Source organism: Bombina bombina, chromosome 8 (genome assembly GCF_027579735.1).
Source record: "Bombina bombina isolate aBomBom1 chromosome 8, aBomBom1.pri, whole genome shotgun sequence".
Taxonomy (NCBI): domain Eukaryota; kingdom Metazoa; phylum Chordata; class Amphibia; order Anura; family Bombinatoridae; genus Bombina; species Bombina bombina.
In genome coordinates this window covers 185,313,379-185,385,467 of record NC_069506.1, presented here as the reverse complement: position 1 = coordinate 185,385,467, position 72,089 = coordinate 185,313,379, and the positions used below count along the sequence as shown (strand labels likewise).

The 72,089-nt window shown below is 39.3% G+C and overlaps 1 protein-coding gene across 1 annotated transcript; it reads left to right on the top strand.

The window, feature by feature from the left end:
• Positions 1–23,441: 23,441 nt before the first annotated feature.
• Positions 23,442–66,880, top strand: LOC128638668 (trans-1,2-dihydrobenzene-1,2-diol dehydrogenase). The gene is made up of 7 exons (XM_053690781.1): positions 23,442–23,627; positions 34,086–34,197; positions 45,647–45,810; positions 50,535–50,787; positions 52,640–52,764; positions 54,396–54,546; positions 65,690–66,880. Exons 1-7 carry the CDS (start codon positions 23,538–23,540, stop codon positions 65,797–65,799), a joined length of 1,005 nt encoding a protein of 334 aa, XP_053546756.1. The 5' UTR covers positions 23,442–23,537; the 3' UTR covers positions 65,800–66,880.
• Positions 66,881–72,089: the final 5,209 nt, after the last annotated feature.

Genomic DNA, 72,089 nt, shown 5'->3' with positions numbered 1-72,089 from the left:
TGCATGCTCTATCTGAATAATGAAAGTTTAATTTTGACTTGAGTGTCACTTTAAGCCGACAGTATCATTGCATGATCACAAATCTACAATAAAAGATAATGCAATAATACTTTGAATGAGAAATATTTTTTGCTAATAAATTACAAAATTTCCTTAAATTCCTTGCCCCCTGTATCATGTGACAGCCATGAGCCAATCACAGACTTGTATACATATATACTGTAAACTCTTGCACATGCTTAGGCTGACCATTTTGCCGCTTTAAAAAGGGACACATATGAAAAATACATATGTCCGGGCTGTTTAAAGAAATGCATTGAATAATGTTCTGTTATAAGAACCCTTATTATGTATTTTTCATATGTGTCCCTTTTTAAAGCGGCAATATGGTCAGCCTACTTATTAGGAGCTAGGGGCTCAGAAAATGTATAAAAAACATAATTTATGCTTACCTGATAAATTTATTTCTCTTGTAGTGTATCCAGTCCACGGATCATCCATTACTTGTGGGATATTCTCCTTCCCAACAGGAAGTTGCAAGAGGATCACCCACAGCAGAGCTGCTATATAGCTCCTCCCCTAACTGCCATATCCAGTCATTCGACCGAAACAAGCCGAGAAAGGAGAAACCATAGGGTGCAGTGGTGACTGAAGTTTAATTAAAATTTAGACCTGCCTTAAAAGGACAGGGCGGGCCGTGGACTGGATACACTACAAGAGAAATAAATTTATCAGGTAAGCATAAATTATGTTTTCTCTTGTTAAGTGTATCCAGTCCACGGATCATCCATTACTTGTGGGATACCAATACCAAAGCTTAAGTACACGGATGATGGGAGGGACAAGGCAGGAACTTAAACGGAAGGAACCACTGCCTGTAGAACCTTTCTCCCAAAAACAGCCTCCGAAGAAGCAAAAGTATCAAATTTGTAACATTTTGAAAAGGTATGAAGCGAAGTCCAAGTCGCAGCCTTGCAAATCTGTTCAACAGAAGCCTCATTTTTAAAGGCCCAGGTGGAAGCCACAGCTCTAGTAGAATGAGCTGTAATTCTTTCAGGGGGCTGCTGTCCAGCAGTCTCATATGCTAAACGGATTATACTCCGAAGCCAAAAAGAAAGAGAGGTTGCCGAGGCCTTTTGACCTCTCCTCTGTCCAGAGTAAATAACAAACAGGTGAGATGTTTGGCGAAAATCTTTAGTAGCCTGCAAGTAAAACTTCAATGCACGGACTACGTCTAGATTATGCAAAAGACGTTCCTTCTTTGAAGAAGGATTAGGGCATAATGATGGAACAACAATCTCTTGATTGAAACCACCTTAGGTAAAAACCCAGGTTTTGTACGCAGAACTACTTTATCTGAATGAAAGATCAGATAAGGAGAATCACAATGTAAGGCAGATAACTCCGAGACTCTTCGAGCCGAGGAAATAGCCATCAGAAAAAGAACTTTCCATGATAGAAATTTGATATCAATAGAATGAAGGGGTTCAAACGGAACCCCTTGAAGAACTTTAAGAACCAAGTTTAAGCTCCATGGGGGAGCAACAGGTTTAAACACAGGCTTAATTCTAACTAAAGCCTGACAAAATGCCTGAATGTCTGTAACTTCTGCCAGACGCTTGTGTAAAAGAATAGACAGAGCAGAAATCTGTCCCTTTAAAGAACTAGCTGATAGTCCTTTGTCCAAACCCTCTTGGAGGAAGGACAATATCCTAGGAATCCTAACCCTACTCCATGAGTAATTCTTGGATTCACACCAATGAAGATATTTACGCCAAATCTTGTGGTAAATTTTGCTGGTGACAGGCTTTCGTGCCTGTATTAAGGTATCAATTACTGACTCGGAGAAGCCACGCTTTGATAGGATCAAGCGTTCAATCTCCATGCAGTCAGTCTCAGAGAAAGTAGATTCGGATGATTGAAAGGACCTTGTATTAGAAGGTCTTGTCTCAGAGGCAGAGTCCATGGTGGAAAGGATGACATGTCCACTAGGTCTGCATACCAGGTCCTGCGTGGCCACGCAGGCGCTATCAATATCACCGATGCTCTCTCCTATTTGATTTTGGCAATCAGACGAGGGAGCAGAGGAAACGGTGGAAACACATAGGCCAGGTTGAAGAACCAAGGCGCTGCTAGAGCATCTATCAGTGCTGCTTCTGGGTCCCTGGACCTGGATCCGTAACAAGGAAGCTTGGCGTTCTGGCGAGACGCCATGAGATCCAGTTCTGGTTTGCCCCAACGGAGAACCAATTGAGCAAACACCTCCGGATGGAGTTCCCACTCCCCCGGATGAAAAGTCTGACGACTTAGAAAATCCGCCTCCCAGTTCTCTACCCCTGGGATATGGATCGCTGATAGGGGGCAAGAATGAGTCTCTGCCTAGCGAATTATCTTGGAGACTTCTGACATCGCTAGGGAACTCCTGGTCCCCCCTTGATGGATGATGTAAGCCACAGTCGTGATGTTGTCCGACTGAAATCTGATGAACCTCAGTGTTGCTAACTGAGGCCAAGCTAGAAGAGCATTGAATATTGCTCTTAACTCCAGAATATTTATTGGGAGGAGTTTTTCCTCCTGAGTCCATGAACCTTGAGCCTTCAGGGAGTTCCAGACTGCACCCCAACCTAGAAGGCTGGCGTCTGTTGTTACAATGGTCCAATCTGGCCTGCGAAAGGTCATACCTTTGGACAGATGGACCCGAGATAACCACCAGACAAGAGAATCTCTGGTTTCCTGATCCAGATTTAGTAGAGGGGACAAATCTGTGTAATCCCCATTCCACTGACTGAGCATGCATAATTGCAGCAGTCTGAGATGCAGGCGAGTAAATGGCACTATGTCCATCACCGCTACCATTAAGCCGATTACTTCCATGCACTGAGCCACCGTGGGGTGCGGAATGGAGTGAAGAACACGGCAAGCATTTAGAAGTTTTGATAACCTGGACTCCGTCAGGTAAATTTTCATTTCTATAGAATCTATCAGAGTCCCTAGGAAGGAAACCCTTGTGAGAGGAGATAGAGAACTCTTTTCTTCGTTCACTTTCCACCCATGCGACCTCAGAAATGCCAGAACTATCTCTGTATGAGACTTGGCAATTTGAAAGCTTGACGCCTGTATCAGGATGTCGTCTAGGTAAGGAGCCACCACTATGCCTCGCGGTCTTAGAACCGCCAGAAGTGAGCCCAGAACCTTTGTAAAAATTCTTGGGGCTGTAGCCAACCCGAATGGAAGAGCTACAAACTGGTAATGCCTGTCTAGAAAGGCAAACCTCAGGAACCGATGATGATTCTTGTGGATCGGAATGTGAAGGTAGGCATCCTTTAAGTCCACTGTGGTCATGTACTAAACACTATAGTGAGCTTAGTTGCTGGTCAGTATTACACCAAGCAAAAGAGAATGTACAGGACAGAGTGTAAGATTTAAAGAATAAAGAAAGTAGATATGAGGAGGTAGAATTATTAAGCAGCGGATGCTTCAATCTACCCCCCGATCTTTCCGCATCGCCGGAAACAAGAGTTAAGAAGCAGCGGTTTCTTGTTCTCCTGGGCATTGAAAGGAATGGAAGAAGGAGCTTACTGATATTGTACAGGAAGATGCAGCTTTTTAATATTTGTTTGATTTGGACATCTTTTTAGTTGCTTGTGACATTATGAAAATGTAATGAGGTGAAAAATAATAACCAGTCACTTTATATAGGAGAAAAAAAAATGATTGTATATAATTTTGCCACTTAAAGGGACATAATACTCATACCCTAAATCACTTGAAACTGATGCAGTATAACTGTAAAAAGCTGAAAGGAAAATATCACCTGAGCATCTCTGTGTAAATAAAAGGAAGATATTTTACCTCACAATTTCTACAGATCAGCAGAGCTGCAGGTAAAAAAAATATATATATGAAGAAATGAACTGCAGCCAATCAGCATCACCAGTGCTGAGGTCATGAACTCTTTTACTGTGATCTCATGAGATTTCACTTAACTCTCATGAGATTTCATAGTAAACTTCCTTAAACTGAATGGGGAAATAACATGAGTGTGCATGAAGCTCGCTCCCTTGCCTGTCCCGAGACAGACATACTGATTTGCTGCTTAAAGTCCTTTGCAATGGGGTGTGAATACTTAGGACATTTTGAGGTAAAATATCTTTCTTTTTTACATAGAGATGTTCAGGTGATATTTTCTAGTCAGACAAATAATAAGAGCTACAGACACAATGGGTTATTGCAGACAAATGTGTGCAGGCAGCATGTTCATTTATATGCTTTATAACCACCTTTGTTAAAGGACCAGTAAACACAGTAGATTTGCATAATCAACAAATGCAAGATAACAAGACAATGCAATAGCCCTTAGGGGTAGATTTATCAAATGTCGGGCGGACATGATCCGCAGTTGTGTATCATGTCTGCCTGACATCGCTAAATGCATTTCTGCACATTCTCGGTCAATCGGCCGCTAGCAGGGGGTGTCAATCATCCTGATCGTATCCGATTGGGATGATTGCAGTCCGCCACCTCATAGGTGGCAGATGAGTTAAGGAGCAGCGGTCTTATGAATGCTGCTTCTTAACATGTTTCCGGTGAGCCAGAAGGCTCGCGGGGAAAAAGCAGCAGACGCTGCTTCATAAATCTACTCCTTAGTCTGAACTTTAAATGAGTAGTAGATTTTTTTCTGACAATTTTAAAAGTTATGTCTATTTCCACTCCCCCTGTACCATGTGAAAACCATCAGCCAATCACAAATGCATACACGTACGATGTGACAGCCATCGGCCAAACACAAATGCATATATGTTTATTCTGGGAATTCTTGCACATGCTCAGTAGGAGCTGGTGACTCAAAAAGTTTAAATATAAAATGACTGTGCACATTTTGTTAATGGAAGTAAATTGGAAAGTTGTTTAAAATTGCATGCTCTATCTGAATAATGAAAGTTTAATTTTGACTTGAGTGTCACTTTAAGCCGACAGTATCATTGCATGATCACAAATCTACAATAAAAGATAATGCAATAATACTTTGAATGAGAAATATTTTTTGCTAATAAATTACAAAATTTCCTTAAATTCCTTGCCCCCTGTATCATGTGACAGCCATGAGCCAATCACAGACTTGTATACATATATACTGTAAACTCTTGCACATGCTTAGGCTGACCATTTTGCCGCTTTAAAAAGGGACACATATGAAAAATACATATGTCCGGGCTGTTTAAAGAAATGCATTGAATAATGTTCTGTTATAAGAACCCTTATTATGTATTTTTCATATGTGTCCCTTTTTAAAGCGGCAATATGGTCAGCCTACTTATTAGGAGCTAGGGGCTCAGAAAATGTATAAAAAACATAATTTATGCTTACCTGATAAATTTATTTCTCTTGTAGTGTATCCAGTCCACGGATCATCCATTACTTGTGGGATATTCTCCTTCCCAACAGGAAGTTGCAAGAGGATCACCCACAGCAGAGCTGCTATATAGCTCCTCCCCTAACTGCCATATCCAGTCATTCGACCGAAACAAGCCGAGAAAGGAGAAACCATAGGGTGCAGTGGTGACTGAAGTTTAATTAAAATTTAGACCTGCCTTAAAAGGACAGGGCGGGCCGTGGACTGGATACACTACAAGAGAAATAAATTTATCAGGTAAGCATAAATTATGTTTTCTCTTGTTAAGTGTATCCAGTCCACGGATCATCCATTACTTGTGGGATACCAATACCAAAGCTTAAGTACACGGATGATGGGAGGGACAAGGCAGGAACTTAAACGGAAGGAACCACTGCCTGTAGAACCTTTCTCCCAAAAACAGCCTCCGAAGAAGCAAAAGTATCAAATTTGTAACATTTTGAAAAGGTATGAAGCGAAGTCCAAGTCGCAGCCTTGCAAATCTGTTCAACAGAAGCCTCATTTTTAAAGGCCCAGGTGGAAGCCACAGCTCTAGTAGAATGAGCTGTAATTCTTTCAGGGGGCTGCTGTCCAGCAGTCTCATATGCTAAACGGATTATACTCCGAAGCCAAAAAGAAAGAGAGGTTGCCGAGGCCTTTTGACCTCTCCTCTGTCCAGAGTAAATAACAAACAGGTGAGATGTTTGGCGAAAATCTTTAGTAGCCTGCAAGTAAAACTTCAATGCACGGACTACGTCTAGATTATGCAAAAGACGTTCCTTCTTTGAAGAAGGATTAGGGCATAATGATGGAACAACAATCTCTTGATTGAAACCACCTTAGGTAAAAACCCAGGTTTTGTACGCAGAACTACTTTATCTGAATGAAAGATCAGATAAGGAGAATCACAATGTAAGGCAGATAACTCCGAGACTCTTCGAGCCGAGGAAATAGCCATCAGAAAAAGAACTTTCCATGATAGAAATTTGATATCAATAGAATGAAGGGGTTCAAACGGAACCCCTTGAAGAACTTTAAGAACCAAGTTTAAGCTCCATGGGGGAGCAACAGGTTTAAACACAGGCTTAATTCTAACTAAAGCCTGACAAAATGCCTGAATGTCTGTAACTTCTGCCAGACGCTTGTGTAAAAGAATAGACAGAGCAGAAATCTGTCCCTTTAAAGAACTAGCTGATAGTCCTTTGTCCAAACCCTCTTGGAGGAAGGACAATATCCTAGGAATCCTAACCCTACTCCATGAGTAATTCTTGGATTCACACCAATGAAGATATTTACGCCAAATCTTGTGGTAAATTTTGCTGGTGACAGGCTTTCGTGCCTGTATTAAGGTATCAATTACTGACTCGGAGAAGCCACGCTTTGATAGGATCAAGCGTTCAATCTCCATGCAGTCAGTCTCAGAGAAAGTAGATTCGGATGATTGAAAGGACCTTGTATTAGAAGGTCTTGTCTCAGAGGCAGAGTCCATGGTGGAAAGGATGACATGTCCACTAGGTCTGCATACCAGGTCCTGCGTGGCCACGCAGGCGCTATCAATATCACCGATGCTCTCTCCTATTTGATTTTGGCAATCAGACGAGGGAGCAGAGGAAACGGTGGAAACACATAGGCCAGGTTGAAGAACCAAGGCGCTGCTAGAGCATCTATCAGTGCTGCTTCTGGGTCCCTGGACCTGGATCCGTAACAAGGAAGCTTGGCGTTCTGGCGAGACGCCATGAGATCCAGTTCTGGTTTGCCCCAACGGAGAACCAATTGAGCAAACACCTCCGGATGGAGTTCCCACTCCCCCGGATGAAAAGTCTGACGACTTAGAAAATCCGCCTCCCAGTTCTCTACCCCTGGGATATGGATCGCTGATAGGGGGCAAGAATGAGTCTCTGCCTAGCGAATTATCTTGGAGACTTCTGACATCGCTAGGGAACTCCTGGTCCCCCCTTGATGGATGATGTAAGCCACAGTCGTGATGTTGTCCGACTGAAATCTGATGAACCTCAGTGTTGCTAACTGAGGCCAAGCTAGAAGAGCATTGAATATTGCTCTTAACTCCAGAATATTTATTGGGAGGAGTTTTTCCTCCTGAGTCCATGAACCTTGAGCCTTCAGGGAGTTCCAGACTGCACCCCAACCTAGAAGGCTGGCGTCTGTTGTTACAATGGTCCAATCTGGCCTGCGAAAGGTCATACCTTTGGACAGATGGACCCGAGATAACCACCAGACAAGAGAATCTCTGGTTTCCTGATCCAGATTTAGTAGAGGGGACAAATCTGTGTAATCCCCATTCCACTGACTGAGCATGCATAATTGCAGCAGTCTGAGATGCAGGCGAGCAAATGGCACTATGTCCATCACCGCTACCATTAAGCCGATTACTTCCATGCACTGAGCCACCGTGGGGTGCGGAATGGAGTGAAGAACACGGCAAGCATTTAGAAGTTTTGATAACCTGGACTCCGTCAGGTAAATTTTCATTTCTATAGAATCTATCAGAGTCCCTAGGAAGGAAACCCTTGTGAGAGGAGATAGAGAACTCTTTTCTTCGTTCACTTTCCACCCATGCGACCTCAGAAATGCCAGAACTATCTCTGTATGAGACTTGGCAATTTGAAAGCTTGACGCCTGTATCAGGATGTCGTCTAGGTAAGGAGCCACCACTATGCCTCGCGGTCTTAGAACCGCCAGAAGTGAGCCCAGAACCTTTGTAAAAATTCTTGGGGCTGTAGCCAACCCGAATGGAAGAGCTACAAACTGGTAATGCCTGTCTAGAAAGGCAAACCTCAGGAACCGATGATGATTCTTGTGGATCGGAATGTGAAGGTAGGCATCCTTTAAGTCCACTGTGGTCATGTACTGACCCTCTTGGATCATGGGTAAAATGGTTCGAATAGTTTCCATCTCGAATGATGGAACTCTGAGGAATTTGTTTAGGATCTTTAGATCCAAAATTGGTCTGAAGGTTCCCTCTTTTTTGGGAACCACAAACAGATTTGAATAAAACCCCTGTCCTTGTTCCGTCCGCGGAACTGGATGGATCACTCCCATTACAAGGAGGTCTTGCACGCAGCTTAGGAATGCCTCTTTCTTTATCTGGTTTGCAGATAATCTTGAAAGGTGAAATCTCCCTTGTGGGGGAGAAGCTTTGAAGCCCAGAAGATATCCCTGAGATATGATCTCCAACGCCCAGGGATCCTGAACATCTCTTGCCCATGCCTGGGCGAAGAGAGAGAGTCTGCCCCCTACTAGATCCATTGTCGGATAGGGGGTCGCTCCTTCATGCTGTCTTGGAGGCAGCAGCAGGCTTTCGGCCTGCTTGCCCTTGTTCCAGGACTGGGTAGGTTTCCAGGCCTGCTTAGATTGAGGAAAAGTTCCCTCTTGTTTTGAAGTAGAGGGAGCTGATCCTGCACCTGCCTTGAAATTTCGAAAGGCACGAAAATTAGACTGTTTGGCCCTTGATTTGGCCCTGTCCTGAGGAAGGGTATGACCCTTACCTCCAGTAATGTCAGCAATAATTTCTTTCAAACCAGGCCCGAATAAGGTCTGCCCCTTGAAAGGAATGTTAAGTAATTTAGACTTTGAAGTCACATCAGCTGACCAGGATTTAAGCCATAGCGCCCTACGCGCCTGGATGGCGAATCCGGAATTCTTAGCCGTTAGTTTAGTCAAATGAACAATGGCATCAGAAACAAATGAGTTAGCTAGCTTAAGTGTTCTAAGCTTGTCAATAATTTCAGTCAATGGAGCTGTATGGATTGCCTCTTCCAGGGCCTCAAACCAGAACGCCGCCACAGCAGTGACAGGCGCAATGCATGCAAGGGGCTGTAAAATAAAAACCTTGTTGAATAAACATTTTCTTAAGGTAACCCTCTAATTTTTTATCCATTGGATCTGAAAAAGCACAACTGTCCTCAACCGGGATAGTGGTACGCTTTGCTAAAGTAGAAACTGCTCCCTCCACCTTAGGGACTGTCTGCCATAAGTCCCGTGTAGTGGCATCTATTGGAAAACATTTTTCTAAATATAGGAGGTGGGGAAAAGGGCACACCGGGTCTATCCCACTCCTTACTAATAATTTCTGTAAGCCTTTTAGGTATTGGAAAAACATCAGTACTCACCGGCACTGCATAGTATTTATCCAGCCTACACAATTTCTCTGGCACTGCAATTGTGTCACAGTCATTCAGAGCAGCTAATACCTCCCCAAGTAACACACGGAGGTTCTCAAGCTTAAATTTAAAATTAGAAATCTCTGAATCAGGTCTCCCCGATTCAGAGACGTCACCCACAGACTGAAGCTCTCCGTCCTCGGGTTCTGCATATTGTGACGCAGTATCAGACATGGCTCTTACAGCATCTACGTGCTCTGTATCTCGTCTAACCCCAGAGCTATCGCGCTTGCCTCTCAATTCAGGCAATCTGGCTAATACCTGTGACAGGGTATTATTCATGATTGCAGCCATGTCCTGCAAAGTAATCGCTATGGGCATCCCTGATGTACTTGGCACCATATTAGCGTGCGTCCCTCGAGCGGGAGGCGATGGGTCCGACACGTGGGGAGAGTTAGTCGGCATAACTTCCCCCTTGACAGACCCCTCTGGTGACAATTCTTTTATAGATAAAGACTGATCTTTACTGTTTAAGGTGAAATCAATACATTTAGTACACATTCTCCTATGGGGCTCCACCATGGCTTTTAAACATAATGAACAAGTAGTTTCCTCTGTGTCAGACATGTTTGTACAGACTAGCAATGAGACTAGCAAGCTTGGAAAACACTTTAAACAAAGTTAACAAGCAATATAAAAAAACGTTACTGTGCCTTTAAGAGAAACAAATTTTGGCAAAATTTGAAATAACAGTGAAAAAGGCAGTTACACTTACAAAGTTTTTACAGTGTATGTAACAAGTTAGCAGAGCATTGCATCCACTTGCAAATGGATGATTAACCCCTTAATACAAAAAACAGATTAACAAAACGAAAAATAACAACTGCCACAGCTCCTACTTTTGAAGCCTTTTGAGCCCACCATAGATGTCCTATAGCATGCAGGAAACTGCTGAGGGAAGCTGAATGTCACAGTTTGTAATTTTAACTGCACCAACTGTAACTTGTATACTATAACAGTGGAAAGCCTCTGTTTCTAGGCAAAAATAAAGCCAGCCATGTGGAAAAAACTAGGCCCCAATAAGTTTTATCACCAAAGCATATATAAAAACGATTAAACATGCCAGCAAACGTTTTATATTACACTTTTATAAGAGTATGTATCTCTGTTAATAAGCCTGATACCAGTCGCTATTAAATCACTGCATTTAGGCTTAACTTACATTAATCCGGTATCAGCAGCATTTTTCTAGCAAGTTCCATCCCTAGAAATATGTTAACTGCACATACCTTATTGCAGGAAAACCTGCACGCCATTCCCTCTCTGAAGTTACCTCACTCCTCAGAATATGTGAGAACGGCAATGGATCTTAGTTACTTCTGCTAAGATCATAGAAATCAAAGGCAGATTCTTCTTCTAATGCTGCCTTTGATAAAACAGTACACTCCGGTACCATTTAAAAATAACAAACTTTTGATTGAAGTTAAGAAACTAACTATAATACACCACTCTCCTCTTACTACGTCCATCTTTGTTGAGAGTTGCAAGAGAATGACTGGATATGGCAGTTAGGGGAGGAGCTATATAGCAGCTCTGCTGTGGGTGATCCTCTTGCAACTTCCTGTTGGGAAGGAGAATATCCCACAAGTAATGGATGATCCGTGGACTGGATACACTTAACAAGAGAAAACTGTATACAATTTTTGATAATGGAAATAATTTGGAAAGTCTCTTAAATCTGCATGCTCTATCTGAATCATGAAAGTTTATTTTTAACTTTAGTGTCCCTTTAACAACATAGAAAAATCAGCATTCCTTTCAGATTATCTTTCATAAATCAAGTGCATTTAGCTTCAGTATAAGCCTGCAACTCACTGTTACATATGAGACCAAAATGACAATCACATTAACCAATGTCCATTAGATATCAATAATTGTATTAATATAAAAGAAAGGAAGACTTGAGAATCATAGAAAAGACAGAAAGAGACTTAGGGGCCAATTTACTATGCCCCGAATGGGGCCAACTCACCCTGTTTCCACGCGAACCTTCAAGCTCGCCGGAAACAGGAGTTAAGAAGCAGCGGTCTTAAGACCGATGCTCCTTAACTGAATCCACCGCCTATAAGCGGCGCACAACAATCAACCTGATCGAATACTATCGGGTTGATTGACACTCCCTGCTAGCGGCCGATTGGTCGCAAATCTGCAGGGGGCAGCATTGCACAAGGAGTTCACTAGAACTGCTTGTGCAATGCTGAATGCCGACAGCGTATGCTGTCTGCATTCAGCGATGTCCGTCGGACATGATAAGCTAGAAGAAACAAATATAGAAAGTGAAAATGGTTACAGAAATGGGGGGAAAAGTATAACTGTAAGTAACTGTTAGTGCAAGCAGGAATCAATATGTAGTAAAGAGTACGTCTTGCATGCCTCTCTAACCAAAGATACCTGCAGTAATACAGGTCCTCCAGAAAAAGGCGTAGGTATAAAGGTCTGAGGTGTTGTAAACCTAGCTAAGAAAGTCTGCATCATTTCTGATACTCACAGCATGGTCACAATGTCACTACTACAAATAAAGTCCTACAAAATGATTCTTGTGCACATTGATTTTGTGCGCCATTGATTATACTTATACGCTGATGTTGATGCAAGTGCTTTTCATGCAGTCAGAACTCCAGTATCATAGGCTAGGAGCGTGATCCTGACAAACAGGCTGTCTATAAGAAAAATAAGGAAAGAAAAACAGTAATATTGGAATAGGATAGAACGCTTTTCCTACGTTTCTTTTTTCTTACTAAAATAAAATGTAAAAGGAGAACAAATTACAGTCTCAGTTCCAATCTTTCGGAAATTCTTATTTGATATTGATAAAAACAGGATAAGAAAGTTATTTATTTATCAAAATAACCACTATCTGCCAGCGTTAAAAACACAGATGAGCTTGATGACTTCCACAAAATTTGACCTCCATTTCCCCACAACAGCGCAGTTAACAACCTATAAAGGCTGCGCAACAAATATCCAAACCCAAATTGTTCTCCACTCCTCACTAGTAACATGACCCTTGTCAGTGAGTGCTTCCTTTTATTTTAAGTTAATCGAGTCCATATGTGTGTGTTGCAATTGGATATTTTTTATATCAATCACTGATAGGTCAACCTAGGTATTGATGTCTGTCTATATCTTGTAAATATTATTTCTCATGCTTTTACATTTAATTGATAGTGATTATATGTTCAGTTTTGTTTGTTTGGCACAATTTGATCATCCTCAAAAAGAGTAATCTGTGTTATTGGCACAGGCAGCACCATTTTGTTTTTTGAGTCTGAATGTCTGCAGATCAATAGCCGATACCTTTTTTTATGTTATTGGTTGTTCTGTGGGTGTTGAGCATTTATCAAGTCCAATTAGCTGTTGTATTTGATGTGTACATTTTGTTGTTGATAGTTAGTTGATAACTTTTGGTTGAGTAGATTGTGATAATTTAAATCAAGGTTGTTTATGTATCGTATGAGTAACGTTTCCTATATCCGATCCAAAATGTTTCCAATACAAACATTGTGTTATCATTTGCATTGCAATAGTTCAGATGGAATCAAGAGACTGTGAGGAAAATAAGAAGGAAGCGTTAGAGTCAAAAAATTAAGAGGGATGAGACTGACAGGTAAAAGAATGGGGGGGGGGGGGCACATAAAGATACTGAGCCGTGAGAGACCTAGGTGAAGCATGGAAGGTGAAGAACATTTTATGGATATCTGTTCTATTCCATGTTTTACACACTTTAAATATGTGGATGTAATCTCACAAAATATGGGTGCAGCGTACACTGTGCCATCCTAGCATGTTCTGCAAAGCGCTTTATTATGATGACTTGTAGGGCTATATTTGTTTAAAGGGACATAAAACCCAGAATTATTTTTTTTCATGATTCAGATAGAGCATACAATTAAAAAAAAAAGTTTCTAATTTACTTCTATTATCAAATTTAATTTATTACTTTGGAATCCTTTGTTAGAATTCAGGTAGGGAGGTCAAGGTGTGCCTGTGTCCTCGTAAAAAATAAAAAAAACAAAGTTCTTAGGTACAATAATAATGAATGACGGTGCATACCTCTCATTTCTAACAGTATATTGGCTGAGGCCTTTTTGACTATTTTTTTACTCTTTTTTTGCTGAAAATGCTACTTTTCAATTCAATGCAATCATAATAGCACATTTTGGACTCTTTACCTCCCTCGCAAATGCGTTTCCAGATACTGTTTTAAAACCTGGTTTTGAAGACGCCTGTCCACAACAGTGTGAGTGGGACTTCAAAATCAAATATTAAAATAAAAAATAAAAACAGTCCAATTGTAGATGTTGGTGTCCTTAAGTGATTACTGAACTATGCCCATCATGCCAAGATACCTATGGCATTTATATGGTTAATCAGTCTTAAAGGGACATTAACACTGAGGGGTAGATTTATCATACAAACAGTATATAAATTGTGGAGTTAATAAAGAAAAGACACATTAAAAAGTGAAATTTTATTGTAACCATATTAAAAGATTCCTTTAGACAAAGGAACTAATACACACATGAAATTCCTTTATGTCTTCTGAATAAAGGGTTAGTTATCAATATCACCCTTTCGCAGCATCGCTAGTCAGAGTGACATAAAGGATACAAACAAGAACAAATTATAAATGGGCCACGGGCTCAGGATAATTGAATTAATTCATTCATAGTTTAACTGCCCTCAATATATATGTATACTATCAATGTGTAGAGAGTTACCTATCAATCCCTCATATAGTGGTTGTCTATATCTTTAAGACACTCACTGGATGGTAGCTTATAACTCATTCCATTGTACCTTACTTAGGAAAGTATATATATGAGCGTATTGTTTATTTGTAGGCAGCTGAGATTCAAAGAAACATTTATCTGATATATATCATGCTTCTCTCAGTGCATATAACAATGTCTTAATGTATCACAGGATCATTTAGCTGTCGATCTATATGTCAATCATACAAACACACTGATTCCTTTCATACCATTATCAACTGTCTAGGGTGCCGATATTTTCCAGGCAACCAAAAGTTCTTCAGTTATAAGGTCAGTTTGTGTATTAAAAGGGAAATAGAATCATTTAGTTGCCGTCTATATGTCAATCTTACAAAACACACTGATTCCTTGCATACTATTATCAATTGTCTAAGGTGCCGATATTTTCCAGGCAACCATAATTTATCAGATTATAAGGTCAGTTTGTGTATTTAGAGGCAGACAATCTCTATCCGTTTGTGCGTATTGTACATATTATGCTCTTATATTATAGGACCATTCAGATAGGTGCTAATATCTTTAAGGCATCCACTCTATAGTTAACACAGATTTAGAGTTTACGATCCTATATTAATAAATTGTTATACTAATAGTCATTGTATCTGTCGTAGCAAAAATGCTCGTCTGAGAGTTAAATAAGCTGTAGCAAGCTATTACACATAGCCATAATATTAACCCTTTAAGTACACAGCTTTCAGTTTGCTCAATTGTTTTATGACGGAAAAATTCCATCATATGTCCTTAAGAGGTTAATTTAAGCTACCCACAAAAAAGCTCCAAATGCCGATATTTTTAAGGCATGTACACTACCTATAAGCCCCGCCTACCGATGCGTTCCATCACAATTACATGACTTCGCCAGGGTTTAGGGGCCGGCCACGCAACTAGTGCGTCTATTTGTAGTATCACTGGTTACCATGGTTACCAAATGGCAACAAGCCGTATTAATATATAGGCATATCATTTTATTCATGTTTTATTGCAAATTTGTACTTACTTCAACATGCAGCCTAAATTGATTTGGTAAATCGAATAGGATAATTTCATATTTAATTTACACAACATATGTTAATTCTTTTTCTCGATAATTTATAATACTGATATTAAATTAGTCTGTTTAAACCTATTGATAATTTATAGGTATATCACATTAGCAACTTAGCTTCTTGCCATTACTTATTGTCATATGTTAATATACATAGATACCCAGACTATTTGATTACTAATTACCATTTATAAAGTATTTACATCCGCCTCTCTGGTGAATGAAAGGTTAACATAGATGTAATTCTGGGTACTCAGATAGCTTATTATTTGTATGAGTTTGGATAATATTCTCAACTAAGGGGGAGTGTCATGTGTTTTATGTACAAATGCAGGATAGCTTTTTTAGCTATTATTTTTATTTATTTTATAGAAAACAAGCAAAGGATATGTCTTCATTTAGTCCCTTTGGGCTTTTACTTTGCAAGTCATATATCCATCTGCATTCTCTCTGTAGAAGGATTTTGCCAAGATCACCCCTCCTTTGGTTACCGCGAATCTGATCCAATGCAAGGAATTTGATGTTATATTTATCATTGGTATGAAAGTTATTCATATAATCAGCCACAGGAGCGGATCTGTTCCATTTTATATCTCCCATATGTTCTAAGATCCTTGTACGTAACTCTCTGATCGTTTTTCCCACATAGATGAGGGTGCAACTGCACATTGCTATGTATACGACCATTCTTGATCTACAATTCAGAAAATATGGGATTGGATATTTCTGTTGTGCTGCTGGGTGGATGAATACTTTCACTGGTAACATAATTTTGCAAGCTTGACATTTTCCACATTTGAAGGAGCCTTTTTATGGATAACCATGTTGTAGTTGGTTGTTGTACAAAGTGACTTCTTGTTAATAGATCCTTCATATTTTTGGCCCTTCTATTCGTAATTAGTGGATACGCTTGTAAAATTTCCTTTAGGTCATCATCTTGGTACAGGATTGGCCAATATTTTTTAAAAATCTTGTGTACCTCAGTATTTTGATCATCAAACGTACCGATAATCCTAATGTTTTTCTGTTCATCATTTAGTATTGGTCTGGTATTGTTCAGTAGTTCCCTGCAGTCAGAATTTTTTGCTCTTTTATAGGCAGCTTTTAGGCACCTATTTGGGTATCCTTTTTCTCTGATATATATCAGATAAATGTTACTTTGAATCTCAGCTGCCTACAAATAAACAATACGCTCATATATATATATATGGAGTTGAATATACTATCACTTTCCTAAGTAAGGTACAATGGAATGTGTTATAAGCTGCCATCCAGTGAGTGTCTTAAAGATATAGACAACCACTATATGAGGGATTGATAGGTAACTCTCTACACATTGATAGTATACATATATATTGAGGGCAGTTAATCTATGAATTAATTAATGCAATTACCCTGAGCCCGTGGCCCATTTTTAATTTGTTCTAGTTTGTATCCTTTATGTCACTCTGACTAGCGATGCTGCAAAAGGGTGATATTGATAACTAACCCTTTATTGAGAAGACATAAAGGAATTTCATGTGTGTATTAGTTCTTTTGTCTAAAGGAATCTTTTAATATGGTTACAATAAAATTTCACTTTTTAATGTGTCTTTTCTTTATTAACTCCACAATTTATATACTGTTTATTTAATACTGTGCTCAATTTATCATAGTGGAGATACCTGTTCCCATAAATTTTGGAAATTATTACCCAGTGATATAATTCACATTTGAATTGTATTTGGGACTGTAATATAGGGATAATAGCAATATGGCGGGATATTTATCTACTAATATTAATTTTGACCAATGGTAAGAAGAGGCTGAACGGATATTTGCCCTAAATATTGGCAGTGTATGCCCTAAAGCAATCTCGGTGGAGGAAGTTTTTAAAAATGTAGCCAAATTGATGAAAAAAAAGTTAAAACATTAAGGGAAATTTTTAGTTTAGAGAACTACATTAAAATAACATTATCCCAAGTGGGTTAAGGATACATTTAGCACCATCATTTCACATAAACGATGAAGCTTTTAGAACACAATGGCAGGAGATATTAACAAAGTGCTCCTTAGATCTGATGAAACTCACATTACAGTATGAAAAGAAACAACATGAGCATGGATCCAAAATGGTAGAGGAAGCCAAAGTATATCGATATATATATAAACTAAACAAAGATTATGAAACATTGGATAAAAAACTGAAATTTCATATTGATAAATTGAAGGAAGAGTTGAGCGAGACAAAAAATCGCCAATTACAAAGGGATTGGTCTGATCACGAAAAGGGAAATATATATAAATCTAATTTAAACGAAGAAACCCTAGAAACACACATGGACTAGCAGGCAGATATATAAGGAATAGTAATGATACAAGCAACCAAGAAATTTCTGAAAAATCTTCCACTGTCACTAATACCTCAGATGAAGAGGCTACTACAAGCACAAAAGCAAATACACAAACAGTACCAATAGATGAACCTTCAATTACAAGGATTTTTTTAGAGAGGGACCTATTTCCCCCCAAGAGAACTATGCAAACAAGGAGACAGAACAGAGGCAAACAGAAAGCAAATCAGAAATAAAAACAAATATAGGGGTTATTAACCTCTCAACACTAACCTTGAGAAAAGAACTCTATACACTAAAAATCCAGATGGTTTATTCCTAAGCCTAAATTTGACAAATTCACTTGGGTAAAGGATACGCATATGTTTGCTAGGAAACTAGCTTTACATAAATACCATAAACAGAAAAAACAAGGGAATTGGCACAAATGGGCATTGAAACACAAGATCATGCTGTATTTGACACCTTAGTTGAATTACTCAAATAAAGTGAAGTGAGTAATATTGATCAAACAGGCACTAAGATGAAACCAAAGAGCACATTTATGCCACCCATTACACAATATGCCAATATTGATAAATTTGTTACTATGGTAACAAGTGGGTTTGAGTACATTCAAAAAAAAATCAAAGGTTAAACCCAATTTAACATACAAACAAAGAACAGCCCTAAAAGAGCTTAAGGAGAATCCAGATATTATAATAAAAAACGCGGACAAAGGCGGGAATATTGTGATCATGAATAATCCAGATTATGTCACACTCACTATGTGTAAAAATATTTTGAAAATTCGTGCAAACTATGAAGTACTCGAGAGTGACCCAACATGTAAATATCTGAAAGAGTTGAAAACATTGTTGGACTATGGCTTATATAATGAAGTGATCTCTAGAGATGAATTTAGAGCAATGTACAATCTTAAAACACGTACTTTTTATGGTTTACCTAAAATCCACAAACAAAAAAGTCCACCACCAGGTAGACCCATTGTTTCAGGTAATGGATGCCTGACTGAGAACATAAGCATTTTTGTGGAAGGTAAATTAAGGGAATTTGCATACACCTTATCCTCTTATATGCAGGACACAACTGATGTTCTGAAACAGCTAAATGATATAGTAGTGACCCCTGAAATTTTCTTGCAAGTATAGATGTTGAGAGCTTATACTCAAATATCCAACATGATCTGGGTATCAAAGTTGTAAAATACTTTTTACACTACAAAAATCAGAAATTTAATATCAATGATAAATTTACTGTGGACCTCCTAGAATTCGTGTTGGAACATAATTATTTTCTCTTTGATAGAAAGATATATCTACAAAAACAGGGAACCACAATGGGCACAGCAGGTGCCCATTGTGGTTCCCTGTTTTTGTAGATATATCTTCGTGTTGGAACATAATTATTTTCTCTTTGATAGAAAGATATATCTACAAAAACAGGGAACCGCAATGGGCACCTGCTGTGCCCCGACATATGCTAACCTGTTTTTAGGTTGGATTGAGAAAGTTTCAATATTAAATGATGAAACATACCCTTTTGACTTATATCTTTGTTTCATCGATGATGTTCTAATACTGTGGAACGGCACCAAGGAGGAGTTCATTGAATTCATGAACTGGCTAAACCAGAATGAATTTGGAATGCACTATACACATGAAATAATTGATAATGAAATTGCTTTTCTGGTTCTATTGATCAAAAAGGATGATAATGGGGAACTCTCTAGAATCTTCAGGAAACCTACTGCTAGTAACAGTTTGTTAAACTGGCAAAGTTTTCATCCAAATAGTTTGAAAAAGGGAATACCTACAGGTCAATATCTAAGGGCACGGAGAAATTGTAGCAGTGAACTAGAATTTGAAAATGCTGCTAAAGATCTACAGCTACGTTTCAGAGAAAAAGGATACCCAAATAGGTGCCTAAAAGCTGCCTATAAAAGAGCAAAAAATTCTGACCGCAGGGAACTACTGAACAATACCAGACTGATACTAAATGATGAACAGAAAAACGTTAGGTAACTCTCAACACATTGATAGTATACATATATATTGAGGGCAGTTAAACTATGAATTAATTAATGCAATTACCCTGAGCCCGTTGCCCATTTTTAATTTGTTCTTGTTTGTATCCTTTATGTCACTCTGACTAGCGATGCTGCGAAAGGGTGATATTGATAACTAACCCTTTATTCAGAAGACATAAAGGAATTTCATGTGTGTTTTAGTTCCTTCGTCTAAAGGAATCTTTTAATATGGTTACAATAAAATTTCACTTTTTAATGTGTCTTTTCTTTATTAACTCCACAATTTATATACTGTTTATTTAATACTGTGCTCAATTTAGCATAGTGGAGATACCTGTTCCCATAAATTTTGGAAATAGATTTATCATACCCTGGGCAGACATGATTCGCTATAGCGAATCATGTCCGCCCTGCATCGCTAAATGCCGACAGCATACGCTGTCTGCATTTAACATTGCACAAGCATTTTTGGTAAAATGCTTGTGCAATGCCGCCCCCTGCACATTTGCGGCCAATCGACCGCTAGCAGGGGGTGTCAATTACCCCAATCGTATCTGAGCTGGCAGACAAGTTAAGGAGCAGCGGTCTTATGACCGCTGCTTCTTAAATCCTATTTCCGGTGAGTCAGAAGACTCACGCGGAATAAGCAGCATCCACTGCTTGATAAATGTACCCCCTAGTTTGAGAATAACATGTATTTTTTTAAAGTTTAATTAGTTGTTTAAATAGTGACAAAATAAGTGTAAAGCTTTAGTGTATGTAAAACAATGAGAGCTGCCATGTTGTAACTTAGGTTACCTTCTCTGCTGTGGCCAATTAGGGACAGTTATAAATCGGTCACTAGAGTGTGCAGCCAATGGGGAATATAACAGTGTTCTGCACTTTCATTTCTAACAGGAAAGCTCACAAGTCTCTCTCTCTCTCCCCTCTCTCTCTCTCTCTCTCTCTCTCTCCCCTCTGTCTCTCTCTCTCCCCCCTCTGTGTGTCTCTCTCTCTCTCTCCCCTCTGTGTCTCTCTCTCTCTCCCCCCTCTGTCTCTCTCTCTCTCTCTCTCTCTCTCTCTCTCTCCCCTCTGTGTCTCCCCTCTGTCTCTTTGTCTCTCGCCTCTGTGTCTCTGTCTCTCCCCTCTTTCTCTCTGTCTCTCCCCTCTGTGTGTGTCTCTATCCATCTCTCTTTCTCTATCTGTCTGTCTCTCTCTCTCTCTCTCTCCCACTCCCTCTGTCTCTCCTTATGTGTCGTTCTCCCCCATGGTCTCTTTCTCTCTGTCTCTCTTCCTCTACCTCTGACTCTCTCATCCCTTATGTGTCTCTCTAACCCTCTGTGTGATTGTGTCTCTCTCTCTTTCTCTCTAACCCTCTGTGTCTCTCTCTCCCCCGCTCTCTCCCTCTCCCCCCGTATCTCTCTCCCTCTCCCCCCGAGTGCTTTTCTGTGTTTCGGTCTACCTTTTATTTATTTAATTAATGAATTGATGGTCACCAGCTGCCACTGGATCAAGACATTTTTATATTTACTGAATAATGAAGGAATCTAAAAGCATAATTTGCAGCATTAAAGTAAAAAGTATGTTTTAAACATATTTTAATGGGCCTGGATTTCTAGATCTCATAATCAGAGCAAGTATTTTGTTATCTGGCAAGAGTTTCTGTTACAATCCTTTAGACTAAAATCAGATGTTTACTAAGTTGACCAGTTTTCCAAGACGCCATTTAAAGGGACATGAAACCCATATGTTTTCTTTCATGATTTAGAAAGAGCATGCAATTTTAAATAACTTTCCAATTTACATCTAATATCTAATTTTCTTCATTCTTTTGATATCCTTTGTTGAAAATCATATCTAAATATGCTCAGTAGCTGCTGATTGGTGGCTGCACGTAGATACCTCATGCTCACCCATGTATATATACGATTTATCATTTTATATTACCATTTCAAAGTGTTTTTTAATGTCCCTTTAAAGATGAATCTGGATTACAAAAGGTAAAAGTATTTCGCTTGTACAGAGAATAAACACATATGAGCTTTACTGTAACCTTAAAATCGCCCCCCCCCCCCCCCCACAGACCCTTGCAGATAGGGTTGGGATTTCATCATTTGTCACTATTTACACACAATTAGCTAGCTGTCTATAAAGCAAACTGTCAGTGTGACTGACCTTCAACTGCCTGCCTTGATTCCAGTTTAATATTTTGTTACATAAGGGGACGTTTTACTTGAAAACATTTCAAGTCTCTGCTCTACTGATGGACACAAAACAAAAGTAGTATGTTTTGCATATTGTTACTTGATTTTTGAATTAGATCAGGAATTTAAAAAAATATGAATTTTTTCTTTCATGATTCAGATAGAGCATGCAATTTTAGCAAGAGAACAAAAAAAATTGATAATAGGAGTAAATTAGAAAGTTGCTTAAAATTGCTTGCTCTATCTGAATCACGAAATAAAACATTTGGGTTAAGTATTTCTTTAAGAGTTAGAAAATGACTGCACACATATTTTACTTTATTGTTGTGTTATTTTGTCCACAAAATGACTTTTCTCTTATTGGGTTAAAGTCTAATAATTTAAAAACCTTATTAAATGATCTACACATAATTCATTCATTGTATAGGAAAAATATTGATAAACTTTTCTAAAGGACACAACGTTATTATAACAGTGTATTACAAAGAATAATTTCTTAAAGGGACATGAACCCTAAGGAGCATACAATTTTAAATACATTTCCAATTTATTTCTATTATCTAATTTGTTTAATTCTCATTGTATACTTTGTTGAAAAGAATACCTAGGTCGGCTCAGAAGCTGCTGATTGGTGGCTGCACATACATGTTTTTTTGTCATTGGCTTTCAGCTAGCTCCCAGTAGTGCATTGCTTCTCCTTCAACAAAGGATAGCAATATAATGAAGCAAATTATATAATAGAAGTAAATTTGAAACAATCATGAAAGAAAACATGTTGGGTTTCATGTCCCTTCAGTGATATTTTAAAATGCCATTCCCTTTTAGGGTTGCCAGGTGTCCAGTATTCAAACGGACAGTCCTGTATTTTAGTAGACTATGGAGTAAAATATTCACAAAAATACTGGGCACTTAAATGTTTTTTAAAGTCCTAAAACGTTAACTGAATTTAAAAGGCCCCCTTTGCCTCAACACATTACAAAATGGAGCAGAAAGGGAGGGGCAGTTAATGGGTAAAATCACCTCTGTCTGCATGGGCTGCTGTCAGACAAAGAGATACAATTATTATTTGTATGTTACTATTAGTAAAGGGTAAAAATGACTGCTCGGTTGTAATAAATATACACGGTGGGATCAAGACAGAAGGAAAAGTAATCAATGACAGATTGCCCAGTATACCAGTTTAGTTCAACATTATAGGGATATTAAGGTAGGCATACAATAAATACAAATAAAATAAATGGTGCTGTTAGTTCACAGCAGAAGTGTAACGGATACAAAGTGCAAAGCTTGGGACAAGGTGGAACAGTAAGGCTGCCTCCCAAAATCTAGGCCTGTTGACCATTAAACTGAATAGGGCACTGAAGGTAGTGGCCCTGCTAGGCTAGTGCTTATTAAACTACATAATACACAAATAAATCTAGGATGGCTTTGTGCCAGGGAATGTTGGTTTGTTTCCAGTTACTGATTTGTCAGCGGCATTTACTTTGCCTCCCTTTCCTCTTACATGAAGCAATCACTACTAGATTTACAAAAGCACAAACTATTTCATTATAACTGCTTCTTGTAACATTAGGTGAAAATATCTCATTTCTGTGGACTATGGCAACTAAATGGGGAATCTGCTCTGTTGGAAAAATCAGCCAAGACTTCATGGTGGCTCTGGAGTCTTTGCCAGCTAAAGACCATCAGGTGAGTGTAACAGAGATAAAGAGCCTAAAGGAACATTAGCCTTACTTAGGGAAAAAGACAGACGTTTGGGGGGAGGTATAGATAGATAGCCAGAGAAAGAGAGAGAGGAAGAGAGAGAGAAAAGAGAGAAGAGAGAGAGAGAGAGAGAGAGAGAGGAAGAGTGAAAGAGAAAGAGAGAGAGGAAGAGAGATAAAGGAAGATAGAGAGAGAGGGAGAGGAAGAGAGAGAGAGAGAAGGAAAGAGTGAGAGAAAGCGCGAGAGCGAGAGAGAGAGAAGGGTAGAGAGAGATAGAGCTACAGAGAGGAGAGACAGACATCTATTGAAATGGAGATAGATGTTCACAATAAAGCTTGCATACCATGCAAACCACTAATTCAAAATCTCACTAATAAGGTTCTCTAATGTTTTAATGTTTATCTTTGAAAGTTGGAAACAGAAGATGTTTTAAGGACATGCATGTATGACCAACCACATATGCAAACAAAAATAGTCATAAATCTCCATATCAGAATTGGAGGGTAGTAATGGTGGAAGGTTTGTGTAGACTTGAATTTATAACATGATTTTGAAAACTACTGTTTCAATTTGTATTATAGGTTATGTAGCATTTGTATTAGTGTTGGTGACTGGCCTGGAGAAGACAATGCTTGGACATATTTGAAGTATTGCTGCAGCTCTTAGGGGTAAATTTATCATGGTGCGGACAGATATGATCCACTATAGCAAATCATGTCCGCCGTACATCGATAAATACCGCCCCCGCTAGCAGGTGGTGTCAATCAACCCGATCGTATTCGATCTGGCTGATTGCTGTCTGCCACCTCAGAGGTGGCAGATGAGTTAAAGGACCAGTCAACATTGTAGATTTGCATAATTAACAAATGCATGATAAGAAGACAATGCAATAGCACTTAGTCTGAACTTCAGATGAGTGGTAGATTTTTGTTAAATAAATTGCAAACTTATGTCTATTTCCACTCCCCCTGTACCATGTGACAGCCATCAGCCAATCACAAATGCATATACGTATATGCTGTGAATTCTTGCACATGCTCAGTAGGAGCTGGTGACTCAAAAAGTGTAAATATAAAAAGACTGTGCACATTTTGTTAATGGAAGTAAATTGGAAAGTTGTTTAAAATTGCATGCTCTATCTGAATCATGAAGTTTAATTTTGACTTGAGTGTCCCTTTAAGGAGTCAGAACTGAAGCAGAGTGGGTTGGAAGCAGCATCCGCTGCTTCATAAATCGACCCCATAGAGTACATAAGACTTTTACTTCTGTAAGATCGTTGATCTGTCTCACAAATGCTACACATTTCCAAAAATACAAAGCAAGTGATCTAAAATACTACTTAAATGTTGTATATGAAACCCTGTATGAAAACATTGAAGAAAGGGGAATGTGACCCTGTATTGGCCTGGAGTGTATGGGTCAAAGCTAGGGCATGGGGTGGGATTAAATGGGAGTCTATAGTGTGAGTTGACAACAGGAAATGCCCTTTTTTTTATTGGACCTGAACGGCGAGGAGAAGCTCCTGCTTCACCTCTCAGATCAGCTTTTGTGTGAAAGCAGGCACTACTCACTGTTATGGAGGAGCTGCAAGCCTTGTTAGCAGAGGTCTCTGCTTTGGCGACGACTCATGGGGCTGACTGGTTGAGAACTTATCTACTGCAGTCTGGAGAGGAGACAGCTGGCCCCAGACAGTGTGAGCAGTGGCAGGCAGGAGCAGGTTGTTACCGGAGGCCAGGTAGATGGAACGGCTGTGGCAGGAGCATGTGTCGGCTTGGCCGAGACACCCAGTGCTTCTGGTATTTGCAGGAAAACAGGTGTGGCATCAGCCGGTGGACGAGGTGATCCAAGAGCTCCACGTGTCTACGGAGGCCCGATCAGGCGGGGGGATTATGTCTCAGGCAAGGGGAATAAAACGGATGTGTAGCGGGTTTGTATGTGTTTGGGGATGGTTACCTGGGGGGCAGACCTGGTTGCGTTGGGGTATGTTTTGCTGCTGACTGTGGTATGGGGTGGATTGTTTGGTTGGTGTTCTGAGTGGGGCCTTCCTTGGTGTGCTAAGGGAATGGATGGTTGTGCACTGCAGTATGGGTGGGATGTCTGGTGTACAGCTGGGTGTTTGGTTGCCAGGGCTGTGAGCTGGTACATTTCTGGTCAGGTATGGTGGCTGTATGGCTTTTCCGCATGCGGTGATTCTGTGGTCTGGATAAGGGTGTTGTGGGTACCTGGGGATGCTATTGGTGGGTAGCTATATTGCTTGTGAAAGGGTATGTAAGATGAAACGAGACTGAAATAGTAATGCCATGGCAGTGGAGGGGTCTGGGGGGGGGGAATGTTTCCTTGGGTGTTGCCTGAGGCGGTGAACCATGTGGGTGGTCTGATTTGTTTGTGTGGGGTTTGTGTGATGAGCTGGTGGAGTGGTGGATGGAGGTGTGTGCATGGGATAAGGGGAGCTATAAGGCTGGGGGACCTGCATGGCAGGGAGGTGCAGGGCCTTTCCTGGGGGACAGGATCAGTGGGGGAAGCGGTAGGGGTGTGGGGTTATGGTGGGGATGAGAATATCATGTTTTTTCCATCCTTTTATGCAGATGTGCAAGAGGAGCAGGACGGCTAGCCCACGGTATTGGAGGCTCTGCCTGGGGACATTGCGGCTGCACCAGACCAGCAGGGTGACACACTGCTAGTATTGGATGCCAACAGCGACTTCAGTGAGGAGGAGCATTTGGAAGAATCTGCAACTGGACCTGTCACAGTTGGTCATGTAGGGGACATATCTGTCCTGGCGCAGCTTTTGCAATGTATTTCACCTGCTAGGATGGACAGGGGGACAGTGGGTCAGACACAGAGGAGTAGCAGGAGGGACAGGGGGGATTTTCGGAGCAGAGGAGTGGGGGGATAATTCAAGAGCTGGCCCAGGAGGCAATGTCGTGTCTCTTCCACAGGGTGCTGGAGCTGGTATGAGGCAGCAAAGGCCTTCCATTGTCAGAGATGCCACAGAGCGGTGGTACAGCAGATCTACAGATGGGGTCAGCGGAGACAGCTCACCTACTTGGGGAGGCTGGATCATGCACCTTAACGGAGGCAGAGACATGGCAGGTTGTCGCCTAAGTGGACAGGTTTCCCAAAAAGATCTAATGGTGGTGAGAGGGGGCGAGTTCCTAGAAGGTCTGTGTTGAGGGATATGGCAGCGGAGCCATCATGGAGGGTTGTGGATGCAAGCAGCTTGGGGACAGCAACAAGGCCTTCAGGTGAGGAGGTGGATAAGGGGCAGCATAGTGGGGGGAGTTATGGAATGAGGGATGTTCTGCTGAAAGGGTTGAAGGATTTGGTAGCTCAGTTAGAGGGGAAGAAGGGGGCAGAGCCTGAGGAGGCGGTGGGGGTTTCCTTTTCTGCCACGGGAACTTGGGTGCAGCCGGATGCTACTACTGGGAGTGCAGTGGTAGTTGGGCTGGGTTCTTCAACAGAGGAGCAAGTTGCCACAGTGAGTGGTAGTGTGCAGGGTGCTGTAGGGCAGGGGTACAAGAGCGGGGCGGTAGTAAATGTAGAGGACAGTGCTTATATGAGACCATGTTTGAGTTTCATAGGTCCAGTCTGCATTCACCTGGCAGCTGATGTGAAGGAAAAAATATGTAAACGAGAGTTTTTAGAAATCTTCTCTCTGTTACCTACAGATTAGCTGTTAGAGGTAAAAGAGGATCCTAAGTCGGATCAAGGGAAGAAGGAGGAGGAGGAAAGGAAGAAGCATTATAGGAAGCTTCCTAAAAGCTTCAGCAATTGGTCTCAGGCGTTTTGTATATTGGCTAGCGTCATAGGGGAAAAGTTTCTGGAGCAGGGGTCCTCTCTTTCTTTCTACTTTGACAAAGTAGCTGGAGCTCATCGCACCTATGAGGGCATGGCGTGGTAGTGCTATGATGAGCAATTTTGTCAGAGGTTGGCAGTTCGACCGGAGATGCGATGGGATGATCGTGACATGGGCATATGGTTGGAAATCTTGACGCCCCTCTGGTCTGGACAGTCCTTTCGGACGGGAGGTGGGGGTATGGTGAGTTCGACCCCTGGAGGGAGCATGGCTGTGTCCATCAGAAAAGGCCTGTGCTTCCAATTTAATGAGGGTCAATGTCACTTTGGAGCGATGTAAGTACAAGCACGGGTGCTTGGGCTGTGGTGGAGGTCACTCCCTTTCCCATTGTTTTAAGAGAGCCAAGATGGAAGGCAAGCAGGGTGAGACAGCTTTTGCGGGCTTGGACGCCAGTAATGGTAGGAAGGATGGCTCCTTGGTTAGAACGGTACGCTAAAAGCAGGGGGAAGGCTTATGAGGTGGAGGTGTTTTTTTTGGGTTTCAGTTCAGGGTTTATGATTCCGTTCATTGAGCAGGGTGTTTCTTCGGTTTCAGGTAACCTCAAATCAGCAAGGGATTATCCGGAGGTGGTACGGGGCAAGTTGGCCAAAGACATGGAGTTGGGGAGGATGGGAGGACCTTTTGGGGAACCTCCCTTCCACAATTTGCGGGTTTCTCCATTGGGGGTTGTTCCTAATAAGGCACCCGGGCAATTTTTGTATGATCCATCACCTGTCGTACCCAAAAGGGGTGTCAGTAAACAACGACATTGACCCTTCATTGTCTATAATAAAATACGCTTCCTTTGACAGGGTTGTATATTTGGTAAGGGATGCTGGCCCGGGTGCCTTCCTGGCAAAGGTGGACATAGAGGCTGCCTTCCGACTGCTGCCGGTTCACCCTAAGTGTCACCACTTGCTTGGCTGTCATTTTGATGGAGCATTCTTTGTTGATTTGTGTTTGCCGATGGGGTGATCGATATCCTGTTTCTACTTTGAGATGTTTAGCTGCTTCATTGACTGGGTAGTACGGATGCGGTCAGGGTTTTCATCACTGGTGCACTACCTCAATGATTTTTTGTTTGTGGGACTGGCGGGGTCGGAGGTATGTGGGCGATTGATGGAAACTTTTGATTTAGTGGCCAGGGATTTTGGGATCCCTGTGGCTGCTGACAAAACGGAAGGCCGTTACCACTCTGAGTTTCCTTGGTTTCCAGATTGATATGGTGGCGATGGAATGTCGCTTGCCGGAGGATAAGCTTACGGATCTGAAACTGTGCATCACTAAGGCCTTGGGGGCAGTTAAATTACGGTTGCGGGACCTCCAGTTGTTATTGGGAAAATTGAACTTTGCTTGTCTGATCATCCCGATCAGCAGGGTTTTCTGTAGACGACTTTCATTGACTACTGCAGGGGTTCAGGCAGCTCACCACAGGATCCGGCTTTCTAGGGAGCATAAGGATGACTTGAGGGTGTGGCTGGAGTTTTCAAAGGTTGGGCTTTTGTGTAAGGGGCGAGGGGGTCGAATTCCGACATAGACTTGTTCACGGATGCGTCCGGGGCATATTTTGGAGGAAAATGGTGCATCTGAGTGTGGCCTCAGGGGTGGGCAGACGCTGGCCTTACGGGGAACTTGGTTTTCCTAGAACTTTTTCCAATCGTGGTGGCTTTAAAGGTCTGGGCTGGGTGGTTGAAAGATAAGAAAGTAATTTTCCATTCAGACAATATGGGTGGTGGTGTGTGCAGTGAACCAGTTGTTGGCCAATTCTTTGCCAGTTATTAGACTATTGACGCTCTTTGTGTTGGAGTGATTGAGGGGAAATGTGATGTTTACTGCTGTGCATGTCTCTGGAAAATTGAATAATGAGGCTGGTGCTATTTCCCTATTCCAGTGGGAGCGGTTTTGTGCAGTGGCTCGGGAGCAGAGGTTACAGGGACTGCTTGTCTGGAGGAGTTGTGGGATCTGGAGCGGTGGAGGTAATGGCCTTTCTGTTTCAGATTCTGGGTTGGGAGGACATTTCAAAGGCCTTTGTGGTTAGAATGGCTGTGAGAGGTTTGGGGAGAGGTGTAGTGTCCAAGGACAGCAGGAGACTGGTGACTTTTGCTTTGTTGAAGGAGGTGATGAGGGTTTTGAAAGATAGGTGTTTATCGGAGTATGAGTTTTTGTTATTTCAAGCAGCTTTTTCATTAGCCTTCTTTGCAGCTTTCTGAATTTTGGAATTGGTTGGGGAGGAACAAGAGAGACAAAGGGGGTTTGCAAGTGTCTGAGGTTCAAGTGGATAGGGAGTATTTGTACTTGTGGTTACAATGATCCAAAATGGATCAACGGGGTAAGGGGAAGTTAATCAAATTGTTCCCAATAACAGGGGATTGCTGCCCAGTTAGGTCAGTATCTGCCTTTTTAAAGGGTTCGGCCTCCTGGTGGGGGGCCGCTGTTGATTTACGAGGATGGATCCTCGCTTTCTTGTTTTCAGTTCTTAGCTACATGTCAGGGTATTCTAAGGCAGTTGGGTTTGGGGGCCCATGAGTTTGGAACTCATTCTTTCTGTATTGGGGCAGCAACTGATGCCGCAAGCTTGGGTCTTGGGGACGACGTAGTGAAGCAGGTTGGGAGATGGAGGTTGAATGCTTTTGAGTTGTATGTGAGACCTTCTTTATGTGTTTAGTGGTTCATTAAGTTTTCTTTTACAGGTTCTGTACATTGTTGGGTTATCGGACACTCCTACATCTATTGGGCCAGAAGAGTGGCTGCCGTTAAGACTGATGGGGTTCAGTTGGGGCTTTCAAAGGATGAGGTAATTTTTAGGTGGTTTAGGGTCCGAGGTATGAGATGGGACCAGCTTTTGGGAAGTGTGGTGGCTTATGCCAGACTTTTTAGGCCCCCCGAGATCTTGTTCATTCATGCTGGGGGTAATGACTTGGGGCAAATGCCTCAGAAGGAGTTGATTGAGAGGATTTGGGGGGATTTGGAGAGACTAGTGAGTTTGTTACCAGATTTGGTAGTGATATCCTCTGAAATAGACACAGGGTGGTTTGGAGGTCTGTTCGGATATGACCCGGTTAGAAGGGTTGAGGAAGAAGGTGAACAGGATGCTGAGTAGTTTTGTTGGGAAGTTGGGGGGCCTTAGCATTAGGCATGTTGAGTTTGAAGGAGAGTCTGGAAAATGTTAATTTTCTCAAAGACAGGGTGCACTTAAACAAGGTGGGCTTGCAGCTCTTTAACTTTAGCCTGAAGGAAGGGGTAATAAAGGCCTTGTATTTGTGTGGTGAAGCTCGACGGTAGTGTCGAGCTTTGGTGAGTGCTTGCCTGTGGTTTAGTCAAGTGGCAGGTTTTTTCTTGGATACCTCCTGTTTTGTTTAACGGGCGAGATATATGTTTAAATATGGATGTACAGTTAGGGTGATAGTGCTCTGGGAGGCAAGCACTGTGGGGTTTTATGTTCTCATAATGTAATTATGGTTATAGTTATTTATTGTTGATATTTATATATTTTAATAAACAAAGCTGCGGCCCTTATTCCCCAGTCCTGGTGTCTGTGTGTTTATTCTGGTTGTAACGTAGTGCCAAGTATAAGGGTCAAGGAAATTAGAAGCAATTAAAAATTAAACCACAATGAAAATAATGGCGGATCCAGAGGGGGGCATCGGGCAATTGCCCCCCTCCCCCGAATACCTGTCGATAGACAGTCAAAACCATTAGGAACTATTATTGTGAATCGATCCACAGAGAACTATTTTAAAATGTATCCAGTATTGCAGTACCAGACCCATTTTACAACAGTCCCTGTGATGAAGCGATTCATAATAACAGTGATTTAATACAGAGTTTCTGACTACCCTCTAGACCTCTGTGTGTAAGGTGCTAGGCTACCCACAACCCGAAATGGCCTGGGCCTGGTTGTAATGTGGCTAACAGTCTTAACATTATTCCATATGTGCATGCACGCTTGTTTAAAATATGTTCCCTGCAGCTGAAGAGTGGGGATACTTGACAGACAGAGGTCTTTGGCTGCTAAGAGAGTTGTGTGGTGTCAGTGTTTCTGTGACTGGGAGGGAATCACTCGGGACAGACATTAATTTAAAGGGATACTAAACCCAAATTTTTTCTTTCATGATTCAGATAGAGCATACAATTTTAAGCAACTTTCTATTTTACTCCTATTATCAATTTTTCTTCGTTCTCTTGGTATTTTTATTTGAAAAGCAGGAATGAAAGCTTACGAACTGGCCCATTTTAGGTTCAGCACCTGGGTTCCGCTTGCTGATTGGTGGCAAAATGTAGTCACCAATCAGCAATTGCTATCCTGGGTTCTGAACTAAAAATGGGCCGGCTCCTAAGCTTTCATTCCTGCTGTTACAAATAAAGATACCAAGAGGACAAAGAAAAAATTAAAATAGGAGTATATATATATATATATATATATATATATACTGTACATGTGTGTGTATATTTATATATATATATATATATATATATATATATATATATATATATATATATATAAATAAACATTGCTGTAGTTATGTTTGATAGGGATATTTCATACTTTTTACATAATGAATGCTGGCTCTGCTATAGTTAGTTAAACTTTGAATTCATAGTTTATATATATATTATTTTTTTTATTTATTTATTTTTTTACCTAATAATATCAACATGCAGTGGGAGGTATGCCATTAGGGGTACTTGCTAGAAAATGGGTGAGAAACACTGCTCTAGCACATCTTAGGGCTAGACTACAAGTGGCTAGGGATGGGCGAATGTGTAAATTTTCAAATTTTGAATGTTAGAACGAATGTTATTACCAAAATTCGAATTATAAATCCGAATGTTGATAAGAACGAATATTCTTAAAAATTCTATAATCGAATGCTATTTACAGTTTTCGAATGTCACTTTCGAATTTGAATGTTTATAATTATATCGAATGTCCACATTCGAAATTTCAAATTTAACATTCTATTTAACAAATACTATTCAGAAGTTCAATAGTTCATGTGGTAGGGAGGGAATCTAGTAAATTGATACATAATAGATACAAAGATATAATTTCGAATGTTTCTAAATAGAATATTGCATAATTCGAATATTACATTTAAAGAAAGCATTAGAAATACTATTACAAATCTTAATTCGAATTTTTCGAAAAGAATATTTTCGAATGTAATCATAAAATTCGAAACCAAACATTCCAAAATCTAATGTTAGAATGTTATGTATACATTCGAAATTTGATTTGAATGAACGAATGTGTTAAATTTTGTGCCATTTTTCGAATGTTGCGAAACATTCGCCCATCCCTACAAGTTGTGTACAAACGATTTGCTAGGGTTTTCACGATTGTTTGCGCTCCGTTTAAATTGCGCTGATATTACAAGTTGAGCACAATCGCAATTTACGTTAGAATCATTACCGCGATATCAGAGCTGTGGTTAACCGTTTGGTGAAATTAAGTGTCACAAAACACATCAAAAATACATTACAAAGTACAGTTACTCTTATAATAACACCAGCTAATAAAAATGATATAAAAAAAATATTGCACACAAAAGTTATAAGGGCTCAAAGATATGTGAACTTGGGGGGTAGGAAAAAAAAGGCAGGCAAAGGGCTTTAACATTGAGATACATACATATGCATGTCTAATGATTTATATATATGTATATATGTCTATATATGTGTTTATATTAATTTAGGTATTTATATGTGTATATATGTATTTAAAGACATATATATATATACACATATAAACACATAAATACATATGTACACATATATAGAAATATATTAGAGCCGTTTGCCGTGAAGTAGATGAAGAACATGTAAAAACACATTTATGCAATATTCATTTGTATTAAAAATTTTAACTATGTATTTACTGTAAATATTTAACATTCCAATGTTCTGCACATAGCAGAATATGTTCTTTGTATTTCTAAATAGATATTCCTATATATTTCTGTATATATTTATACCTATATATAATCATCTATATATATATAGGTATAAATAATTACACTACAAGTAAACTTTTTGCATGCATTGGGTTGCGCTCATATTATTACAATTACAATTTTTTCTTTCATGATTCAGATAGAAGCAACTTTATAATTTATTACTATTATCAATTTTTCTTTGTTATCTTGCTATCTTTATTTGAAAAGCAGAAATGTAAGGATAGGAGCCAGCCCATTTTTGGTTCAGCACATGGGTGGCGCTTGCTGATTAGTGGCTAGATATAGCCACCAAACAGCAAGTGCTACCCAGGTTCTGAAACCAAAAATGGGCCTGTTTTTAAGCGTACAATCCTGATTTTCCAAATAAAGATAGCAAAAGAACAAAGGGAAAACAATTCTAACACCTGAGATCTCATATCTTTGAGCCTTTATAACTTTTTTGTGCAATATTTTATTAAATGGTGTTATTATGAGTGTAACTGTACTTTGTAATGCTTTCATATAAATATTTATTTAACTCCTGCTAACCAGCTCTAGAGCAGTAATGCACTACTGGCACCTAGGTGGTTATGCAATGCTGCTCTGAAGCTGATTTTATCTATTTTTTTGAATAGCTTTATGTCTCTCTTGTATTGTTGTTTTTATTCCTAGGCAGTGGCTGTTGCTGCTAGAGATCTGAATCGTGCACAAGACTTTGCCCAAACCCATAACATACCAAAAGCATATGGGTCATATGAAGAGCTTGCCATGGATGCCCATATTGGTGAGAAGCTATATTTAAACTGAAGTTGCAATTCTTGTTGTACATAACTTCTTTGGGGAGTTGTCATCAATATTTTGGTGATGAACAGAATATTTCATTTTTATTTTTGAGCTATGAACGTTTATGAGAGTATATAGCAACTTTTAACCCTACATTAAATTGTTATATCAGCACAAAATACCACAGATATCACAAGTTTCATAATCTTTAATATATACCACGTGTAGCCAACTACATAAAAATACTTAACAAATGTTTCTCTAGATTAGTGCTTCTGACCCACACATCCAGGTTAAACATCTTCCAAAGATTACTTTACCTGATTGGCAGCATTTGTTTCATCTGGCCCATACTACTATTTCTGTTAAACATCTTCAATAGGTGACATCAGGTTATGTATAAAAAAATAACAGAGGTGAAAGTTCTGTTCACACACTTCAAAGTCTTACCATATCCCTTTGCTTGTCTATGTAAAATGAATATGAGATGGTCTCACTCACATAACACATTGGTTTCTACCCTATGATTTTTTGCTTTTTGTCTAAAGGTCAAATAAACATAAAAATGGATGTTATATAGCCCCCATGGAATCTGAGATTTAACCATGGAATAAGTGAATGAAATTAACAAACCCTAGTCAGGCCCTCACAGATACATGGACAAATGTGTATTACTCCTGATCTGTGCAGTAAAAGCCTAAAATCATAAAAGAGGGGTTTATTAAAGGAATATTAAACAGTAAATACATGGTAGACATAATAAATTATTCAAAGCAAAGATTAGCCGTGCAATAATATGTAGGTGTATGTTTTACAAGTATGGTTTTGATCACAATCTATTGAAGATTTCCACACAAAAACGCCTTTTGCTTTCCGACTAGGGCTAGATAACAAGTGGAGCGCTAAATATTGCTTGCGTGCGAGCGATATTAGCACTCCACTTTGTAATACCAGTTCACGATAATGTGCGCTGGTATTACTAGTAAATGAAAATGCGAACGCGAGCTCGCATTAGTATTGCTAGGAAGCATTGCACTCGCGAGAAAGTGCTTCTATAGGCTCCTATGGGAGCCTCGTCCTGATACCATCAAACGGCATTAGAACCTCGAACAGCAAAGGGGCTAAGTAGAGTAGCGATTGGCAGAATTTTAAAATATATTTGTATATGAATAAATACATATATATTTATGTATTATATACACATATACATATATATTTACTGGGAACACACAGTTCCCATAAACCGTCATTTAAAGGCACTTCTCAGTGCAGGGTTTTTTCTAACACCCTACTCCCACCAGCTTTATAGCCCCAAAACTGAAGAGTGCAGTTATTTTTTATTAAAAATCTCTGGTTAATTTTCAGAGCGCTAATTGCTACCACAAACTCGCGTTAGCAATAACCAGCCGCAAACGGGCAAATTTATCACTTCATTTGTAATCTAGCCCCAAATTGGTAGGCAAATTGGTAGGCAAATTAGTAGGCAAATTGGTAGGCCAAAATGGTCTTGAAAAGCTATTGAAAAGTGACTCGAAAAAATATTGTGATTGCTGAGAACTTTTCAGGCCTATAGAAGAAATAGGGCTTTTATCGAGGAAGGATCTAAAAACTGATGCCAACTTGCCAAGTGCAGGAATTAGCCAGAAACACACTATTGTGATCAAACCGAATTGAAAAGTAGCCTTTTCAGACCGAAAAAGAGCTGAAAAAGCCACAACGGATATTTAAAAAGAGCTGCAATTAAATACACTGAGGCCTATTTAACAAATGTCTGTCAGACCTGATCTGACAGTGCGGATCAGGTCCGACAGACATCGCTGAATGCGGAGAGCAATACGCTCTCCATATTCAGCATTGCACCAGCAGCTCACAAGAGCTGCTGGTGCAATGCCGCCCCCTGCAGACTCGCGGCCAATCGGCCACCAGCAGGGAGGTGTCAATCAACCCGATCGTACTCAATCGGGTTGATTTCCGGCGATTCCTGTCCTACTGCTCAGAGTTATTGGCTGTTCCGATCAGCCAATAGAATGCAAGATCAATCTGATTGGCTGATTGGATCAGCCAATCCGATTGAACTTGAATCTGATTGGCTGATTCAATCAGCCAATCGGATTTTTCCTACCTTAATTCCGATTGGCTGATAGAATCCTATCAGCCAATCGGAATTCGAGGGACGCCATCTTGGATGACGTCACTTAAAGTAACCCTCATTCGTCGGGTAGTCGTCGGGGAAGGAGGATGTTCCGTGCTGGAGGTCTTGAAGATGGAGCCGCTCCTCGTCGGATGGATGAAGATAGAAGATGCCGCTTGGATGAAGATGTCTGCCGGTCCAAATGTCCTCTTCTGCCCGGATAGGATGAAGACTTCTGCCAGTCTGGATGTCCTCTTCTGCCCCATCGGATGAAGACTTCGGCCCGGTTGGGTGAAGACGACTCAAGGTAGGGAGATCTTCAGGGGGGTAGTGTTAGGTTTATTTAAGGGGGGTTTGGGTTAGAGTAGGGGTATGTGGGTGGTGGGTTTTAATGTTGGGGGTGGTATTGTGTTTTGTTTACAGGCAAAAGAGCTGATTACTTTGGGGCATGCCCCGCAAAAAGCCCTTTTAAGGGCTGGTAATAGAGCTGTTAACTTTTGTAATTTAGATTAGGGTAGGGAATTTTTTTTATTTTGGGGGGCTTTGTTATTTTATTAGGGGGCTTAGAGTAGGTGTAATTAGCTTAAAATTCTTGTAATCTTTTTTTATTTTTTGTAATTTAGTGTTTGTTTGTTTTTGTAATTTAGTTTAGTTTATTTAATTGTAGGTAATTGTAGGTAATTTATTTAATTTATTTAATTATATTGTAGTGTTAGGTTTAATTGTAACTTAGGTTAGGATTTATTTTACAGGTAATTTGGTAATTATTTTAACTAGGTAGCTATTAAATAGTTAATAACTATTTAATAGCTATTGTACCTAGTTAAAATAAATACAAAGTTGCCTGTAAAATAAATATAAACCCTAAAAAAGCTACAATATAATTATTTGTTATATTGTAGCTATATTAGGGTTTATTTTACAGGTAAGTATTTAGCTTTAAATAGGAATACTTTAGTTAATAATATTTAATTTTTTTCTTTAGATTAAAATTATATTTAATTTAGGGGGGTGTTAGGGTTAGGGTTAGACTTAGCTTTAGGGGTTAATACATTTATTATAGTAGCGGCGAGGTCCGGTCGGCAGATTAGGGGTTAATAAGTGTAGGTAGGTAGCGGCGACGTTGGGGGGGGCAGATTAGGGGTTAATAAATATTATGAAGGTGTCGGCGATGTTAGGGGCAGCAGATTAGGGGTTCATAGGGATAATGTAGGTGGTGGCGGTGTGCGGTCGGCAAATTAGGGGTTAAAAATATTTATTATAGTGGCAGCGATGTGGGGGGACCTCGGTTTAGGGGTACATAGGTAGTTTATGGGTGTTAGTGTACTTTATAGCACAGTAGTTAAGAGCTTTATGAACCGGCGTTAGCCCAGAAAACTCTTAACTACTGACTTTTTTCTTCGGCTGGAGTCTTGTCGGTAGAGGGTCTACTGCTCACTTCAGCCAAGACTCTAAATGCCGGCGTTAGGAAGATCCCATTGAAAAGATAGGATACGCAATTGACGTAAGGGGATGTGCGGTATGGAAAAGTTGCGGCTTGAAAGTGAGCGTTAGACCCTTATCTACACGACTCTAAATACCAGCGGGCGGCCAAACGCAGCGTTAGGACCCCTTAACGCTGCTTTTGACGGCTACCACAGAACTCTAAATCTAGGCGATAGGGTGGTGTCTCATGGACTCTTGCCACCATGAAAGAAATTAATTTATTAGGTAAGCATAAAGTTTTCCTTCATACAGGTGGTAAGAGTCTATGATCCATTACTCTTCAGAAACAATCTGTGGAGTCCACGAGTAATAACATAAAGGAAGGGATTTAAAAACATCTTTTTCACTGAGAAATTAAAAACCCCAATAAAATTTTTTTTTTAAATACACTTAAAAGTAAATCAAACAGCCAAAAAAATCAAACTAAGACAACTGCATGAAGAACCTTCCTACCAAAGGCTGCATCAGAAGAAGCAAAATCATCAAAATGGTAGAATTTTGTAAAAGTATGCAAAAAAGACCAAGTGGCTATCTTGCAAATCTGGTTACTGAAGCCACATTTTTGAAGGCCTAGGAAGTGGCAACTGACCAAGTAGAACAAGCAGTAATCCTCTGCGGTGGAGGCTGACCTGCCTTCAGGTAAGCCTTGTGAATAAAAAGTTTTAACCAAGAGGCCAAAGAAACAGCAGAAACTGACCTTTCCTAGAACCAGAAAAGTAAATGAACAAACTAGAAGTTTGCCTAAAATCCTTAGTAGCATCAATGTAATATGTCAATGCCCTAAAAATGTCCAAAGTATGCAAAGATCTCTGTGAAGCATTCTTGGGATTAGAACACAGAGAAGGAACAGCAATCTCTATGCTAATGTTTTCCGAAGAAACAACCTTAGGCAATAAATCAAAATTAACATAAAACATAAATAACACTTTCCAAGAGAGCATTTTAATATCCACCTTAGGTATAGTTCAAAAGGAAGAGCCTGCAAAACCCTTAAAACCAAGTTAAGATTCCATGGAGAAGAAATTGGCTTGATTACAGGTTTAATATGAACCAAAGCCTGAACAAAACCATAAATATCAGGAAGATTAGCAATCTTCCTATTAAACAAAACTTAAAGAGCAGAAATCTGCCCTTTTACAGAACTGGCAAATAGTCCCTTATACAGACCATCCTGTAAGAACTGCAAAATCCTAGGAATTCTGAAAGAATTCCAGGAAAACCCATGATCTATACGGCAAAATTAAAGGCCTTCCAAATCTTATCCTAGTTACAGGCTTACAAGCCTAAATTAAGGTTTCAATCACAGAATCAGAGAAACTCCTATGTCTAAGTATTAACCATTCTGTTTCCATGCCATCAAGTTGCGATCCGGATGGAAAAACGGACCTTGAGACAGAAGGTCTTACCACAGAGGCCAAGGAGGACAGCTAGACATTTGAACTAGATGTGCATACCAAATCCTGCAATGCCAAGCTGGGGGCAATCAGGATTACTAAAGATTTCAAGGCGAAAAATAAAAGCAGGCACTGCAGGTTTAGGCTTAATATAAAAACGTACCTCTATTAGAACAAAGTTAAAACAGGCTGGGTTCCCAGACAGAGGACAGACACTAGAACATGGACAGGCTGACGCATTTCGCGCCCCCTAGTGGCGCTTATTCATAGACTGAAGTGTGTTAGAAAGGGTGACCTTTTTATACCTAAGTGCAAATCAGTTTTAACCCTTAGTATTCCAACACATAATTAAAAACAAAAATAGTTAAAAACAACAACAACAAGGTGTATAATAGCATTGGTGAGATAAAATAATTTCACAAATTTGCTAATTATATCAAAATAAATTGCTGAAAAACTGATAAAATATCTCGGAATTTTCAAATTTCCCAGTTTCAGCAATAAATATACTTGAAAGCCATGAGACATAATTGTATACAGGAAGATGTAACCTATAATAGAATGCCAGTCAATAATCCTGAAAACAAGCGATTAAGGGAAATCACAATAAACTGTCTAAATAAATGAATATGATTCACAATAATTAAGCTAGTAGTATTGTAGCACCGTGAGATTTTAAAAGGAGTGACACAGTATAATTGATAAAAATACTAACAATATTAGTCAAGAAAATAGGCTAAACAAGTATTAGTTGTCAATGAAATAACTAATGTCAAATTCCTTATTCATACCCAGAGGGGCTCTAGTTTTTAATTTTAAAATCCAGAACAGCCCTTTCTTATCCAGGATTTTATTTTTATTGCCTCCTCTAATTGGAACTCTAGCTAGATCTATGATTTGTGCTGAAAAATCGTCTACATTAGTAAAATGTATACTGTTGAAATGATTTGCTACTGCTGATTCTTTTACGTAATTTTTCACGTCTCTAGTATGTTCCCCCACTTTTGTCCTGAATTCCCTAGACGTTTGACCAGTATATTGATAGTGGCAAACATTGTACGTAAGCAAATACACTACCCATTGGTTACCACAGTTGGCGTAAAATTGTATTTAAAATTTTTGATTGGTAATGCTTGATTTAAAAGAATTACCTCTCAAAATAGTGGCACATGTATTGCAGTTTCTGCTGCCACATCTATAGTTTCCTTTATTTTTAAGCCAAGTGTGTTCCTTGGAGTGACTGCAATGATTGACCATGCTTGGTGAAAGAGTCTGTCCTAAGGTCTTAGGTTTCTTGGGGACAAATTTACAATTCTTAACCCATGATTTCAAAATTTCATCACCAGACAACAGATGAAGATGTTTTTTTTAGTATTTTTACAATCTGCTCATATTGTGTTGTATATTCAGTTGTAAATACTACTGAGTCAACAAAATCGCTACTATTTTTCTTTTTAGAGGATCTCCTTGTTGAAATTACATCCCTTGTTTTAACTGACTGACAACATTGTGAGAGGGATTTTCTATTATAGCCTCTTAGGACTAGTCTGTTTTCAAGTTCAATAGCTTGCTCATCATACACTTTATCAGACTTAGTATTCCTTCTGATTCTGATAAATTGACCTTTAGGAATTGCTTGTACTAGGTGTTTAGGGTGTTGAGAGCTAGCGTGTAAAATGGTACTTCCGGCACTGGATTTCCTATATGTTTTTGTACATATTTAGTTATTATTTGCCTGTAACGTTAAATCTAGGAAATCCACTTTAGTTCTACTAAAGGTCCCTGTAAATTTTAATCCCATGAGATTGTCATTAAGATAAAGCATGAATTCATGGTGTGAAGACTCGTCCAAAGGCTTATTGACTATAAATATCAAATCATCTATAAATCGTGAATAAAAGACGATGTCCTCACACCATGGATTCAGCAAATTGTAGATGTGCAAAAGTTCCCACTGGGCAAGAAACAGATTGGCAAATGATGGGGCAAATTTTGCCCCCATCGCTGTGCCACAGGTTTGCTGGAAAAATACATTGTTAAACATGAAAAAATTATGGGATAAAAGATATCTCAGGATGTCTCCTATGTAGTGTTTGGAGATATCATCCAACCTGAATTCTCTTGCAAGAAATGTTTCCACAACTTGAACCTCCAATATTTGGGGAATACAAGTATAAAGGGAAGACACATCGACTACTAGCCATGTGTAATGTTCCTGCCACTCCACATCTTCTAATTTATTAAGCAAGTGGGTGCTGTCCTCCAGGTAGCTCAACTGTCCCTTGGCAATGGGTTGTAAGATTACTAAAGATTACTAAAGATTTCTCTATGCATGTCTTGGAAATAACTCTGGGTAGAAGCAGCAGAGGAGCAAACAGATAAGTAAGCTGAAATGACCAAGGAGCTATTAGAGCATCCACTAACTCTGCTTGAGGATCCCTGGATCTCGCTAATTACCTGGGAAGTTTGTTGTTTAAATGAGAGGCCATCAGATCTATCTCTGGGAGACCCCAACGATCCACAATCTGATTGAACACAGAGACCACTCCCCTGAATGTAGAGATTGATGACTGAGAAAGTCTGCTTCTCAGATGTTTACACCTTGAATATGAATTGCAGAAACAAGACAGGAATTGATTTCTGCACATGAGACAATTCGATACACCTTCCTTATGGCTAGGGAACTGTCAGTTCTCCTCTGCTGGTTGAAATAAGCCACTCCTGTGACATTGTCTGTCTGGAAACTGAGATGGTACTCTCTTTTTTAAAGAGGCAAAGCTTGAAGAGCCCTGAAAATTGCATGCAGTTCTAGAACATTTATAGGCAAACTTGCTTCCTGAGGATCCCAAAGTCCCTGTGCTCTCAAAGACCCCCAAATAGTTCCCCACCCTTACAGACATGCATCTGTAGTGATCACCGTTAATCTCTGCACCACTGATGAAGCATACAAAGCTAAAGAGATCTCATGTGAAAATGAGCAAACTGAATTTCATCTGAAGTTGCAATCATAAGACCTAGAACTTCCATACAAAGAGCAACCAAGGGGAAAGAGAAAGACTGAAGGTTGAGACAGGCTGACACAAATCTTAACCTTTTCTGCTCTTTTAGAGAATTTTCCTAAAACTTTGGGGCTTGATTAGGAGTCTGAAAATCAGAGCAATGTTATTTAAAAATAAGCAAAACTATACATTTTTAAAACACTGTATAGGCTATATAAATGGATCATCTACAAAACATTTATGCAAAGAAAAATCTAGTGTATAATGTCCCTTTAAGGAGTTTTCTGTATTATTTATTTGACCCTGCAATATTGCATAGATCTGTGCAAGAACTCATTGCTGTCTGTTTATAACTAGCCACAACACAGGAGATAAGAAGCTTGGTAATAGTAAAAAAAGAACAGCTTTAAATGCTTATAAAACTATTTTAGAGTAGACATGTTGCAATGCAACTCTTCTTTGTTTACCTATGTAATGCACATGCAAAAACTGCTACACAGGGGCACAAAACCCACATTTTTTCTTTCATCATTCAGATAGAGCAATTAAAAAAAACAAAAAAGAGGGGGGCGGAGCCTACACTCAAAGCGGCAGGACGCGTCTTGGTGAAGCTCCAGAAGTTGGAGCAGAAATTCATAAGTTTTCAGCAGCAAACTGATAATTATATGAACATCTAAGCAGGATTGTGTCCCTGAGACTCAGCAGCTTCCATGAGTGGATGAAGGGACTGTGTTCTGCCTATGCTCTTTGAGTCAGCTACACTACAGTTCTGCACATAGGCCCAGAAGCCATCTTGAGACTCCCTATAGCCACGCGGGGATAACCAGAGGTAGACTTTGTGCAGGTTATGCAGTGCAGGTCTGGGGCTGCCGCAAATTGACCCCCCCCCTGTACACCGGGGTTACGCTATCCTGTAATAGGATAATAAATCTCACTCCTGAGAACAACTCATTTTTTGGTGCAGCATAAATTGAATGATACAAGGAGAGGACTGTGTGGAAACTACATTAATAGGGAGAGCGTCCTTCTACTGAGATGGCGAATGCTAATCAACTCCTTCTAAGTGACATAGAAGGCATACTGAATTACCACTTTCATCAGCTATGCACGCTGATAGAAACAGAATGTGAGAGCCTGAAAAATGCCATTAGTCCATTGCGGGCTACTAAACATCCACAGCTGAATCAGCAGGAAGCGGCTTCTGATACGCCACCAGTCGCAGCTAACTCTAGGGCTACCTCTGGGCGCTCCTTTGGCGAAGAACAAGCGACTGGGCAAAGACATAGAGGAGGCTTACCTCTGAGAGCTGAGGCACTCTCAGCGCCAATCAACACGGAATCAGAGTTGCAGGCACCAGCTTACCTGACGATCCGGTTTGTGGAGGCCCACGATGTCCGCATTGCGGAGCCTATCTATTCTGGGGACACGGTCTGCACGACAGAGGCGACAGGGGACATCCATTCCCCCAGGGTGATGTGGTCGGGTATTGGGCCCCTTCTCCTTGGTGCACAGGGATTTGGCCAGCTGCGAACACAGGATGCCGCGCTGAGTGACACACGATTTGGCGGCCATCATGCCGGGTCCGGCCTGAAGTCTGGGGCTCTGAGATTGTGTTTCTCTGCCTATACAGGACTTTGCTCTTGCCACCCTTCCCATAGTTTTCTCTCAAGCGAGGCATGTTTCTCACTCATGCCTAGGACCAGATCACAGCATATGATAAGAGTCAGGGTTGGAGTGGGCTAAACTTTACTTATACAGAGGTAGGTGGCTGCTCTAAGGCCATAACACTGTCTTTGAAGTGGACAATTCGGTCTCATACTCAGTGGTGTACCCTACAAGGTTTCCTATTGGTTCTCTCTACATATACCCCAGAGTAAACTGAACTTGACACTTTAAGGACATCCCTATGCTGGACAATAAGTCTCCATCACCTATCTATCCTCCTAGTGACTTTGAAAGTGAAGACATTGTGTGATATGATATAGTCATTGATTGTCCCTTCCACACAAAGTACCTTATAGAGTATCAGCTCTATTTAGCCAAGTGTTTTCATATATATTTGTGTTCACTATTTGTTAGTGTCTAAAGTTCTCTCTAATATACCTAGGTTCAACAGTGACTCATTTATATGTTATTCTTCCTCCTCCTTGCTATAAGCATACAACTAGGTCCAAGAGTGACCTTTAGAGTCTTTGGAGGAATTCAGCATAGAACATGTTATAAAAATGGAGGATTGAATTGTATATCTTTTTTATTCATTGTTATTACTTAATGCTTGCACCAATAACTACTGTTAAACTAGAAAGAGTGCCATTTATGCTTTTTGAAAATCTTTAAGTGAGATATTGCAGTGCTTTCTAGACTACATTTCCATAAGCTGTCTAGCCTGCTATATTTTTCTTTGTTTAATTATTTTCATTTATTCAGGTCCAAGAGTGACCATGTTGAACATTAGAGCACCTCCTTGAGTCTTTTATTATGTATGGGCCCATGAGTGGCCCCTTTAAATAATGGAGGTGCAATCATTCTCTATATAATTAAACAGAAAATGTGAGGTTTATCTTTAGTACCATCTGCATACCTGTGAAGCTACAGATTTGATTGTGCATTGTGTCAATACAATTTCTGTGTTTCTTTTTATTTATTTTATTTTATTTATTTCTGTATGTGATTTTTGTACTTCAGTATGCTTGTTATCGCACATTCCTAACCTCAATAAAAATTTATTTCCAAAAAAAAAAAAAAAAATGGTTTTCAGGTGACATAAATGATCAAATTTGCTTTTTTCGCATAGTATTTTTGTTGAAGAGCATACCTAGGTAAGTATGATAAACGTGTTTGGACCACTATTGTATGACAATGTAAAAAGCATTCTTGCAACTGTGAGCTGCATCCAGGTGGATTCCGAAAATGTCAGGGTGGTTCCGAAAATGTCAGGGTGGTTCCGCCACCACAATAGACTGCCCTCCGGGCAGGGTTAGCAAACTAGTGTTAAAATAAACTCAAAGCGTTGTTTTATAAATAATTAACTAACTAAATAAACCCAGTGTTATATATCAGGAACTTATCAAGAGGCTGTGAACAATTAGTGACCACAGCTCTCCACTATACACATACTGTACCTGTAGCACCAATCATAAAGAGTGATGCATTATTTGGTACATTTACTTCATGGAAACAAATCATCAAAACCATCTCTTTTTTTAATAGTCATTGGTTATCCATTTCTAGCAAAGAATAATGATCTTCACATACATCTCAATGTTTCAGGGATAGTGGCCATTTTCTCTGGACCATCTTTGTTTCCTTAAACCTACTGAAGCTTTTAAACACAATGCTGGAACAAGTGTTTTGCAACTCATGGTTATGTTCAATTATTTTCCTCCTCTATGTTAGAAATACCTTGAGGATGTATCACTGTATCATGTTAATGCTTTGCAGATATTATCTATGTTGGGGCATTGCATATTGTCCATCGGGATGTGGTTCTGATGTTCATGCAAAATGGAAAAAATGTCCTTTGTGAAAAACCACTGGCCATGAACTCTAGAGAAGTCAGAGAGCTCATTGCAGCTTCCAAGGAATATAATCTATTTTTCATGGAGGTATGTTCTATGAGAAGGTAGTAAATTATTTTGCCTACTGAAATCAACACAGTTTGTATCTCAAGCAATGATCTCAAATACAAAATAAGATGACACAATGAAAAAGACAAATTATAACTGTAAACTGTCAACATTTATATGCTTCACTGGTGAAGATTATCCAAACTGTCATAAGAGACACAGTAGAGTAGTCATCAATGACTATAGACAGAGTCATTGTAGGTAGAGTCAAGAGTAATTATAGGTAGAGTCAGGGAGGGTTGTGGTTTAATTATAGTAGGCTGTGGACTGTGGATTGCTCGCCTTCAACAAAGCATACCAAATGTTGGGAGGTATGATAATGTAATTTCTCAATAAAATCAGAATAGCATTTCCCATTATTTCTTTGGGCCAGCAGTAGCTATTGGAATAGTGTGGGGTGAAAATATTCTGCTATTTTCACAGCAGAATGTAATTACTACTATTGCAGTAAATAAAAACATGAATCTAAATAGTATCATACGGTTAGTCCACAAAAAAACATATACTAGTGAGTATTAAAAGGGATAGTAAACCCAAAAGTTTTCTTTTATGATTTAGATAGAACATACAATTTTAAACAACTTTCAAATGTACTTATATTATCAAATTTGCTTCTTGTTATCCTTTGCTGAAGGAACAGCATTTCACTACTGGCAAATCTAGTTAGCCAATCACAAGAGACAAATGTGTACAGGCACCAATTAGCAGCAGCTCCCACTAGTGTGTGATATGTGCATATTCATTTTTTTTTTTTTTTTAAAACAATTTTTTATTGGAGTTTAAAGGTAAAATAACATACAGAATACACCCATTAAAATAAAGTACAACAGGACATGGCATACATTACTCTCATATGAAGGGTAACCTATTGAGACATAACAGATGCTGTAACATCACATACCAAGACTGTGTTCTATTATTGAAGAGTATATAGATATGAACAGAAGTACCTGTCTATATAGAGAGAGGAGTTAGACTTTTATAGATAAATACTAAAACACAAATCTTAATATACAGTTAAGAGGTTACAGATCATGTCCTGATTAGATGAGATAGTAATGTTTGGGTCATAGAAATTGGAACTCCATTTTTATAGTATATTAAACGAAATATATGAACCCCACATCTTTAGAAAGGGTACTTAGTAACTTTCTAATCTAGTAGTAACTAGAAGTGGGGGGTTGGATACTGTACTGGCCATACCTAGGCCATATTTTATAAGGCAGAGAAAGAAAAAGCAGCGGGCAAGAGCCGCTCGACATATAGGGGAAAGAAGAAGAAAGGAGAAACAAAAGAAAGGGTGAGAAGGGGGGAGCCGTACTATTAGAGACATCATAATAGGGTAACCAGGGGGTGAGGAAGATAGGCAAACAGCATGAATAGGAATATAGAGGGTGGTTATTTCTAACATTAGATATCTGTGACTAGGGGAGAGAGGGAGAAAGCTATTTGTTTTTTAATTCAGATTATTCAAATTATTCAAATTATTCAAATGAGGCACCTAAATTAAAAAACTACTCGGGGCATTATCTAATATGGGTTAACGGAGAAGGTACTTCCCTTTACGTAGTTACTGAAATATAACACACAATTACCACTATAATAATAAAAAAGTAAAACCAAAGAAGTTCCAGAAGATAGAGTGAAGGCACTAAGAAGGGCTAGCCACTACAGTAGGTTGAAGTATTGTTGCATATCATAGAACATATAAAGTGTATCGTGTGTAACAGAGCTGTATGATTAATTTAAATCATTGAGCCTAAAGGTATAGCAGCTCTACCTTATACTCATATCACAAGCAATGACAGTGACAACCAATTGGTACCTCACCTTAGTGTATGTGGCATAAAGTTAAATGCTTTTAGTGAATGGTGGTGAGGAATAGCCCTATATTATCACAATGGACCTCAGACTTTTCTTATGTAAGTGGGTTAAAATAAAAGGAGCTAGAACAGAAGCTAGAACAGGAGCTATCCCAAAATCCCCCTGAGACTTATAGGCGACAGTTTCTCTATCTTCACCAAGTGTATAGATGAATTAACTAATATTTAGATATCTGCAAGTAACTACCTACTGTGGTGGTAGTAATGGTATGAGGGCTGTATAGGAATGGCATATTTGTACCGGATGGGTCATTTAAACGCAGAGAAGATGTCTCATTACTCTAGTGTAAGATTCTACTTGTACAAGGCTAAGAGAAGCCTACTCTGAGCACGGTACTGCACTGACCTCATGAGGTATGTGGAGAATGGAGTGGTAAGGTGTATGGCCTGTGATTTACTAACATAAAGTTGTGAGGCAAATTATTTACCGGTAAATGTGGGGGGGCAGTGTAGCTTACCTTAGGTCTAAACATAGTATGTGGTAATAAGTTAACAATTATCTAAGTAACTACCGAACATATATATCTGCATGCAATCAACCCCCCATTAGTCATGTAGTACAAAAGAGTGTATTAGTAATTAGTAGTTCAGAGTCCTCCAGACATCAGGCTTGTTGCCATCATTAGTGGGATTCAAAACATATATTGGAAAGAGTTATTAAAGCTTGTGTGCTATGTCCATGAGCTATATCTAGCTTTTGCGGCAACATATGCACAATCCCTATATACTATGTCATCCATCCTGAATAATATGAGTTAGAAACCTCCTAGCCAATTCCAGTCTGTATACGACCCATTGCAACATATCTCCAGTCCAGGGAGTGCTGCAATTCACTAGACAGGGAGATGTCCAGACACATGATTGCCCGATCGTTGCCTCTGTCATCCGCTCTGGGTAATGGCAATACTGGGTGTGCTTGATGAGAACAATATGACACATCCACTACCCAGTCTAACAGACCATAAATATGGCAGGGTTTACTCTCCGTGAGATCCGTGATGCAAACAGGCGGGGAGAGCGAGCGGGTGTCACTGCTCGCATGTAATGGGATCAGCTGAGCGGGTCCGGAAGGGCTGCATGGACCGACATCCAAATGCCCAGATCTGTCCGCCTGTGGGAGCAGGTCCCCGCCACACAGTTTCTGGGTTGATGGTGAGTAGTTAGCCACTTCAGGTGGGACACAGCTAGATGCAGATAGAGTTTCCGCTTCCTTAATTAAGGTCTTGAAAAGCTTCTTAATGTCCAGGTAAGTAGCGGTAGTTACATGTTCATTGTAGGTCCCCATGCTAACATCGTGAGTGATGTTGCCCCACTGAGAGCCTTTTACTGCCATGGCTATAAGAGGCTGCCGCACTGGTATTGCTTCATATATCTGGCTCTAAAACTCACTGCTTCAACATAGTCAGCGTGTCTTAGAGATCAGTGAGTGCTGCTAACGACAAGTTTCTCCTGCGTGGGTCCTCTCGTGAGGCTGAAAGATGGCTGCCATCATGGGATCCGCTAAACAGCACAACACGATCTGGTCGAGTGATTTTGTCTCAATATGCCCTACAATCCTCAAACTGCTCCAGCAAGAGCCATGGGTTATCAGATAGTTAGCAATGATCACTTCTACTGAGCTGAGCGGTCAAAGTTATACATTTTAGAAATAGATAGTCGGAGCTATGGTTCCATGCGACCGCTCAGGCTCAGAGCTGGCTCCGCCCCCCATATTCATTTTTTTAACAAGGGATACTAAGAGAAGGAAGCACATTTATAAATAGAAGTGAATTTAAAGGTGTCTTAAAATTATATGCTCTATCTGAATAATGCAAGTTTAATTTTGACTTTCCTATCCCTTTAATATTATACATACTAATCTTTTAAACAGAGGTGTTTACGCTGTTTTAACATTATACTAAGTGCTGATCCCTCATATCGTCATTCTGAACCATTAACCAACTACTTAAACATATATATATATATAAACATATCCCCCCTTCAGTCCCCTGAATATAAACACTACACAAAGAGCTGGGTATAAAAACATATTATGGTTGCATTTATTTTTAATAACAAATATTAATGTTTAAACTTGGCTTCATAAGCCGTAAACCTATGGTGGTGGCAAGCAGGGCCCTAAACTAAACCCCATATAGCCAGAGGTCACGCCCTTTGAAGGGGGGCTATCAAATGGAATAGGAGGGAGGGCCTCGTGAGGACCCTGCCCACACACATAAGTACAGACGTCATCCCCGCCCATTAGCTCGACTGTCACCCTTCTGGACTCAGTACTCTGACATTTAGGGGACGTGACCTCCAGCCACTAGGAGATTATTCCAGTTTGCATATATGTACGTAACGGGAATACTCCTACCACTAAAGCACCAGTATAATGAGCCCTACAACAAACTACCTCCCGAAGTTCCATACCTTAACGGCTAAGGGCTTACTAAGACTAGGCCAATTAACCATATCCCTGCCTTTGCTTCTAACCAGCAACCGACGGAAGCCATCTAACGGCCTGATGCCACCATCTCACAAAACTCAAACATATTGGGAACGGGCGGGTGGGGAAAACTTCCAGACTGTAGTCACCAGGAAAAAGAAGCAGAGCCCTGGCTCTCTGGGCTTAAATCTGGTAAGCTAGAACCCCCCCCCTAAATTTGCAACATAGTTGCTAACTTAACTCTTATCTAACTTCAACTAATTTTCTCCTTTCCACTAAAGGGCCAGGCACTTAATTTCGCTCCAGTACACAGGCTACCTTAAACTACCATTATTGTTTTGCTGTTTTTACTGTTACCAGTGCAGTTTCTTTAATCTTTTATTTTCCTACAGGCTTTCTGGAGTCGATTCTTCCCTGTTTATGAACAAATACGTATTTACTTATCAGAGAATGCTATAGGTGATGTAAAAGTTGTAAGCGCTGAATTTGGCTCCAAAATCGAAGATGTTCCACGAGTTATAGCTAAAGATCACGGTGGAGGTGCACTTCTGAATATTGGCTGCTATTGTGTACAGTTTGCGTTAATGGTGTTTAATGGCGAGAAACCAGAGTCTGTGACTGCCAAAGGTTTTATAAATGAGACTGGTAAGCTTTCCTTAGTCAGAAGAAATCCATTATATACATAGTAATTTTTTCAATCTGTAAGATCCAAATCCTTGAGAATTATAAACAACAGTCCCATTTTACTATTACATCTCCATAGTGTGAGTGCTGGGGTATGAACTATAATCATTCTTACGTCACTCACTTCACAATGGAAGAATAGAGAGATTATTTTATCTGCATTAATTAAGAGGTAGCATCAATTTTCTTCATTTTTTTTATCTAGTTGAAAAAGAAAAAGTAACATTATGTACAGTTTTCAGAACACTAAACATTCAATATGAAAACAGCACAACACTTGTAAAAAGCTCCCACCTGTCCCACATTTTGGTAGATAATTCTAGTTGGGGATCTATGCCCTACTCTAAATTCAGCAACTTTCCATTGCATATACAGTATATGTGCAAAATATGTGCAAAATAATGCAGGGACTATCTGAAACATGTTCATAAATGTCAGCTACACCACCTGACTCCCGGCACAGCCCTGAACCACCTCTACATTACCAACAGCTCAACCTTGGCCTGCTCACATTCACAATGATCACTTTTCCAGGGCTGCCAGACTCTGCCCCAAACCTCCAGGTTCTGGATGATGTCAATAAAATGTTGGGTGGTATGTAAGTACGAATAACATTTCAGAATATTTCTCTTTCTTGCTTGACCTAAACAACCTAAACAAAGAATACTCATCTGTAGAGCAACCTTTCAGAAAAATAAGTTCCAATAATCAATTAAAATTAAATAATAATAATAATGATAATAATAATAATAATAATAATAATAATAATAATAATAAAACATGTAAAAATACCTTAAAATCATAATTTAACAGGTCAAGACAGGTAGACCCTTGCAAGAGTAAACATATTGTACTTAGATGGGTTGAAAGTATTCTTTTTTCACTCAGACTTTGGTTTTCCATCAAGCAAGAAAATTATACACCTACCACCACACAAGGTCTATCTCCATATCATTTTTTTTGAAGATTGCTATAACATTTAAATATGATGCTATTGGAAAGTGTAAATTTTTCCTAGCTAAATACTTTGAGGCCTATTTAACAATGGTCTTGCGGACGTGATCCGACAGTGCGGATCAGGTCCGCAAGACCTCGCTGAATGCGGAGAGCAATACGCTCTCCGTATTCAACATTTCACCAGCAGCTCACAAGAGCTGCTGGTGCAACGCCACCCCCTGCAGACTCGCGGCCAATGGGCCGCCAGCAGGGGGGTGTCATTCAACCTGATCTTACTTGATCGGGTTGAATTGTGGCGATTCCTGTCCGCCTCATCAGAGCAGGCGGACAGGGTTATAGGGTTATGGAGCAGCGGTCTTTAGACCGCTGCTTCATAACTGCTGTTTCTGGCGGGTCTGAAGACTCACCAGGAACACGGGGCGTCAAGCTCCATACGGAGCTTGATAGATAGGCCCCTTTGTGTTGAACCAATCTCCTGCAAAGTTTAAGGGTTTGTAGTATAGAGCTGGTCCAAGGTAAACCGACAAATGTCACCAAATTTGTTGAGCTATTCCATAGTCATAAGCTTTTTATAAACAGCATTTAACATGGAATATGTATATATTTGGTGTGTTTGGATTACTCCACTAATTCAGTTGCCAAAAAAACTGTTACTTTTTGTATTGGTAATTTGTATGCACTAACATTCCCTATTAAAGACAAGCTTCCCAAAAGTTTTTCTTTCTAAGGGCTACAACAATATTTACCAAAGTCATAGTGAAGCAAGCAAATAGTTTAACTTGACTTTACTCCCCCTAAATAATAGCATCTGAGGTTCATTATCAATGATAAATAAGCAACATAATGTATTTCACAGGGGTTGATGAAACTGTGACAATTATTCTTCAGTACTCTAAGAAACGCCAGGCCATCCTTACCTGTACAACTGCAACTGATCTGCCAAATCGAGCTTTAATTTGTGGCTCAAAAGGAATGATTCAGGTATGCAAATGTCATGTATATGGAAACAAAGTTTTTAAAAAGGCAAAATTTTAGTCATTGATAAATAGCCTGCAGTTTAAATGTCACATTGCAAATAATGCAAATATTTTTTTATCAAAACAAAGCTATGCATAACCATGTGCACCCATAATTATTTTTTAGGCCCATGTGGTATCTTGGTGATCTCATCTCTTTTTTCTCAGAATGACAACTAAAAAAGGATAATGCAGCGGAGGATATTGACTATTATTATTTTATTTTTTATTATTATTATTTTTGATAGTCAAACACATGCAAATACCCACTAACAGACACACTCTCACATACCCACACACAGACGCATGCACACACATAGACACACACGCACATACCCACACACAGACGCATGCACACACATACCCACACACAGACACACTCTCACATACCCACACACAGACGCATGCACACACAGACACACACGTACATACCTAAACACAGACACACTCTCACATACCCACACACAGACGCATGCACACACATACCCACACACAGACACACACACGCACATACCCACACACAGACACACTCTCACATACCCACACACAGACGCATGCACACACATACCCACACACAGATACACACACGCACATACCCACACACAGACACACTCTCACATACCCACACACAGACGCATGCACACACAGACACACACGCACATACCCACACACAGACACACTCTCACATACCCACACACAGACGCATGCGCACACATGATATTACATGCTTTAGCAATACCTCATTGGTGTCTGTGTCTTTACATTATTTAGTTATAAAAAATGTTAAATTGTTCTTGCACAGACACAAATATTTTTTACTAAAAGGTTTAGGTTTCAAGTCCACTTTTTTACCCAAACATCAGGGTTAAAAGAAACTGTATTCTCTTTTATTCTCTATTATTTTATTTTTTATTATTATTATTTTTGATAGTCAAACACATGCAAATACCCACTAACAGACACACTCTCACATACCCACACACATAGACACACACGCACATACCCACACACAGACGCATGCACATACATACCCACACACAGACACACTCTCACATACCCACACACAGACGCATGCACACACAGACACACACGCACATACCTAAACACAGACACACTCTCACATACCCACACACAGACGCATGCACACACATACCCACACACAGACACACACACGCACATACCCACACACAGACAAACTCTCACATACCCACACACAGACGCATGCACACACATACCCACACACAGATACACACACGCACATACCCACACACAGACACACTCTCACATACCCACACACAGACGCATGCACACACAGACACACACACGCACATACCCACACACAGACACACTCTCACATACCCACACACAGACGCATGCGCACACATGATATTACATGCTTTAGCAATACCTCATTGGTGTCTGTGTCTTTACATTATTTAGTTATAAAAAATATTAAATTGTTCTTGCACAGACACAAATATTTTTTACTAAAAGGTTTAGGTTTCAAGTCCACTTTTTTACCCAAACATCAGGGTTAAAAGAAACTGTATTCTCTTTTATACTTTACTTTTTCATACTATTTTTATTCGTCTGCAGATTCCGTCATTCATGTGTTGCCCAACCTCAGTAATCCTTAATGAAAAAGAGACTACGTTCCCTCTTCCCCCATGTACAAAGCCATTGAATTATGACAACGATATTGGTCTGTGTTATGAGGCAGAACATGTACGTCAGTGTTTATTAAAAGGTAACAGAAAAAGGTGTCATTTATTTCCATTGTACTGCTGACATTATCAAAAAAGCATTGCTGCAATCAACCTATCAGAAAATGATCCCAGTGAAAATCATGTTTTTGTTATATACATGTTCTCTTGGAATATTAGTTTTACAATTTGGAATACAAATAACATTGGTACAAATTTAGCTTAGAAGAGAAAGACCAAAAATTGAGAGGCAGTTAAGATGTGAAGTCAGATGAAATTCCAACTTGACATCTCTTTACTTTGCTCAGTAAGAAAGGTGATGAGACTCTGCATGGGCGGGCACAATGAATGCCCCAATCATCTGTAAGATAATACTAATCAAAAAGGTACTAGCGCATTAGCTCCTTCCCACCATTTTGTCCTAATATGTAGACTTGGAATTATCAGATCTCCTAAAAGTTAATCTAAGCTTCCATTACAATAATGTGGTAATGGGTGGTTTTATAAGCTCTCGGCACTATTCCTTTACTCATATTGAAAACAATTAAACTGATATAATAGAGCATTTGGGTACCTATATCTCACAATGTGGGTCTACGGATCCCTTTAAAAACTAAAGTCTAACCCAGTATATAGTTAATGATTTACATTAAAGGGACAGTCAACCTAAAAATTATTATTACATATTTAGATAATGTATTTAACTATGTTGACAGCAAATTGTAGGCCAATTATGCTCTAAATATAGTTTGCAAGAAAAACCATGTACTATTTCACCTCGGGCCATTTTGAAATGGCCGCCTGACCCCTCCTGTCCTGAAGTCACCCTCCAGCTTCCAGTGAGTGTTCCAAGTCTATCCTGTGCGTTCCTTTGTTTCGCGCATGCGCAATGTGCCGGTTTTGATAAAATGGGGCATTTGGAGTCAGGAAGAAAACAAACCGCTCAGTACCATAGTGGTTGTTCTATGTGGCGCACCAGTGTCCCAAAGCAGTTGGAGTGGTAATTAAAGTTATCAGAAGTACAGCGGTCTCACAGCAGTTTTTACAACTCCAACTGCTGTGGGACTGCTAATGCTTCTGATGACTTAAATTACCACATTGCTGCTGACAGCCGCATAGGTTATTGGAACTGTAACTGAGGATAGTGTAAATAAAGATCCTCAAATTGTCTCAGGTCCTGCCAAAGCTACTTTGTATTGCCCGGGGGATTAGAACAATTGGAGGGTGATAGTGGCAGCAGGAAATTTGAATATCGGTAGCAAGCGTGCATGGTATTAATGAGGGATTAGTGCCGTTAACCCTCACCCTGTTGGCAGCTGCGTCTCATTAACACATGATGGTGTCTGGTGCACATGAGCTTTGGCAGGACCTGAGATAAATCCAGGATCTTTATTTATTTATTGCTACCAATATTCAGATCTTTATTTACACTATCCTCAGTTACAGTTCCAATAACCTATGCGGCTGTCAGCAGCAATGTGGTAATTGAAGTCATCAGAAGCACAGTGGTCCCACAGCAGCTGGAGTTGTAAAAACTGCTGTGGGACCGCTGTACTTCTGATTACTTCAATTACAACTAAAACTGCTGTGGGACACTGGTGCGCCGCTATGGTACTGAGCGGTTTGTTTTATTCCTGACTCCAAATGCCCCCTTGACAAAACAGGCGCATTGTGCATGCACGAAACAGAGGAGCGTGCAGGATCGACTTGGAACACTCACTGGAAGCTGGAGGGTGATGCCAGGACAGGAGGGGCCAGGCGGCCATTTCAAAACGGCCCGAGGTGACATAGTATGTGATTTGTCTTGCAAACTATATTTAGAGCTTACATTTTGCTGTCAACATCATTAAATACATTATCTAAATATGTAATAATAATTTTTAGGTTGACTGTCCCTTTAAATTAACCACCCAGGGTGTCTTACATCCCACACTAAGTATATTCTATAGTTTATTATATATATATCTATTATAATATAAAATAGTATATTAAGTATTTTAACCAATTTTGTAATAAACATAAACGTGTTTTTAACTTTGGCATATTTTTTTTATTTTCAGCAACAAAATTTCATAAATATGATATTAATACTTCGCAGAGGACAGTGGCTGCAGGTTTTCTGGTTTACAACAGTGTGTTTTTTACTTCTTATATCATGGTTGCACTGTACCAAACATGATATTAAAAGTAAACATGTTCGGTTTAGTTTGTAAACCAGAAAACTTGCGCCCATACTGTATTTGTGTTTATATGTGTATATACTGTATGTCTGTATACATTTACACACATATAAATACATATGTACACACACACACACACATATATATATATATATATATATGTGTGTTTATATGTGTATATAATGTATGTCTGTACACATTTATACACATATAAATACATATGTACACACACACACACATATATATATATATATATATATATATATATATATATATATATATATATATATATATATATATATATACAGTATATATATGTGTGTTTATATGTGTATATAATGTATGTCTGTACACATTTATACACATATAAATACATATGTACACACACACATATATATATATATATATATATATATATATATTTATTTAAACATGTTTTATGTATGTATCACTATGTTAAAGCCCTTTGCAGTCCTTTTTTCTCCCTACCACCTGAGACCTCATATCTTTGAGCCCTTATAACTTTTGTGTGCATTATTTTCTTTCATGTAATTAGCAAGAGTCCATGAGCTAGTGACGTATGGGATATACATTCCTACCAGGAGGGGCAAAGTTTCCCAAACCTTAAAATGCCTATAAATACACCCCTCACCACACCCACAATTCAGTTTTACAAACTTTGCCTCCCATGGAGGTGGTGAAGTAAGTTTGTGCTAGATTCTACGTTGATATGCGCTTCGCAACAGGTTGAAGTCCGGTTTTCCTCTCGAAGTGCAGTGAATGTCAGAGGGATGTGAAGAGAGTATTGCCTATTTGAATACAATGGTCTACCTCTAGGGGATCTATTTCATAGGTTCTCTGTTATCGGTCGTAGAGATTTCTTCTCCTACCTCCCTTTTCAGATCGACGATATACTCTTATATACCATTACCTCTACTGATTCTCGTTTCAGTACTGGTTTGGATATCTACTATATGTAGATGAGTGTCCTGGGGTAAGTAAGTCTTATTTTTTGTGACACTCTAAGCTATGGTTGGGCACTTTATATGTAAAGTTCTAAATATATGTCTATAAACTTATATTTGCCTTGATTCAGGATAATCAGTATTCCTTTTCAATACAGACTGTCAGTTTCATTATTGGGATAATGCATTTAGTTATTTTTTCTTACCTTGAAAAATTTCATTTGGAGTGGTGCAGGGATGGCAGAAAATGTTTATTTTTATTACGTCATTTTTGGCGCAAACTTTTTTTGGCGCTAAAAATTTTGTCATTTCCGGCGACGTAATTTACGCTGGAAGTTGTATTCTGTTACGCATGCGTATTCAGACATTTTTTTGCGCCAAAAAAAATGTGGGCGTCTTTTTTTACTCACATTATTTAAACATTTCCTTTTCATTGCTTCTGGTTTCTAGAAGCTTATTATTTTGCATTCTTTCCCATTCCTGAAACTGTCATTTAAGGAATTTGATAATTTTGCTTTATATGTTGTTTTTTCTATTACATATTGCAAGATGTCTCATCCTGACCCTGGATCAAAATCCACTAATGGACAGACGCTGCCTGATGCTGGTTCTACCAAAGTTAAGTGCATATGTTGTAAACTTGTGGTAACTGTTCCTCCAGCTGTAGTTTGTGAAAGCTGTCATGATAAACTTTCCAATGCAGATTGTGTTTCCATTAGTAATAATCCTTTACCTGTTGTTGTTCCTTCAACATCTATTGTTCAGGATGTTCCTGTTAATGTAAAAGAATTTGTTTCTAATTCTATTAGGAAGGCTCTGTCTGTTATTCCTCCTTCCAGTAAACGTAAAAGGTCTTTCAAGACTTCTCACATTTCAGATGAATTTTTAGGCGACCACCATCATTCTGACTTATCTGTTTCTGATGAGGTTTTTTCCGGTTCAGAAGATTCTACTACAGATATTGATACTGATAAATTTTCATATTTATTTAAGATGGAGTTTATTCGTTCATTACTTAAAGAAGTTTTGATTGCTTTAGATATGGAGGAGTCCAGTCCTCTTGATACTAAAACTGCTAAAAGATTAAATTCGGTTTATAAACCTCATGTGTTAATTCCAGAAGTTTTTCCAGTTCCTGATGCTATCTCAGATGTGATTGCTAGGGAATGGGATAGTCTGGGTACTTCATTTACTCCTTCTCCAAGGTTTAAGAAATTGTACCCTGTGCCATCTGATAGATTGGAGTTTTGGGATAAAATCCCTAAAGTCGATGGGGCTATCTCTACTCTTGCCAAACGTACTGCTATTCCTACGGCAGATAGCACCTCGTTTAAAGATCCTTTAGATAGGAAAATTGAATCTTTTTTGAGAAAAGCTTATTTATGTTCAGGTAATCTACTTAGACCTGCTATCTCTTTGGCTGATGTTGCTGCAGCTTCAACTTTCTGGTTGGAGGCTTTAGCGCAACAAGTGACAGATCATAATACATATAGCATTGTTAAACTTCTTCAACACGCTAATAACTTTGTCTGTGATGCCTTTTTTGATATCATTAGAGTTGATGTCCGGTATATGTCTTTAGCTATTTTAGCTAGACGAGCTTTATGGCTTAAATCCTGGAATGTAGATATGACTTCTAAGTCAACTTTGCTTTCTCTCTCTTTCCAAGGTAATAAATTGTTTGGTTCTCAGTTGGATTCTATAATTTCAACTGTTACTGGAGGGAAGGGTGCCTTTTTGCCTCAGGGCAAAAAATCTAAAGGTAATTACAGGGCTGCTAATAGTTTTCGTTCCTTTCGTCAGAATAAGGAGCAGAAGCCCGATCCTTCCCCTAAAGGAACAGTTTCCAGTCTGGAATAAATCCAAGCCTTCCAGAAAGTCAAAACCAGCCCCTAAATCCGCATGAAGGTGCGGCCCTCATTCTAGCGCAGCTGGTATGGGGCAGGTTACTATTTTTTAAGGATGTTTGGATCAATTCGGTTCACAATCTTTGGATTCAGAACATTGTTTCGCAAGGGTACAGAATAGGTTTCAAAGTAAGACCGCCTGTGAGAAGATTCTTTCTCTCACGCATTCCAGTCAATCCAGTGAAGGCTCAGGCGTTTCTGAAATGTGTTTCAGACCAAGAGTTAGCTGGGGTAATTTTACCAGTTCCAGTTCTGGAACAGGGTCTGGGGTTTTATTCAAATCTATTCAACGTACCAAAGAAAGAGAATTCTTTCAGACCGGTTCTGGACCTAAAAATATTGAATCGTTATGTAAGGATACCAACATTCAAAATGGTGACTATAAGAACTATTCTGCCTTTTGTTCAGCAAGGGCATTATATGTCTACAATAGACTTACAGGATGCATACCTGCATTTTCCAATTCATCCAGATCACTATCAGTTTCTGAGATTCTCTTTTCTAGACAAGCATTACCAGTTTATTGCTCTTCCATTTGGTCTAGCAACAGTGCCAAGGATCTTTTCGAAGGTTCTCGGTGCCCTTCTCTCTGTAATCAGAGAACAGGGTATTGCGGTATTTCCTTATTTGGACGATATCTTGGTACTTGCTCAGTCTTTACATTCTGCAGAATCTTATAGAAATCAACTTGTGTTGTTTCTTCAAGGACATGGTTGGAGGATCAATTTACCAAAGAGTTCCTTGATTCCTCAGACAAGTGTAACCTTTTTAGGTTTCCAAATAGATTCAGTGTCCATGACTTTGTCTCTGACAGAAAAGAGACGTCTGAAATTGGTTTCAGCCTGTTGAAACCTTCAGTCTCAATTGTTCCCTTCGGTAGCATTATGCATGGAGATTTTAGGTCTCATGACTGCTGCATCGGACGCGATCCCTTTTGCTCGTTTTCACACGAGACCACTCCAGCTTTATATGCTGAACCAGTGGTGCAAGGATTATAAAAGGATATCACAAATAATATGCTTAAATCCCAATGTTCAATCATCTCTAACTTGGTGGATGGATCACCATCGTTTAATTCAAGGGGCCTCTTTTGTTCGTCCAACCTGGACTGTGATCTCAACAGATGCGAGTCTATCAGGTTGGGGAGCTGTATGGGGATCTCTGACAGCGCAAGGGGTTTGGGAATCTCAGGAGGCGAGATTACCAATCAACATTTTGGAACTCCGTGCGATTTTCAGAGCTCTTCAGTTCTGGCCTCTTCTGAAGAGAGAATCGTTTATTTGTTTTCAAACAGACAATGTCACGACCGTGGCATATGTCAATCCTCAAGGGGGGGACTCACAGTCCTCAAGCTATGAAAGAAGTATCTCGGATACTTGCATGGGCGGAATCCAGCTCCTGTCTAATTTCTGCAGTTCACATCCCAGGTGTAGACAATTAGGAAGCGGATTACCTCAGTCGCCAGACCTTACATCCGGGCGAATGGTCTCTTCATCCTGAGGTTTTTCTTCAGATTGTTCAAATCTGGGGTCTTCCAGAAATAGATCTGATGGCCTCTCATCTGAACAAGAAACTTCCCAGGTATCTCTCCAGATCCCGGGATCCTCAGGCGGAAGCAGTGGATGCGTTGTCACTTCCTTGGAATTATCATCCTGCTTATATCTTTCCGCCTCTAGTTCTTCTTCCAAAAGTAATCTCCAAAATTCTATTGGAGCATTCATTTGTACTGCTGGTGGCTCCAGCATGGCCACACAGGTTTTGGTTTGCGGATCTCGTTCGGATGGCCAGTTACCAACCTTGGACACTTCCATTAAGACCAGACCTTCTATCTCAAGGCCCATTTTTCCATTAGGATCTCAAATCATTAAATTTGAAGGTATGGAGATTGAACGCTTGATCCTCAGTCATAGAGGTTTCTCTGACTCAGTGATTAACACTATGTTACAGGCTCGTAAATCCGTCTCTAGAAAGATTTATTATCGCGTTTGGAAGACTTACATCTCTTGGTGTTCTTCTCATAAATTTTCCTGGCATTCTTTCAGAATTCCTAGAATTTTACAATTTCGTCAGGATGGTTTGGATAAAGGTTTGTCTGCAAGTTCTTTGAAGGGACAAATCTCTGCTCTTTCTGTTCTTTTTCACAGAAAGATTGCTAATCTTCCTGATATTCATTGTTTTGTACAGGCTTTGTCTCGTATCAAACCTGTCATTAAGTCGATCTCTCCTCCTTGGAGTCTTAATTTGGTTTTGAAAGCTTTACAGGCTCCTCCGTTTGAGCCTATGCATTCTCTAGACATTAAATTACTTTCCTGGAAAGTATTGTTCCTTTTGGCTATCTCTTCTGCGAGAAGAGTTTCTGAGTTATCTGCTCTTTCTTGTGAGTCTCCTTTTCTGATTTTTCATCAGGATAAGGCGGTGTTATGGACTTCTTTTCAATTTTTACCTAAGGTTGTGAATTCTAACAACATTAGTAGAGAAATTGTTGTTCCTTCATTATGTCCTAATCTTAAGAATACTAAGGAAAGATCGTTACATTCTTTGGATGTAGTTAGAGCTTTGAAATACTATGTTGAAGCTACTAAAGATTTTAGGAAGACTTCCAGTCTTTTTGTTATCTTTTCTGGTTCCAGGAAAGGTCAGAAGGCTTCCGCCATTTCTTTGGCGTCTTGGTTAAAGTCTTTGATTCATCATGCCTATGTGGAGTCGGGTAAGTCCCCGCCTCAAAGGATTACGGCTCATTCTACTAGGTCAGTTTCTACTTCCTGGGCTTTTAGGAATGAAGCTTCTGTTGATCAGATTTGCAAAGCAGCGACTTGGTCTTCTTTGCATACTTTTACTAAATTCTACCATTTTGATGTGTTTTCTTCTTCTGAAGTAGTTTTTGGTAGAAAAGTACTTCAGGCAGCTGTTTCTGTTTGATTCGTCTGCTTATAATTTCAGTTTTTTTCATTAGAAAGATTAAAACTTTTTGATTTGGGTTGTGGATTATTTTTTCAGCGGAATTGGCTGTCTTTATTTTATCCCTCCCTCTCTAGTGACTCTTGCGTGGAAGTTCCACATCTTGGGTATCTGCTATCCCATACGTCACTAGCTCATGGACTCTTGCTAATTACATGAAAGAAAACATAATTTATGTAAGAACTTACCTGATAAATTCATTTCTTTCATATTAGCAAGAGTCCATGAGACCCACCCTTTTTTGTGGTGGTTATGATTTTTTTGTATAAAGCACAATTATTCCAGTTCCTTATTTTTTTATGCTTTCGCTCCTTTCTTATCACCCCACTTCTTGGCTATTCGTTAAACTGGATTGTGGGTGTGGTGAGGGGTGTATTTATAGGCATTTTAAGGTTTGGGAAACTTTGCCCCTCCTGGTAGGAATGTATATCCCATACGTCACTAGCTCATGGACTCTTGCTAATATGAAAGAAATGAATTTATCAGGTAAGTTCTTACATAAATTATGTTTTTTTAAAATATTTTTTATTAGTTAGTGTTAAGAGTGTAACTGTACTTTTAAATATATTTTTGATGTTTTTTATGCCACTTTTTTGACTCGTTTAACAGTTAACCAGAGCTCTGAAGTTGCTGTAATCATTTTGGCATAAATCATGATTGCGCTTACGCGTTCACATTTACTTTAAACTTCTAATACGAGTGGAATTTAACTTGCGTGCAAATGGCTACAAAAACCCAATGTTGCTTGTGCGTAAATTATATTTCTCCACTTGTAATCTAGCCCTATATGTTATGTAAACATGTTTTTAAAATATCGCCTCTCCACACTGCTGAGATTCGCATTCATTATCTATGTGCTCAGAGTGTTCAAGGGAAGGCAGTCCTATACTTTGCTATGGAACACAGTACTGGGAAATTTTCAGATTTACAGTACATAAAAAGGGGGCAAAATAATTATTGAAAGTATATTACAGCGTTGTTTTACTATACATAATTATTTTATATGACAATCTCAAACTGTTCACTGTCCCTTTACAGCTGTTTAATGTACTATTAAATACAGTAGAACTGCATAATCCACACATGCACAATAAAAAGACAATGCAATAGCACGTGCTACTAATTTCAAATTTCTTTATTTCCCTGCCCATTTTATCATATGACAGCCATCAGTCAATCCCTGACTCATATATGTATATATATGAGCATACCTCCCAACATTTCAAAATTCAAAAGAGGGACACCCCCCCCCCCCCACACACACACACACACACCCCTGCAGCAAAAAAAAAAATGAAATGTGGTGGGCAGGAGCAGGGACGGGGCTTAAAAAAAAATCATAAGACCAAAGTAATATAAATAAAATTCTAAATAAATTCATATCTTTTAATACTCTTAGGCAGCAAATCAAACACAAGCTCAAACCACTGGTATAGCTATGTGAGCTATGTATTTAATTAGCCTTTGCAGATACAGTGCTAAATATTTTTATCTTAATTGGACATTTAATAATAGAGTCTTTAAAACTGCTCTCTGCATTCCCCATTAATATTCTAGATTCTGGCTTTTAAAGTCAGCAAAAATGCACAGTTACACACTACATAGCATACACTTACACATTCAGATACACACACACTACATAGCATACACTTACACATGCAGATACACACACTACATATCATACACTTATACAGGCAGATACACACACACTACATAGCATACACTTACACATGCATATACACACACACTACATATACACTTATACAGGCATATACACACACACTACATAGCATACACTTATACATGCAGATACACACACACTACATAGCATACACTTATACATGCAGATACACACACTACATAGCATACACTTATACATGCAGATACACACACACACACTACATAGCTTACACTTACACATGTAGATACACACACACACTACATAGCATACACTAATACATGCAGATACACACACACACTACATAGCTTACACTTATACATGCAGTGACACACACTACATAGTATACACTTACACATGCAGATACACACACACTACATAGTATACACTTATACATGCAGATACACACACACTACATAGCATACACTTATACATGCAGATACACACTTATACATACAGATACACACACACTCTACATAGCTTACATTTATACATGCAGAGACACACACTACATAGTATACATTTACACATGCAGATACACACACACTACATAGTATACACTTATACATGCAGATACACACACACTTATACATGCAGATATACACTACATAGCTTACACTTATACATGCAGATACACACACACACTACATAGCTTACACTTATACATGCAAATACACACACACACTACATAGCATACACTTATACATGCAAATACACACACACTTATAGATACAGATAGACACACACACTACATCATATATGGGTATCTGTAATTCATTGTATTGTATGGGGTCCTGGGGTTGGCAAGCACATTAGCTGGCAGTCTGAGGATGCCACTGTTCGTTACCCTGGTATTAGCACTGCTCATCGTATAAAACTGAGGGCATGCTAGTATTATCACCAGGGGTTAGATGTCGTTACTACCAGTAGTTAGAGGTCACCATTACCTGAGGTCAGAGGGTATATAGCCTTCTTACTCCTACTTAACACACACACCATTCCTTTTCCACAGGGAATCTAACAGGTATATAACCCTGGAAGAGAAAAGCCAGCTGCTTCTGAGTATGTGCCCAATAGAATTTAAAAAAAAAATATTTTTGGCTATGCGGGGCAGATGGCTAGCAACCGGGACAGACCCCTAAAATCGGGGCTGTCCCGCGAAAATCGTGACAGTTTGGGGGTATGTATGAGCACTTTCTCAGTAGGAGCTGGGGCCTCAGAAAGTGCACTTATAAAAAGACTGAGAACAAATTGATAAGGAAAGTATATTGGAAAGTTGTTTAAAATTACATGTTCTATCTGATTCATAACAGTTTACTTTTGACTTTAATATCCCTTTAAATTGAAACTGAAACTAATACAGCTTTTTCTGCATTTTTATAATGCAAAAAAACAAAAAATGCATGTTTAAATATCGCTTTTTAACAACCCGTGGAAAACTAACGATATGTGACCGTTGGGACTTAAATAAGTCATTAACTAGAAATTTTGCATTTCAGGCCTAAAGGAAAGTCCCCTAATGAGCTTGGAAGAAAGTGAGACTGTAGCCAACATTATGGATGAGGTTCGAAAGCAAATTGGTGTCATATATCCTCAGGACATGGTCTGAGTAACTGGAACAAAATAGCTATAAATTCTGGATAAATAAGCACTAAATGCAACCTAACAAGATCACAAATCTCAGTAGATGGATGATCATTTTGCAAACAGACTTACAAGATACATTTTAAAATGTGGCACAATCTACAGACACATTAAACAGAATATTGGATTCAACTAGAACCTATTCATTGTTAATGTACATTTACTGTGAACACTATGATTGGCTTATGTAAAGGACATACAAATATTTCAAATCTGGTTTTATTGTATCTATTTAATTGTATGTGACTAGCTTAAATATAGGGAAAATGTTTTTATGGATAACTGCAATTATTGAGAACCATTAGTGTATGTATCATCTGATATGATGACAAACGTGTATATCCTTATATATGAATATTATTATTGTTGGGTCATATTTTATTTCATTGCAACCCCCATAAAAATGTATGCGTATGCCCATTTTTCCAATAGGCTCTTTCCAGTTTTCAGATATAATTCTTTAACCCCTTAGTGACCAGACCATTTTTCAATTTTCTTACCGTTAGGGACCAGGGCTATTTTTACATTTCTGCCGTGTTTGTATTTAGATGTAATTTTCCTCTTACTCATTTACTGTACCCACACATATTATATACCGTTTTTCTCGCCATTAAATGGAATTTCTAAAGATACCATTATTTTCATCATATCATATAATTTACTATAATTTTTTTATAAAATATGATGAAAAAAACACTTTTTCTAACTTTGACCCCTAAAATCTGTTACACATCTATAACCACCAAAAAACACCCATGCTAAAGTTTCTAAATTTTGTCCTGAGTTTAGAAATACCCAATGTTTACATGTTCTTTGCTTTTTTTGCAAGTTATAGGGCAATAAGTACAAGTAACACTTTGCTATTTCCAAACCATTTTTTTTTTTTAAATTAGCGATAGTTGGGGGCGTGTCCGGGCAATGGCCATGACAGGCTGCAAAAACTAGAAGCTCTGCATTCATGAAAGATAATCCGCCAATTATCTACAAAAAATAACAAGCATCCTTGCTAAAAAGATATAGGAATCTAAATAAAATATCTCTCTGCACTGATTTGGGTGTTTATTGACTAAATATTTCCAAGCTGGAGCACTAGACTGGATCGTTGGAAGCCGAGGTGGTGGCCTAGCTTGCAGGCCTCCAACACCCCCCCCCCCCCCCGGGTAATCCGGGTAGAGCAGTAAATTTTACACTGCTTGATACACTGAGCTGACGCTGCTACTTGTAACCAAGAGCCTATCTTACCTCTAAGTTAAACATGGAGGGGATAGATGGATGGGAGTCAGAAATACTCCAAATGCTACATAACCATTTTGTGTGTCTGGATCGGAGGCTCACTACATTAATTCAAAAAGTGTCTGCAGTGTGAACCGTGGCTTCGCATAGTGTTGTGCTGTCTGAGCAGCCTACAAACGGAGTTCCCGGTGAGGAAACAGATGAATTGATTGTCCCTGCAGCGGATTTACCTATATGTGATAGCAGCAGTAAGACTAAATCAGATGCGATGCATTCGCCTGGGGAGCCCCTACTTGCTGGAGATTTGATTGACCGGTCAGCTGCATAGCGGGATAGATCCGAGCCTCAAGACAAGGAAGGGACTTTTCAGTCCACACTACAATGGGGGAAGAAAGCGCTACCTCCTAAGAATTGGTCCGGTTTCTACTGTCTGGGGCGTAGCGATGTGGAGACCCTGGATTGTGCGCCTCTGACCTGGCCGATATCTTTCTTTTCATCTACAGACAGGTTGGTCTTCATGGAGAAAGGGGCTTACCCGCTGTCTTTGATCCATGGTGTTCAGCTCCCACTAGGAGAAAATATATCAGGCAGTATGGGCCAATAAATAACAGGGACACCACAGGCGTGTGAGACAGAGAGCCAATACACTCTGAGGGTGAAAAATCTGATGCGACTCTCTGCCAAAGTTATTGCCGCAGGATCCTCCAGGCTGAACACTCCCTGGTTTGGCAGTATAAAGGCCCTGCACATAGACAGTTATCGGTACCGTCTGGATAGTACAGGCGTAGGGTAATGGCGACTATGAGAAACTTGAGATGCTGACTACTCCTCTGTTTGTTAACGCTATCCTTTATGTGCAAATCTTATATTCTCATACATGAAGGCTTCTGAGCCAGAGTCTGGAGAATTTGGGACATAATACTTATGAGACTTTCAGTATGCTTTTAACCAGATGAGTATGTTATGCCTTTAAGATTTCTAATGTTATGTTAGAGGTTCTAGTAGCAATTTCTGTGCAAATATTCACTAGACAGCTGAGCCCCTATATCCAGAAAATATTATTCTAGATTTTAAAAGAGAATGGTACTGCACAAGGAAGATAAAGCTGTTCCCCGTATTAATATTCATATTATAATAGGCTCCTCACTGTTTATTTAGTCATAGCTCTGCAGTATCTGATAGAACTAAATCATTGTTGTTCTGTAGCCGACAATCAGATGGGGCCTGTTCCTTTCTTATTTTACTGTAATATTATAATGCTGCATATTACAATTCTATGTAAACATGGTAAAATGTTTTCTTTCTTTTTATTTTTTTTATTTTTATTCTTTTTAATTTTTTCAATGAGTGTGTGATTTTATGTCATTGCAGGAAAGTGTGTGGAGAATATCCACATTCTGTAAATACCAATTCAGACTATATTGAATATAGTTTCTTTATATTAGAAAGGATTATCTTAGTAACGTACATCTGTTACTAGTCAGATGTTGAGGTTTGCATATGTGCTGGGTATATGGTATGTAACTGCAACGCTTATATCCTTTTTTTTTTTTTTTTTGGCAGCATAGATTGCACAGTTAAGATATATTACATCCTGAATTCAATAAGAGATTTATTTTCTTTAGAATGCCCCCTATTGGATTACATTGTACACTTAGGCTGAATGGGGGGACACTTGAAGGGGGGGAGACTAATGTCAAGGTCAAAATATGAATATGAACTGCTCTACCGGTCACTCCCATGCACACTTATCTTGACCTGTTGAGAAGGTAAACATGCATAGCTATTACCGGGGGGTATCCCTTATCGGGATAGTACAATTTGCGGCCCTGCTGTCAGTGGCCAAGGCAGTGGGGTATGTAATTCTAGGCCCTTAATCTAAGCGGTAGTGCTACTTTTCATTTAGAGTTATTTCCCCTCTCTTCAAGTCAATATTTAGAATTCTTAAACTTCTAATCTAGGCCTTAGAGTCTTGTTCGCAACTTTCAACTGTAATCTATAGGGGCTATATTTCTCATTTGTTTATGATTGGTCCCCCCCTATGCCACTTTTCTTCTACCTATTATATTTTCGGAGTATAGGGGAGGTCCTGGTAACTTCACTGCCCCCTATTACACGGTCTCAATATGAAGCTATCCAAATATATTTTTAAGCCCTGGGGTGGTACCACATATACAGCCTAGCTAATAGCTTAGATGCAGTTGTTTCAAGTTTCAGTTATCCTGCTATGGTACCCCCCCTGATAAGTGTTCTCCAATAGATGTTGATTATATAAAAAAAAATTACTTCTGTATAAGTTGTCTAACCTATTATTCATAATTGATCATTTTCCCTCCTCTGTTTCTATAGATTTCTGGGCAATTCTGAGGCCCTGGCAGGCATAGGAGGTGCGTTTGTCCATTATAGACCCAAGAGCACTCTATCGTATACAAAAACCCTCAGTTTAGTGAGTTGCATTATTTGAGGTCCAAAAGTGGCCTCTATTGTTTATGAGGGATAAAATTAGAGGGTAGCTTTTAAGTTTGCTCTCCAAATTTATGTATATCGAACCAAGAGATGTTTGTATTTCCAGTAGTAGTCAGGTGTAAGAGGTTGTGTATATTTTCTTTTTTTCTCTAGTTTCCTGACTTTATATATTACTCTGTGTAATCAAACAAACTGTATATTTGTAACTCTTTTACCCTCAATATAAAAAAAAAAAAAAACTTAGCTATAGTTACATTGGAACACTGATATCTGTCAGGAATCCCTGAATAACCCTTAACGTGTATATTTTTTTATTTTAGTAGACAACCCAAAGTATTGATCTAGGCCAATTTTGGTATATTTTATGCCACCATTTCACCGCCAAATGCAAAAAAAAAAGTTAACTTTTTCATTAACTTTTTCACAAACTTTAGCTTTCTCACTAAAATTATTTACAAACAGTTTGTGCAATTATGGCACAAATGGTTTTAAATGCTTCTCTGGGATCCCCTTTGTTCAGAAATAGCAGACATATATGGCTTTTGGCATTAATTTTTGGTAATTAGAAGGTTGCTAAATGCTGCTGCGCACCACACTTGTATTATGCCCAGCAGTGAAGGGGTTAATTAGGGAGCTTATAAGGTTAATTTTAGCTTTAGTGTAGAGATCAGCCTCCCACCTGACACATCACACCCCCTGATCCCCCCTGACCCCTTTCAAACAGCTCTCGTCCCTCCCCCAACCCACAATTGTCACCGCCATCTTACTGGCAGAAAGTCTGAGCACATCTGAGTGTTTCCCAGCGCATCTGAGCGCTTCCCAGTCAGACACCTTGACATATGCCATAAGCCCTTTTTATACATGTATTTCAATAATAAACTTATATTTTACATTTAATATATAACTTTTTAAATTATCTCTGATGAAGCGCATGTACGCATGCGCGAAATGCGTCAGATAGGAGCTTACCTTGTGTCCTTTGTGAAGCCTGCTCCTTAATAAACTTTTTTGGGATTTACCATGAGACTCAGCATCCTCTCTTCCTCATCTCTTTAAAAATTATGGGGAGGCACATGAGTTTAAAATCCTCCACTATCTTACTTTTCAGTTTCCAATACTTTTAAAAAAAAGTTTTCACTAGGAAATTAACTTCACCCAGCAGTGATTCAACCTACTCCCAACTGATGAGTTGCAAAAACCAGATAATGGCTGTACTGGTATAGTTCTGAATCACTGTACTAACCCTAGCAATGTTTAAAAGCTGTGTAAACAGCAATGATATAGCTAAAGTTAGTTCAACTTTCAGCAATGTCGGGGAACAGTGGTTTAGGGGTTATACCTTAGACTTAGAGTTAGTTAGTGACGGGGAACTGCGGTTTAGGGAGGAACAATTAAAAGTTCCAAATATGAATAATGGATCCAAAAATTCGGAAACATATTAATTAATTTTCTGAATTTTTCGGGATGTGTCGATTTGGCAATTGGGGTGCATCCGAATTGCCGAATCAGCCAAAATTCGTCCGAATTCCGAATTTGTCCGAAACGCACATGTCTAGAAATAACTGGATTACAAAATTTGTGTAGACAATAGGGTCGATCACAATGATTTTTGAAGTACCGTCTGAACTTGGAGCCGATTTTCATGAGTGATCACAATTCTATATCGCATTGTTTGGTAAAATCTCGCTGCCCTAATTGAGTTTTCAACAGAATAGCTCCCAAAAAGGACTTTTTCAGGGTTAACTGCCTGCTTTCTAACTAGAAATTGGGAGGTCTTGGGAAAAAAAAAAATATTCAATAGCCTATTCACACCTTTTAAGGCTACAGCAAAGCTCTACTCATGCAACCCCTTTGTTCACTCAGCAAGGACAAAATTTACATGTGTGACATTCACTTGTTGTCATCACAAGACACCCTCAACACTTCTATATGCACACCAGCACACATACATATAAACATGGTGTGATTTTATACTTTATATTTCATATTTGATTGTCAAAATGAGTATTTTAGGTTATCTGGACAGCCAGACTGTGCACTATTTTTCAATCGCTATATAGGTGTTTGGCAACCTTCACAATGATTCTTTTAGACAGGATTTTCACTTCTTTAAAATTGTAAATCTTAAACCAGTTTCCTTGCTGCTTAGTTTCTTTCTAAGAGACCTTTAAATGAGATTGCACTTTTGTGAATGGCTTTCTATATGTCCAAACTTGTTCTCAACAGTGCATATATTATTGAAATCACGGTTACAAATGCTTGTTCCAGATTACAAGGTCAATAATGTATGAACGCGTTTAGACTTAGGGGCTGATTTACCAAGTGGTCAATCGGCCCCAATGCTTCTAATTCCGCGTGAGCCTTCAGACTCGCCAGAAATCAGGAATTAAGAAGCAGCAGTCTTAAGACCACTGGTCCTTAACTCGTCCGCCAGCTCTGAGGATCGTGTACAATCGGGTTGATTGGCACCCCCTGCTAGCGGCCGATTGGCCACAAATCTGCAGGGGGCGGCATTGCACAAGCAGTTCACCAGCATATGCTGTCGGCATTCAGTGA

What these genes read in the sequence shown, in the direction of transcription:
- LOC128638668 (XM_053690781.1), top strand. Translation starts at nt 23,538, where the DNA reads ATGGCAACTAAATGGGGAATCTGCTCTGTTGGAAAAATCAGCCAAGAC. An exon ending in AGGTTTTATAAATGAGACTG is followed by an intron (nt 50,788 to 52,639) that starts GTAAGCTTTCCT and finishes TGTATTTCACAG; the next exon opens with GGGTTGATGAAACTGTGACA. An exon ending in GCTCAAAAGGAATGATTCAG is followed by an intron (nt 52,765 to 54,395) that starts GTATGCAAATGT and finishes ATTCGTCTGCAG; the next exon opens with ATTCCGTCATTCATGTGTTG.